The 72089-nt window shown below is 41.4% G+C and overlaps 1 protein-coding gene across 4 annotated transcripts; it reads right to left on the minus strand.

Moving 5' to 3' along the window:
• Nucleotides 1-5924: 5924 nt before the first annotated feature.
• Nucleotides 5925-53682, minus strand: LOC126335048 (speckle-type POZ protein-like). Of its 4 annotated transcripts, XM_049997920.1 has the most exons (4): nt 53599-53682; nt 47805-47856; nt 16441-17004; nt 5925-6416 (listed from the first exon to the last, which is right to left on the minus strand). In XM_049997920.1, the coding sequence occupies exons 3-4, from the start codon at nt 16983-16985 to the stop codon at nt 6350-6352; spliced, it is 612 nt and encodes a 203-aa protein (XP_049853877.1). In that variant the 5' UTR covers nt 16986-17004; nt 47805-47856; nt 53599-53682; the 3' UTR covers nt 5925-6349. The 4 variants fall into 4 exon arrangements, with proteins under 4 accessions (XP_049853877.1, XP_049853876.1, XP_049853875.1 ...); XM_049997919.1 differs by lacking the exons at nt 47805-47856; nt 53599-53682 and adding an exon at nt 44716-44800; XM_049997918.1 differs by lacking the exons at nt 47805-47856; nt 53599-53682 and adding an exon at nt 44605-44773.
• Nucleotides 53683-72089: the final 18407 nt, after the last annotated feature.

Below are 72089 nucleotides of genomic sequence, written 5' to 3' on the forward strand. Positions count from 1 at the left end.
CTGAGCAATGTGGTGTTAAAGAAGAGCCAAGTCAAAAAGTTGAAGAAGTTTTGGAAAGAACCATATCCAGTCTTGGAGGTAGTATCGCCAGTCACTCTTAAGCTCGAACCGCCCTTTCGTTCGATTGTTGTTTCTGTCAATAATCGTGTAAAGCCATTTCTGGGTAGATTTCCTGTAATATCACAAGACGATGAGGACTGACCGAGAGGCAGACCTGATGTTCTCGAACACAGGAAGCGAGAATTGCGAGGTTGCAGTCCAGACTTTGAGGCCGAGGCATTGCCACATTCCAAGCGATCCTGTTCCAGACACCCCCTACAATCTGCGTAAACATGTGTAGTGTGAGAGAGTGCAATGTGTGTGTGTATTTCAGGCATGTGCTTTTATGAATGTGTTGTGAAAATTTAGTACTGAAGCTATTGCACGAGTGCACAAGTGAAACTAAACCTTTTATTCCACAGATTACCAGAAGAAACTCATTTGTTTTATGTTCATTGTTAACTCTAGTATTTAGAACTAATTAACCATGTTCATTTTTATTCTAATGTTTGCTATGATAGCATATTCTACTAATGCTGTAGTAATAGTACCACAGAGTACAGGTGTTTTGTTTGAATCACAATCAGACATGGTAGTTTAAAGAACTAATGCAAAACTTGTCCTCAAGTACAATTTGAGTGAAATCCAGTAACATTTTAATTCTGTAAAGAAGCAAATTGATCTCATTTGTTCTGTTATGGGTAATGACACAATTTTGGAAACAGGTACATCTTGGTATAATGACTGGATCACAGCCAAAATGCAGGTAGAGTCTACATTTCCCAATTATGAACAAATGATTTACTGTTTTTTTGAAGCTTTTGCCACATAACGCTTTAATTAGACATAAACGTGCCTGGTTTGATTTTGGAGGGAGTATCTTTTTTTTTTTGTACTGTATTTGGTACTTTAACTAGTTGAGATCTACCGGAAGTTAAAGGCAAAATATTAGCGCTTGAACAACAGTCCTGTACAGATTCAACTAACTTTTCTAATGAAATTATCGAATTAAAGAATATGCAAAGAACAATTACTAACAACACAGTTTTCATTGAACATATTTTAAAGCAATGTATCTCTCATTTCCACATAATTCGTAATGAAATGAACACAGATATCCAAGAAGTATTGCAAGGGTTAAATGCTGTGAGTGCACATTTAAGTAAACACTCTTTTGTTAAGGATTACTTAAAGTTTATCAAATTCTAGAATTGATGCCCTTAACTTAACAACAGACTTAGAAAGTAGTTCAAATTACTGTCTGAGCCATGTACTACTACATCCAGAACAATTTTTACAGATTCTACTACCAATTGAGCAAAAGCTAGATGCAACATATACTATGATTTACCCTGTGAAATTATCTTTCCCGATTTTAAGATGACTTCGGTCTAGTTTCTTGCCAACAAAAACAAACAGGCTGTGTGTTTCCTATACTGATGCACAGAACTGATGAAAGAGACATGACTAGAGCAAGTCTGTTGAAAATTTGGATTACAATGCAATCAAAGGTGAAAGACACTTTATTACATGATGTACCCGTGGTCTAGGGGTAGCGTCTTTGTTTCATAATCAAAACGTCTTCGGTCCTAGGTTCAATCCCCGCCACTGCCTAAATTTGGATAAATAATCAGCATTGGCGGCCGAAGTCTTCCGGCAAAAGAATTCAGCCTCATACTGCCAACGGCCTTTTCAAAGATGACGGAGGAGCGGATAGAGGTTCAGGGCACTCTCTTGTCTTAGGGGTGGGAAATTGCCCCTAAAAGCGAAAGAATCGGCAATGATCAAAGACATGAGGATGCAGAAGGCAATGGAAAACACTGCATTAAAGACACGTAATGTGTATCCACAGGACATGTGGCCTGTAGTTGAAGAAGTGTCATGATGATCTCTTCATTGGCAAAAGATTCCGGAATAGTCCCCCATTCGGATCTCCGAGAAGGGACTGCCAAGGGGGAGGTTACCATGAGAAAAAGATTGAATAATCAACTAAAGGATAACGTTCTACGAGTCAGGGCGTGGAATGTCAGAAGCTTGAACGTGGTAGGGAAGCTAGAAAATCTGAAAAGGGAAATGCAAAGGCTCAATCTAGATATAGTAGGGGTCAGTACAGTGGAAGGAAGACAAGGATTTCTGGTCAGATGAGTATCGGGTAATATCAACAGCAGCAGAAAATGGTATAACAGGTGTAGGATTCGTTATCAATAGGAAGGTAGGGCAGAGGGTGTGTTACTGTGAACAGTTCAGTGACCGGGTTGTTCTAATCAGAATCGACAGCAGACCAACACCGACAACGACAGTTCAGGTATACATGCCGACGTCGCAAGCTGAAGATGAACAGATAGAGAAAGTGTATGAGGATATTGAAAGGGTAATGCAGTATGTAAAGGGGGACGAAAATGTAATAGTCATGGGCGACTGGAATGCAGTTGTAGGGGAAGGGGTAGAAGAAAAAGTTACAGGAGAATATGGGCTTGGGACAAGGAATGAAAGAGGAGAAAGGCTAATTGAGTTCTGTAACAAGTTTAAGCTAGTAATAGTGAATACTCTCTTCAAGAATCACAAGAGGAGGAGGTACACTTGGAAAAGGCCGGGAGATACGGGAAGATTTTAATTAGATTACATAATGGTCAGACAGAGATTCCGAAATCAGATACTGGATTGTAAGGCATACCCAGGAGCAGATATAGACTCAGATCACAATATAGTAGTGATGAAGAGTAGGCTGAAGTTCAAGACGTTAGTCAGGAAGAATCAATACGCAAAGAAGTGGGATACAGAAGTTCTAAAGAATGACGAGATACGTTTGAAGATCTCTAACACTATAGATACAGCAATAAGGAATAGCGCAGTAGGCAGCACAGTTGAAGAGGAATGGACATCTCTGAAACGGGCCATCACAGAAGTTGGGAAGGAAAACATAGGTACAAAGAAGGTAGCTGCGAAGGTAACAGAAGAAATACTTCAGTTGATGGATGAAAGGAGGAAGTACAAATATGTTTCGGGAAAATCAAGAATACAGAAATACAAGTCGCTGAGGAATGAAATAAATAGGAAGTGCAGGGAAGCTAAGACGAAATGGCTGCAGGAAAAATGTGAAGACATCGAAAAAGTCATGATTGTCGGAAGGACAGACTCAGCATACAGGAAAGTCAAAACAACCTTTGGTGACATTAAAAGCAACGGTGGTAACATTAAGAGTGAAACGGGAATTCCACTGTTAAATGCAGAGGAGAGAGCAGATAGGTGGAAAGAATACATTGAAAGCCTCTATGAGGGTGAAGATTTGTCTGATGTGATAGAAGAAGAAACAGGAGTCGATTTAGAAGAGATAGGGGATCCAGTATTATAATCGGAATTTAAAAGAGCTTTGGAGGACTTATGGTCAAATAAGGCAGAAGAGATAGATAACATTCCATCAGAATTTCTAAAATCATTAGGGGAAATGGCAACAAAACGACTATTCACGTTGGTGTGTAGAATATTTGAGTCTGGGGACATACCATCAGACTTTCGGAAAAGCCTCATCCACACAATTCCGAAGATGGCAATAGCTGACAAGTGCGACAATTATCGCACAACAGCTTAACAGCTCATGCATCGAAGCTGCTTACAAGAATAATATACAGAAGAATGGAAAAGAAAATTGAGAATGCGCTAGGTGACGATCAGTTTGGCTTTAGGAAAAGTAAAGGCACGAGAGAGGCAATTCTGATGTTACGGCTAATAATGGAAACAAGGCTAAAGAAAAAAATCAAGACACGTTCATAGGATTTGTCGACCTGGAAAAAGCGTTCGACAACATAAAATGGTGCAAGCTGTTCGAGATTCTGAAAAAAGTAGGGGTAAGCTATAGGGAGAGACGGGTCATATACAATATGTACAACAACTAAGAGGGAATCATAAGAGTGGACCATCAAGAACAAAGTGCTCGTATTAAGAAGGGTGTAAGACAAGGCTGTAGCCTTTCGCCCCTACTCTTCAATCTGTACATCGAGGAAGCAATGATGGAAATAAATGAAAGGTTCAGGAGTGGAATTAAAATACAAGGTGAAAGGATATCAATGATACGATTCGCTGATGACATTGCTATCCTGAGTGAAAGTGAAGAAGAATTAAATGATCTCCTGAACGGAATGAACAGTCTAATGAGTACACAGTATTGTTTGAGAGTAAATCGGAGAAAGACGAAGGTAATGAGAAGTAGTAGAAATGAGAACAGCGAGAAACTTAACATCAGGATTGATGGTCACGAAGTCAATGAAGTTAAGGAATTCTGCTATCTAGGCAGTAAAATAACCAATGACGGACGGAGCAAGGAGGACATCAAAAGCAGACTCGCTATGGCAAAAAAGGCTTTTCTGGTCAAGAGAAGTCTACTAAAATCAAATACCGGCCTTAATTTGAGGAAGACATTTCTGAGGAAGTAACGTCTGGAGTACAGCATTGTATGGTAGTGAAACATGGACTGTGGGAAAACCGGAACAGTAGAGAATCGAAGCATTTGAGATGTGGTGCTATAGACGAATGTTGAAAATTAGGTGGACTGATAAGGTAAGGAATGAGGTGGTTCTACGAAGAATCGGAGAGGAAAGTAATATGTGGAAAACGCTGGTAAGAGAAAGGGACAGGATGATAGGATATCTGCTAAGACATGAGGGAATGACTTCCATGGTACTAGAGGGAGCTGTAGAAGGCAATAACTGTAGAGGAAGACAGAGATTGGAATACGTCAAGCAAATAATTGAGGACGTAGGTTGCAAGTGCTACTCTGAGATGAAGAGGTTAGCACAGGAAAGGAATTCGTGGCGGGCCGCATCAAACCAGTCAGTAGACTGATGACAAAAAATTTCCTGAAATTTTTTTCTGTAGTAGAACATACTTTACAATGGAGAACCATTAGAAAGAAAAAGCTCAACACACTATTCTACCACGGGATATTAAAGGATATCTTAGATGTCTTTTAGCTCTAGCCCAAAAATGACAAAGAGGTTGTTGAAAGATGTTGGAAGAGCCATCTTTCTGGTGGTAAAAGATGATGATGGATGATAATTATGATATTGTGAGTACTGTGACATGCAATAATTTAGTATGCAGAGCATCTCCTGAACAAGAAACTGTACAATTGTCGATGTGTACTAAATTTTTTTAATTGGCCGCCTTGTTATTTATTATGACCACACATACAATTCTACTGATTATACATTTTTGTAAAACTTACTTTAAAAATTGCCAATAACAGCACTGTCATCTGCAGCTACGATTTGTTTATTATTTGTTATTAAAGTCACCCTAAGGAAACTTCCTGGCAACTTGTCTGTCAGATATTCCAAAATAATTTTAATCTGCTGCCATTAAGAACGATCTTTCTTATGGTTCATACCCCATCTTTAACTACCAGAAAATCACAATGTTTTCTTGTTAAGTTGTATTTAAAGTTAGCAGCAATGAGTGTGGCACATTCCTGCTTAATTAACTGTCTTCAGCATGCTTCCCACAGGGTTAGATGTCCGACAACCATTCCTTACCTGTTAACTTACGTATTTCAATTCCTTGGCATTCACGACACATCTTAATTGTGAGCCAACTTGGATAGACAGAGCTGGTGGCTACAGTAGCCATGCAGAAATGCACTGTACATAGGTAGCAGCTCAATTGCAGCCTACCATGGTAAATTACTACTGTTTAGTTAACAGGTGACACTGCTCAAGGGATGCAGTGTGCACAATTGATTTCGTGTATTTTTTAAGACATTAACACATGGAAAACATTTATATTTGAAATTTTCTCTTTGCCCATTTGCTGTGGGCAAGGATTATCACTGGTTTCAACATTACAATATTGGAAAGAGCTATGGAAAGTCTTGGAGTTACATTAGTAATCAGTCCTTGAAAACTCTTACATTTATTACATAACAATGCATCATACAGAAACTGTTTAAATCAAGTTCCTCAGTCATTGTAATATATTGTGGCGCAACTTGCCTGTGAAGAGAAATTCCAGTCTTGTGTAGTCACTGTTCACCTTTTAGTAAAAATCAATAGCATCTATTAAAACTTTATTTTCATGTCACCTGAACTGTGACCAACCATCTGCCATTATATTGGAGTAACCCATGAACTCAAAAAGTTACATATGTAACAAAAGCTATGTGAGTTAAAGACATTATCACAGCACTCCTATATAGTGTCATGAGTCTTATTCACCCAGTGTGGCAGAAATAACTGTTTAGGAACTTTCACAGAAACCATAAAAAAACACATTACACGTCTGCTTCTGATGGCATCTTTTTGAAATCACATTTTCTCCATCAAGTAGAGATCTTTTCTTCATCCATCCGAATCCCGCTGGCCAGCAGTTTCCCCAATTCTTCCACACTGAACAAAAACAGCACCGAATAATATAGTAACAATTAAAAACATTACCATTAAACAAAATATTCATAAAATTATTAAACAGATATTGTGACGAATATAAAGCTATGCTCACTTTGAAACAGCTATATTTTTAATTGTGTGTTTATTTATTTAATTTTGTGTATGATACTGCTATCTTCATAAACTGTGCATCAAAAATGTTAGTTCATGCTCTGTCTATGTGTCATTTACCTCAAGTAAGTCACTATCACTTTCTGGACTGGCTTCCTGGCATTTTCCCCATCAAGTAGAGATCTTTTCTTCATCCATCCGAATCCCGCAGTTTGAAATAACTACTAAAAATGTCCGTCTTCCATTTGGTAGACATATGAACAACCCAACACGTGGCACACCACTGAGAGCTAACCTCTTTTCAGCTATGACCAAGCTCTGTGCACTGCATTTTGAAGAGCAGTCAATAAGACAGGCTTTGCTAAGCTATATTATTGTCACAAAAGTTCTAATATACCTGCACAAGTACTGGGAGCCATGCTGCCATCATCACTTCCCATAGCTGCTGATGTGGGTGTGCAGCAGGAAATTCACACAGCGAACAACCGGCAACCAACATGATTGCACACACATTCAGGAGTACTAATACCTCCTAGTACATGTGTGTTCTCCAAAATAAATTGAAATTTTATTGGGTTGACAGTGTAGCCAACCAATGGTACATACAGCAACATAAGAAATAGCGAAAGAAGTTCATAAAAGCATCACTGATTGGTTTCTGTGAGTAGTTTCACCTTCAATTTCAAAAAGGAACAACATAGTTCTGCACATCTAGGTGCACTACACTAATGCTAAGTCTAACACATGGTGAAGAAATAATAAACAGTACAGAGACTTCAAAATTATTAGGTGTTCATATTGATGAGAACTTAAGTGGGAAAAAGCACATTTTCGAATGCCTAAAATAACTTAGTTCAGACACATTTGCAGTTAGAATGATTGCAAACCTTATTTGGGAGGAGCGATCAGTGAACTGACATATTTTGCATATTCTCGTTCAATAATGTCAAATGATACAATGTTCTATGGCAACTCCTCTTTAAAAAACGAAGTCTTCACTGCCTACAAACATGTTGTAGGAGTAATACATGGTGCATACACACAAACATCCTGTAGTTATCTGTTGAAGGAGTTGGGCATTCTTACTACTGCTTCACAATAAATTTATTCGCTCATGAGGTTTGTTATAAATAATCCACTACAATTCAAAAAGAACAATGGTGTACTCCACATTATTGTTGTCTTCAGCACAAAAAATTGTGCAAAAAGTTGCAACAAAAATTTCTGATCACATACGCATTGATATACGTGGAGGGACCAAACTTCGGAGCCCTATATGCAACAAGATTCTCCGATTTGTTGTAGTCTGACAGTCAAGGATTTACTTTGACAGTGCAACATATTGCTGTTTGCCTTCATTGCAAATCAATACACTTTGGGTGTACCTATAGCAACAAATGCAGCCTGCAGTAAATGAAAAAATGATTTTTCACGTGTAAAAAAGATTTATTTTGCTACGTTTTTGAACTTCCACTGTTGTGAGTGAATCCTGAATCCTTCCTGGTCATGCTGACAAAGGTTTATGAATTTATTTGTAAAAGTATAGACAACAGTAATTAAAATATCCTGTGGTGCCTCTTCTGCTCTAATTTGGCCAGTATAACGTCTTGCCGCCCCCCCCCCCCCCCCCTTTTAGGCACTGGTTGGTTGGTTGGTTGGTTTGTGGGGGTGAAAGGGACCAGACTGCCACGGTCATCGGTCCCTTTTTCCAAATACTATAAACACCCACAGAGAATAAAAACGAGCAACAGACGATAAGACAGACGACACAGAACAAGAGAAACGTAGACAAAGACCAGACAAGACGAACTAAAATCACACAGTGTGACGGTTGTTGGCCGACTATACAAACAAAAAGGGAAAAGCCAACCACGGAAAAAAAAAAAAAAAAAAAAAAATCAGACAAATCGTAGGCCATAAGCCAGAATCAACACAAAAACTCACACACATTAAGCGATAAAATCCCCCTGCCCGAATAAAACGCAGAACTATGTCCGCTATGGAAGAGTCGTAGGATAAAAGCGCAGAGAGCGTATCAGGTAGTGCAAAAGTCTGCCTGAGCACAGTTAAAAGGGCGCACTCCAACAGAATATGGACCACCGTCAAGGACGCCCCACAACGACAAAGCGGGGGATCATCACGACACAGTAAATAACTGTGCGTGAGTCAGGTGTGGCCAATGCGGAGCCGACAAAGGACGACTGATTCCCTGCGGTTGGCTCGCATGGATGACTGCCACACAGTAGTCGTCTCCTTGATACGGCGGAGTTTGTTTGGCACGGGCAGGTTGCGCCAATCAGTGTCCCATAAATCGAAAACTTTGCGGCGTAATAGTGCCCACAAATCAGTCGCCAGGAGGCCAATCTCCAGAGATGGTGCACTAGTGGCCTCTTTTGCCAGGCGGTCAACAGTTTCATTTCCAGGTATCCCAACATAGCACGGGGTCCAAACGAAGACCACAGATCTGCCGCAACGGGCAAGAGTATGCAGGGACTCCTGGATAACCATCACCAGACGAGAACGAGGGAAACACTGGTCGAGAGCTTGTAAACCGCTCAGGGAATCGCTACAGATAATGAAGGACTCACCTGATCAGGAGCGGATATACTCTAGGGCACGAAAGATGGCGACCAGCTCAGCAGTGTAAACACTGCAGCCATCTGGCAAGGAGCGTTGTTCGGAATGGTCCCCTAGAGTTAGTGCATAACCGACACGACCAGCAACCATCAAACCGTCGGTATAGACAATGTTAGAGCCCTGATACGTGGTCAGGATGGAGTAAAAGCGGCGTCGGAAGGCCATCAGAGGGACTGAGTCCTTCGGGCCCTGTGCCAAGTCTAGCCGAAGGCAAGGGCGAGGCACACACCATGGGGGTGTATGCAGAGGGGCCCGGAAAGGAGGTGGTACAGGGAAACACCCAAGACCGTAGAGAAGCTGTTTGACGCGTACGGCGATCGGACAACCCGACCGGGGCCGACGTTCTGGCAGACGGACAACTGCGGGAACAGGACACGATAATTTGGATGCCCGGGCGAGCTAAAAACATGGGTAGAATAAGCAGCCAGTAATTGTTGGCGTCGTAACCGCAGTGGAGGGACACCTGCCTCCACTAGTATGCTGTCCACAGGGCTGGTCCGGAAGGCACCAGTGACAAGGCGTATCCCGCTGTGGAGGATTGGGTCCAGCAGCCGCAATGCAGATGGGGATGCTGAGCCATAAGCCAGACTCCCATAGTCCAGACGGGACTGGATCAACGCCTGGTAAAGCCGTAGGAGTGTAGATCGGTCGGCGCCCCACCTGGTGTGGCTCAGGATTTCGCAGAGCATTTAGATGCCGCCAACACGCTGCCGAATATGAGGCAGCCAAGTCAACCGGGCATCAAAAACCACCCCCAAAAACCTATGTGCGATTCCACCACTGAAAGAAGCTCGCCGTCAAGATAAAGCCGCGGCTCCGGGAGAACAGTGTGTCGCCAGCAGAAATGCGTAACGCAGGTCTTGGCTGCCGAAAACTGAAAACCATGCGCTACAGCCCAAGACTGCGCCTTGCGGATTGCGCCCTGCAGCTGACATTCAGCAGCTGCAATGCCAATAGAGCTGTAGTAAAGGCAGAAGTCGTCAGCATAGAGCGAAGTGGAGACAGAATGTCCCACAGCCGCAGCGAGCCCATTAATGGCTATTAAAAACAGACAGACACTTAGAATAGAACCCTGTGGCACACCGTTCTCCTGGACTTGGGAGGAACTATATGAGGCCGCGACGTGCACGCGGAAGGTACGATACGACAGAAAATTGTGGATATAGCTCGGCAGAGGGCCCCGAAGGCCCCATCCATGAAGCGTAGAAAGGATGTGATGACGCCATGTCTTATCATACGCTTTCCGCATGTCGAAAATGACAGTGACCAGATGCTGACAGCGGGCAAAGGCAGTACGGATGGCCGACTCCAGGCTCACCAGATTGTCGGCGGCGGATCGGCCTTTACGGAACCCACCCTGAGACGGAGCCAGAAGGCCCCGAGACTCCAGTACCCAATTCAAGCGCCGGCTCACCATCTGTTCAAGCAACTTGCAAAGAACGTTGGTGAGGCTAATGGGACGGTAGCTGTCCACCTCCAAAGTGTTCTTCCCTGGTTTCAGAATGGGGACAAAAAGACTTTCCCGCCATTGCGACGGAAACTCACCCTCGACCCAAATGCAGTTGTAAAGATCGAGGAGGCGTCACTGGCAGTCCACTGAAAGGTGTTTCAGCATCTGAGAGTGGATGCTATCTGGGCCAGGAGCGGTATCAGGACAAGCGGCGAGGGCACTTCGAAATTCCCACTCACTGAATGGAACATTGTACAATTCAGGATGGTGAGTGCGAAAAGAAAGACTCCAACGTTCTATCCGCTACTTAATGGAGCGGAAGCCCAAGGGGTAGTTGGCAGAAGCGGAAGTCATAGCAAAGTGCTCTGCCAAGCGGTTTGCAATGACGTCGGAGTCAGTACAAACTGCTCCATTCAGTGAGAGTGCAGGGACACTGACAGGGGTCCGATAGCCATAGAGACGGCGAATCTTGGCCCAGACCTGCGATGGGGTGACATGGAGGCCAATGGTGGACACATACCGCTCCCAGCACTCCTGCTTGCGTTGGCAGATAATGCGGAGGGCTCGCGCACGCAGCCGTTTGAAGGCGATAAGGTGGTCGATTGATGGATGTTGCTTGTGACGCTGGAGCGCCCGCCGGCGAGCTTTAATCGCTTCAGCGATCTCAGGCGACCACCAAGGCACAGTCTGCCGCCGAGGGGATCCAGAAGAACGGGGAATGGCAGATTCGGCGGCAGTAACGATGCCGGTGGTGACCGATTGAACCACTGCATCAATGGCGTCGAGGAGAGAGGCTCAATAGCGGCAGTGGAGGAGAACAAGTCCCAGTCAGCGTGATTCAAAGCCCATCTGCTAGGGCGCCCATAAGACTGATGCTGTGGTAGTGACAGATCGGAAAGTGGTCACTACCACACAGGTTGTCATGCACTCTCCATTGGACAGACGGCAAGAGGCTAGGGCTACAGACGGAAAGGTCAATGGCGGAGTACGTGCCATGCGCCACACTGAAGTGTGTGAAGGCACCATCATTTAAGATCGAGAGATCGAGCTGCGCCAATAAATGCTCAATGATGGCGCCCCGACCTGTTACCACTGACCCACCCCACAGATGGTTATGGGCGTTAAAGTCGCCCAGTAACAGGAAAGGTGGAGGCAATTGGGCTATCAGAGCAGCCAGGACATGCTGCGCGACATCACCATCCGGTAGAAGGTAAAGACTGCAGACGGTAACAGCCTGTGGCGTCCACACCCGAACAGCGACAGCCTCTGAAGGCGTGTGGAGAGGTACAGACTCGCTGTGATGAAGAGTTCAGGACATAGATGCAGACGCCACCAGACACCCTTTCATAAGCAGCCCGGTTCTTATAATAACCCCGATAGCCACGGAGGGCGGGGGTTCGCATTGCCGGAAACCAAGTTTCCTGCAGAGCAATGCAGAGGAAAGGGTGAAGGCTGGTAAGTTGGCGGAGCTCAGCTAGATGGTGGAAGAAACTGCTGCAGTTCCACTGGAGGATGGTGTTGTCCATGGCTGAGAAAGGGAGATTACGCCGCTGGGTCACCTGCTGCCTCCGATTTAGCACCTGTGATAGTGCTTTCCATGGCGTCTGATGGACCGGCGAGATCGAGGTCCTCAGCGGACGCCACAATCTCCACCGCATCCTCAGACGCAGAGCTGGAAGGTTGTGGTGGGATGGCTGCCACCGCGAGCTCCTTGGGCTGAGAGCTCTTCTTGGGTTTCTCACGCCGTTCCTTGGGTCGCACCAGCTGGGAGGGCTTCACCGATTCAGTCTCCGGGACGGAGGAAGATCGTGAAGCCCTACGACCAGCTGATTGCGGGCACTTACGCCATTGTCGGTCGTCAGGCTTCTCGCTAGCGGAAACCTGGGAAGGGAGGGACCCAAGGGACCCCTTGCGAGCGTGAGAAGCCGAAGAAGTTGGACACTTCTCCGGCTTAGAAGGGGGAAGGACGTCCATGATGGGTGGGATGGTGTTGCTCCTGAGGTAGGTGGCGCAGGAGCAACCCGGTGGGTAGAGCCCCCCACTGGCGAGGGGGCAGGAGGATTTCTACTACTCGTCGATCCAGCCACAATTGGAGAAACATATGGGGCTAGCACAGGTGTTGTAGAAGCAGCGTAGGAAGATGTCATTCTCATAGGATGGAGTCGGTCGTATTTCCTCTTGGCCTCAGTACAGGTTAGTCGGTCCAGGGTCTTGTATTCCATGATTTTGCGATCTTTCTGGAAAATTCGGCAGTCTGGCGAGCAAGGTGAATGGTGCTCCCCGCAGTTGACACAGATGGGAGGCGGGGCACTGGAGTATTGGGATGTGATGGGCGTCTGCAATCTCGACATGTGAGGCTGAAAGTGCAGCGTGAAGACATATGGCCGAACTTCCAGCACTTAAAGCACCGCATGGGGGGATGGATATAGGGCTTGACGTCACATCGGTAGACCATCACCTTGACCGTCTCCAGTAATGTATCCCCTTCGAAGGCCAAGATGAAGGCACCGGTAGCAATCCGATTTTCCTTCGGACCCCGATGAATGCGCCGGACGAAATGTACACCTCGGCGCTCTAAATTGGCGCGCAGCTCTTCATCAGACTGCAAAAGAAGATCCCTATGGTAAATAACTCCCTGGACCATATTTAAACTCTTATGGGGTGTGATCGTAACTGCAACATCCCCCAACTTGTCACAAGTGAGTAACCGTCATGACAGGGCAGAAGATGCCGTTTGTATCAGGACTGACTCAGAGCGCATTTTTGACAAGCCCTCCATCTCCCCAAACTTATGGAGAGAAAAGACTCCCCATCAACCCTTGTACAAACTAAGAAGCGGGGCGAATAACTGCTACTGCCATCCTGAGACTTATGTTCCTCCCACGGTGTGGCCAGGGAGGGGAACGTTTTCGGATCTTATTTCTGAGCGTTAAACTGAGCCCAAGAACGCTTAGAGACTGCTGGCGGCTGGCCACCAGCGAGAGACGATGTACCACGCTTCATTGCGGGTCATCCGCCCTGGTGCCACCAACTCCGACCAAGGGCCCTCCCCACGGGCGCCACCCAGCCACGTCAAGAGCCACCTGGCAGGATGGCCGTTGCCGGGAGTCCCGATACCCCAGGAGGATAGGCATCTACTCCTTGGAATACATGAGGAGTTAACGGAACAGGCATCAGTAGAGCGATCCCTGTGTTGTCAGGGGGCTACAACCAACAGGGTACATGGCAGCCCCACCACAACGGACTGGCTACCGTGCTGGATGTTAGGTAACATGTGGTCCATGGTCGCCGTCGGTGCAGAAAGAGGCACTGCACAGTGCAAGGTGTTATCTAAGAGTCATGCCCAAGAGATGGAGAGCGGACAGGACTGCATTTCAACGGTGTATAAGCTGGCAAAAAGTCTGATCGCAAGATGGACACAATGCACCAAGTAAGGCGCCCTTCCCCAATCGGCTCGCTCTTCGGAAAATTTTGAGAGATGGAGGTCAAACCCAACAGGGGACCATCATATAAGGCCGAAAAGTTGGAGACTCCTTTTAGTCGCCTCTTACGACAGGCAGGAATACCGCGGGCCTATTCTAACCCCCGAACCCGCAGGGGGTTTTAGGCACTTGTCTCAGATTTAGAAGGACGGATGCTTCCACTACACCCAGACATCCTGGTTTATGTATTCTGTTATTTTCCTAAATATTTTCAGGCAAATGCCTCTCCTCCTTTAACACGCATGCATACTGACATGTTTCTATATACAACTTATGTATTCCTTGTATTATGCTGACCAATCCTATATCATTGTAAAATGATCCTCTGGCACACAAATTACTCCTACTGATATCATAAATAACACGCAAGGGAAACTTAAGTTTACACAACATAATTCAATAAAAACTGTTCTTGAGAGTGTAAGTATACAGGGTAAATAGATCTGGGATATAAGACTTACAGGGTACGTTCCGAAAGTACTGCAACTGAATTTCCCCCGCCGCTCCTAGTAGTCTGAGTGGGAGCGGGCCACATGGAGTAGGTGGGGGGGGACGTTAAGCTTTGCCGCGAAACCGGTTTCGGTGCTCTCCGAGCTGTGGAAGCGGCAGGACGTCTGTTATTGTAAACCTCTGCGCGCCGACCATGTCACGGAAAAAATGGAATCGACGATCGAGCAACGTTGAACCTGATTATTTGGACAACGTTATCACTGGTGATGAAACCTGGGTTTTTCAATACGACCCAGAAACAAAACGCCAAAGCTCTGAGTGGCACACTGATCAGTCCCCCCAAGCCCAAAAAGGCAAGAATGAGCAAATCAAAAGTGAAAACAATGCTCATTGTCTTTTTCGACAGCAAAGGAGTGGTCCATAAGGAGTTTGTTCCTCAAGGACTTACAGTTAACGCTGCCTACTATGTGGATGTGCTGGAAAGACTCCGCAAAAGGGTCGTCAGGACGAGAAAGGACATCTCCGCTACCTGGCAACTCCATCACTACAACGCGCCTTGCCACAACACGCTACGAGTCCGCGAGTTCCTGGCCAAACACCAGGTGCCAACGCTGCCCACCCCCCCTATAGTCCTGACCTCGCCCCAGCTGACTTCTTTTTGTTTCCTAGGAATAAGTCAGCCCTGAAAGGAACCCGTTTTTCGTCCATAGACGAGATCCAATCCGCCGTGACGAAGACCTTGCGAGAGGTCCCAGAAGACGCCTTCCAGGGCGCGTACCGGTCATGGCAGAGTCGCTGGAAAAAATGTGTAGAGGCCCAAGGACAGTACTTTGAAGAATTTTAAGTGTTTGTTCAAATCTGTTCAATAAATTACTTAAAAAAAAAATAATTGCATTACTTTCGGAACGCACCCTGTAAGTGGGGCACACATGCAGGCTATCCCAGGAGGACAGTTCATATGGACAAATGCTCCCTTTGGAATGTTTTTCTCTTTTCTACTGTTACTGATCAAGCCACATTTACATGGCTTACAGTCAGTAATACACACTATGTAATAACCCTCAATGTTTGCAGGACAAGCCACAAAGTGCAATGGAAACAAATGTGGTGCTTAATGACTCAGGATAGCTTTACAAGTCCTGTGATTTTGCAGTCACAAACAATGGATCAGAAATACTTTTACTGATTTGGAAAATGTGTTAATGGGTTACAAGGGAACATTTTGTCTTTAGTGCAAGAGAGCGATTTACGTTCTCTACGAGACAGATTTTCCATAATCTAACGTACATTTTGTTCACCCTAAAGGACATAAATGCACTGAGGTTGATACTTGTTTGCCTTTCACAAATTTTAATGTGAATAGTTTAAAACGGACTGCAAACTGTTGTAAATTTAGTATGAAATGCTGTAAATGTTTTGTCACCATCCTTAAACTGAAATATATCTATTCAAATAATAACCTTGCTTTTGACAGCAGTGCAATAGCTGTTAAATACAAACACAAATGAAGAGTCTAGAAAGTGCTATTTTGTTTTATGAGTGGTTAAGTTGATTCAAGGGTGTGAGAGTTGCAAAAATTAATCCAAAATAACAGATACCATAAGCATAGTGTTTTCCAAGATAAGTCGCCAATATATAAAAATACAGTCTTTGAACCAGATTCAAACGTAAGACAGACATAACAACTGCTGAAACTTGAATTCAATATTTGCTACATTTACAGTATAAATGTAGACAAGCAATATTTTTCTTTGTGCTTCATATCTGAAAGAAGATTGCATCTGAATCACCTATACAAATTGCAGGTAATTTTTGTGCTACAGGATCACAACAACCTTCACAACAAACTGGAAACAGGCACAAACAAAGTGGGTAAAAACAAAGTCATACAGACCTGGCTTCCGTAATCGCATGGGAGGCCACTAGGCGGGATATCTCCATAAGCGGCCTTGGATCTTTCCTCAGCTCCTGGACCCACCCCTGAGAGCCCAGCACTGGCAGAGCGTGCCTTGCGAAGTATTCAATGGCCGCCTTACGGAGGTGTGGGCACGAGTACCGCAGGGCGAGCACGCAGTACGGCACAGTGTTCTCCACACGTAAATCCTCGACCAGATACTGCTCGCACATCTCCTTCAGCACGTGCAGCTCAAATCTGTCTGCGAGCACCAGCAGTTGGGGTGCTACACTCTGCAGCTGCGGTACCTCGTCCGTGTATAAGAAGGTCAGTAACTGCTGCACCACATCCACAGGCATGTCGGGGATTAAGATTAACTCCTTCCCCCGGCGGAGTAACACGTCGAACACAGAGCTCTGAGCCACCAGCACTGAGCTGTGGGCCGGCAACTGGCCATCTGCAGCCACCACCGAGACGTCAGCACCCAACCCCGACTCCAATAGAGACCTCAGGTCATTTGGTGGGCTTCCGTGTGGCTGTTGCATATTGAGCACTGTTAACAACCTGAAATCACCAAAGCACCACATTGAAATTCTTTACTAGGTACTCTTACACCTTAATGTCTTATTATTTTTCTGCCTCGACAGAGAACAGGTAAATATAGCATCAATCAAACATATGCAAGAAATCTTGAGGGCAATATAAAGTTTCCGATAGCACTTTTGTACTCAATCATCATCGCTACTTGTTACACATGTACTGTCTGGACCCCAATTACATTATTGGTGGCTCACCACTATTTACAGCAGACTTCAAAGATCTGTAAAATGCTGAGAGAATATGCATTTCACAGTATAGCGGTGAGGGCCCCAACAAACAAATGAGCATCAAAGACACAGAGGCCACTACAATCGTACTTAGTTATAAGTGGCAGCAGTGGCTATGAATAACAAAATAGCTAGCAGCACCTGAAGAAGACAACTGGATTGGCCATCGAAATACTGATAAAAATGGAAGCAACTACTCGGCTGAACATCTGAAAGCACTATTAATCAATCACACCAAGAAAACCACAAATTGTAAATTTCTTTTTTTGCAAAGTATGACCTGTGTAGATGTTTAACGTATGCTTGAGTGAAAAGTGAATGCAGAAGGGGGTGTCTTGTTTATATCATCAATTACATTTTGGTTTTAATATGGGTACCATACTGTAACTTTTGTTTCCAAGCTCATCTAAAATATTTTGCTTCTACACATACCAACAACAAAAAAGAAAATATAATTATCATTATTATTCTGAATTGCAAGGTCATTATTTACTCTCATTCCCTATTGCAGTGGACAGGATGGGCTGCATTTGATCTCCACCCACTGTAGAGCTTAATGCCAGGACAATCCATGTGAAAGGGCAGCATTTTTTTTTTTTTTAATAAAACAGAGACAGTATTACATATGTAAACTGGTGCACCCTACACAACACTGTGCCAGATTACAGTTACTGGAACATGCAAATAACTTATAAACTCCAAGAATTATTCAAAAAGTACTATCACCTTTTTCCCATGGATACTGTACAACCCACAGAAAAAAATAATACAACAGTTCAAAAAGTGAGCCTTTCCAGATACGAACCACCATCAATGATTTTTGTCAGTGACAAACAGCAGCTAAAAACTCAAGTATATATACTGAAAATGGTTCAATTTTCCCGACCATTGTTGCATCATAAAGCATGGTACAAATCAGTATGAAATAATCCGGACAGCACTGGAAGGATAAATCATCTTAGTGCACTTTGTTTCTGTCTGTCATTAACAGTCACCATAAGGTCTGTTTACTGAATAAAATCTTCACTCTGCACTGTTGTGGAACTATTCAACACACGACAACTGTGACATGGCTTAGGACTGAAAATTGGCCCTCTGCCTCTTGCTAACTGAAAAAAGAAATTTAAATCAGTGTGGAAGCTCCATCTACTATCCCCACCAGATAAACCCATGTCCGTCAGCAACAAAGAAAAGCCGACAGCTTCTACACAGTACCACTACAATGAGCTTAGAAGGCATCCAACAGTGCTGTGTTAGGAGCACTGGTTGAAGGGTGGGCTTTATCCTACTGTGGTGTTTATTTTGCACACACACTTAAGACGTTTGGATGAAAAGAGGCACAGCCCTCACACCGCATTTGTGTACTGAAATTGTAATTCAGATAGTTTAATGTATTAATCATTCAAACAGCAAACAGAATGGTATAACTACAAAATAATCTGATATTATAATGTGAGTGTTGATTTTACTACCCTATGCCTGCCTCACTTACTATAGTTGGGACGATGGTTCAATCCCATCTCCAGCCATCCTGATTTAGGTTTTCCGTGATTTCCCTAAATCGTTTCAGGCAAATGCCGGGATGGTTCCTTTGAAAGGGCACGACCAATTTCCTTCCCCATCCTTCCCTAACCCGAGCTTGTGCCCCACCTCTAATGACCTCGTTGTCGACGGGACAAAAACAAAACTAACCTACAGTTGGGAGTCACTTGTCCTGAGCACCTACATCATGTATTCTGCGACAGCCAATGCGTTCAGTATGTTCTGAATGCTCTGCTGTGAATGCCACAGCTAATTTTGATTCCATTTGTTGCAAGCTTTCATCACTGATTGTGGCGGTAAGTGATAAATTCTGCATAAGCAAACGAGAGATTTAATTTGCAGGATATACACTTTCTTCAAATAGAAAGCATGCACACGCATGTCCTGCAGCTGTTGCTTGGAATCATCAACAATGCAACCCCCATCTGTGCCTCAACAGGTGTGAACCACCTTCGCTCGTGGATCAGATTATAACATGTGCATGTAAGATGTTACATGCAATTGAATTTTTTACACTTAGCACTCTTCACTGAACTTCTGTTATCAGTTTTTCCACATAGATGACATCTGCCTAATCATCTTACTTCTCGGATCAATTTCTTTCGAAGTGAAGAGTGCAGTTTCAAAAGACGTTCTCTTTATAACATTTCCTTGTCGCTTCATTTCCCCATCAATTAGCTGTTGGCCGGGAGTTTCTTGGGTGAACTGTGTTTGTTTTCCACTCGGGTGAGGAGGGAGTTAATTTGCCTTTAATAGCCCATGTGAGTTACATGCAGATCATATCTGACAACACAAGTGATGGGACAGCTGTTTGTCTTCCTCTTAACTGTATAATTCACCACCATCTTGACTAGTGTGTCCACAGTTTTTTTGTAGTGTCATAGTCTAAAATAATTTCAGGTTTTCTTTTAGTGCAATCACTGATTTTTGCATTGTACGGTTTTTGTTTTTTATTTCCCTCCTATGCTGTAAGATACAGGTCTTATCCCTTTGTGAAAGCAAATGCTGATCTGCAATTAGAAATACCTCTAGTCTGCAATAGTTTTGGTGGGATGGAACACTTGTTTCTTCACACAGTTTCAGTCATTGTGACCGTTCACTTTTCTCACAGGAAGTGAAAATGTTGTCACAGGTAATGTTAAGCACCTTCAAGCTCTAAGCCAAATTTATTACAACCCTTAGGCCTTGGTTCTTTTCAGGGGCACTACCTAGTTGTTTCCCATTATATGGCTGAATATTCCACAGATAATTTGTTTCATTGTCACATACCCAAAATTTGATGTTATACTTCACTGGTTATCAAGCGCACACTGATGAAAAGGGCAGATTTCCCTGAATGCAATAAGTTGCCCATCTACTGTAACAAACTTATTGAGTTTGTAAACTTTGGTAATATCTCTACCCATTTCTCCCACAAATCCCTTGTAATACAAACTTACCTGGTCCACGTCTTCGTACTTTCATTTGAGGGTCATCAAATCGAGTAGCCCTTCACATTTTCTGAACATTTCTAGTAATACTGTAGCTCTGAAATTGGGCAACTTTAGTATTCATCCCATAAACTTTCAGTACACTCGTCCGATGACTTATAAACTCCTGCTAATAACAACAGATGTGAGCATCAAGATCATTAACGTCTACTTTTTTCCACTTCTGTCTGCATTTGGGCTATTCCATGCCAAGTGGTCTAATGTCGAGAAACGTTCCCACATGACCATCATGGATTTTGATCAAATTTTGTATGAACATTCACACATGTTCTCAATAAAGACTGGTAAAGTTTCAATTTCAGAAATTCAATACTCTCGGAGATACAGTCACTTGTTTAATACCATAGCACAGCTTTCTATAGTGCGTCTTTGAATTTTCAGCAACTTTGAGATGAGATATCTCCAAGTATTTGCATAAAAGAAACAAAACTTGGCCATCTTATACAACTTTTAGAGCTCTTTAAAGTAAAATATTAAGAAAAGGATTTGAGCAATTTTCATACAGATAATTTGAAGCAAAGTTGGGCGAAAAAATAGCTGTTTAAGAAAAAAATGCGAACTTTAGTTTTTGATATTTCCAAAAGTAATTGTGGGATGTACATGAAACTTTGCACACCATAACCCACCAACACAAGGTCTTAGAATATAAAATTTCATTCTCCTATTGCTTTCCATTATTTCACTAATCTAGGGTGAAGTTGACAATTTTTCAAAAAGTGCTAAAAATGGGTATTTTTAGTCAAATTTTTCAAAAAAGTGTTTTCTCCAAACTCTTCTAAACTATGGTCATTAGAAAGAGCATATTCTAAACTAACTAGGAAAGTGGATTTGGTTTTGCAATGCAAGCATATAAGGCCCTAAAAAGTAGCATAATCAAAGAGGCGCACTGGAAGTTTGAACACATTTTTCTGGCATTCAAATTATACCTGAAATCTTTTATTATGCGTAATAAATGTTTATTAGTGCCTCGAATAATTGAAATAAAAATATCTGGTAAATAGGCAATGAGGCTGTCATAAAAACTTGAAAACTATGAGAAGTAGCCCTTCTGCTTTTATCGTAAGTGTTCATCTGCAAAAAACTCTTCTCATTTGGGGGGAAAAGAGAGAGAGAGAGAGAGAGATCATAAAGAATTCAATGAATAATAGCTTCATATTTTTTGTACTTCTCAAAATTGTAAATATTTGCAAGTGGAAAATGAAGACCTAATTTTTGGATTCATTTGTATAAAACATTTTTCCAAAAAAGAATCGGTTTGCTCGAATCATGCAAGTGATGTAAATTTTCCAGTCAGTATTGCAGAGATTTTAATACCTAGGTGTTGTAACCTGTGAATTTTTGTCTTGAAGTTATTAGGGAAACGTGTGAAATTGGTTGGTTAAACATCTAAGAGTTTTAATTTTGTATTTAATCACACTTAAATGTAGCCTACTACCTAGGTAAATATGTAACCACTAGTTTCACAGAGAAAATTCACAAGATTCACTGTTTATAGAAAATATAATGGCAACAATAACTTTAACAATCAGATTGTTTCATTATTGTGAGCCTTGTTTCAACAATCAATATTTCAGTGGTGTGTTTGCAGCATAGTGAGTGGGTTCTCTTGACTGAGTGTGGCTTGTTAAGTGATTCGTAAGACCGTCAAAGTTTGTAATCTAATTTACAGAAAATTGTTTTGATTGTGTCTTTTATAGCATGTATCTCTTATTAGATTTTTTCACTGGTATTATACATTGTGTATAATTTCATTCAGTAGCAGTTTGTCTGAAATTTAAGCAGATTATAATTTGCACTTAGAGGCCAAACACATTATTTAGTTACTGATTAGAGAGGGATGCAGAAGGGAACAGCATACCTTCCTGCTCAATTGGTCAAGGAGATAGTGGAACGAAGTGACATGTCACTTTCTTTGCCAAAAAAGTTTGCCTACACCATGAAGCCCTGTTATTGACACAATACGAGAGGTTACAAAAAAATTCCCTCAATCCCTTTGGGAAGGTGAATCATAATGTTAAGGCAGGAATTCGCACTCTTGATACTGAAACAGCTAATAAGACTTCTGATATGTTGAAGAAGCAGCGTGTTAATAACAAAGCCAGGTCAGAAAATTTGTCTGGCTTGCAGGACTACCTTATATAAACACTTGGATGAAGCTTTATCAGCCTCATTATCACATTCTGATGAGGACTTTACACCAAAAGAAGAATTAAATAGTAGCTTATTGTCTATCGGTATTTCACCCCTGAAGAGAACAGTAAGCTACAGAGATAAGGCCCAATATGTGAAGAAGAAAATTCAAAAGGCTCAAAATGTGATTAAAAAGAAACAAGAATTGTAAATGCAATGGGATTAAACCGACAAAATGAAGATGCTAGTGAAATTAAGGAATGTGGGAACTGTGCCGACTATGCACATTTGCTGACTGATCTGAAAGCCAAGATGCAGAATGCAATTCATAAAGAACAGATGCAAATTTTAACCTTGGCACCTGTAAGTTGGACAGTCAGACACACAGCAGCTCAGTTCGGCGTGTCCGAAAGAATGGTGAAGAATGCTCAGAAGCTTAAGCAGAGAAGGGCATTCTGGCACTTCCCGAAAATAGGCAAAGCAGGAAATTACCAGCAGAAGTTGCTAGTAGAGTGCGAAATTTTTTTGAAGATGATGAGTATAGTAGAGTGTGCCCTGGAAAAAAAGATAGTATTTCAGTTAGACTTTTAGATAGAAAGACATACATGCAGAAAAGATTGTTACTTTGCAATTTATGGGAAATTTATGTTACCTATAAGAATATAAATGGTCCAGAAATGGGGTTCTCACAGTTTTGTGAACTTAGACCCAAATGGTGTGTAACAGTATGATCAGCTAGATGCATGCAGTTTGCATCTGTGCAATTTACCAAAATGTTAAGCTTACGCTTAGCGGAGCTCGTATACGTGAAAATTAGAAGGAAATTCTCAGCAAGGCAGTTTGAACTCAAACAGTGCAGGCTACATCGCTGTGAAAGGTGTCCTGGGCCCGAAGCTATAGCATCTGAAATTGGCAGCTATTTCCTAGATCATGAGCCACAGGAGTTATTTTGTTTAAGCAATGGATACATACTGATCGGGCCACACTGGACACCAAGCGAATGGTAGTGGATGAATTTATTGAAGATGTAAAAAATAAAATATGGAGTCTGTCATGCCACCATTACATTGCCAAGCATCAAAGCTTGCATTTTAAAGGCCTTAAATGTCATCTGAAAGACGAAGAGCTTGGTGTCCTAATGGATTTTGCAGAAAATTATTCTTTTATCATTCAGGATGCTATGCAAGGCTTCCACTGGGACAATAGTCAAGCATCAATTCATCCATTTGTTATCTACTTTCGTCAAAATCAGAAAGCAGAATCTTTAAGTTTTTGCATTATCAGTGATTGTTTGCGGCATGACACTATTACAGTTCACGTTTTTATCAAGGAGCTCATCAAATATATAAAAGCATGGTTTGCACAGATATCCCACATTCATTATTTCAGTGATGGCTCCAGTGCTCAATATAAAAATGTCATGAATTTCCTAAGTTTGTGCTACCATAAGAGTGATTTTGGAATGATAGGATTGTAGGTACAACAAAGCGGTTAGCAGCAAGAGCAAGCTTGGAAAGGCCACCTAATGGACAAATTCTTACTCCCCTAGATCTGTTTCACTTCTGCTCTGAAAACATTAATGGAATTAAATTTGTTTTTGTCAGTAAAGATGAAACTGAAAAAAAATATTGTGTCACAAGAAGAGAGGTTTAAACTTGGACAAACTGTAGCAGGCACTAGAGAAAATCATCACTTTTTACCTATCGATGAAACAGCAATTCAGGTCAGCAGAGTTTCAAGTGATTGTTCATCTTTTCTAGCTAAAATGGGGTCACAGTAATGAAGGAGGCATATTAATGTCTGCTCTCCAACCAGGACAATATGTTGCATGTGTCTATGGAAATGTGTGGTGGATTGGGAATATCTGTGAGACTTCTACAGAGCAAAGGGATGCATTAATAAACTTTATGCACCCACATGGTCTAGCAAATTCATTTTATTGGCCACCAAGAAGTGACAAGTGCTGGGTTCTGGAACACCACATTGTTGCAGTTATTCCAGCTCCATCAGTAAAGTCGTCTTGATATTCATCAGAAAATTAATGCAGCATATCAAAAATTGTAATAGGTTAGAGGAAACAATCTAAGGAACCTAAGAGTGCCTTCTAATTTTACACAGGGCACTTAAATAATTTTACTATCAGGCTTGGGAGCATGTGTAAAGAAACCCACCCGTGGCTGTTGTTGCTAAGCTATCGGTCGTGGCCCCTATGGCAATGGAAATGCTGGTTTTCCCAGGTGAAACGAAACTAGCAGTGCTTAAGCCACCATGGGCCATAGCAACTCATTTATACACTTCTTTCCATCAGTAAGCTGGTGTTGTTCATTAAACAGGCAACTAATAATTAGATGATTATGCAAATATTCATTCATAATAATGAGAGAGAGAGAGAGAGAGAGAGAGAGAGAGAGAGAGAGAGAGAGAGAGAGAGAGAGAGAGAGAGAGAGAGAGAGAGTGTGTGTGTGTGTGTGTGTGTGTGAGTGAGAGAGAGAGGGGGGGGGGGGGGGAGGTGACAATTAAGAAATAACATTGTTTCTATTTTTAATTCTTTTGCTATTCAGACTTAATCTAGGTCCTATTCATCACTTTTTAGGGCCTTATATGCTTGCATTGCAAAACCAAATCCACTTTCCTAGTTAGTTTAGAATATGCTCTTTCTAATGACCGTAGTTTAGAAGAGTTTGGAGAAAACACTTTTTTGAAAAATTTGACTAAAAATACCCATTTTTAGCACTTTTTGAAAAATTGTCAACTTCACTCTAGATTAGTGAAATAATGGAAAGCAATAGGAGAATGAAATTTTATATTCTAAGACCTTGTGTTGGTGGGTTATGGTGTGCAAAGTTTCATGTACATCCCACAATTACTTTTGGAAATATAAAAAAGTAAAGTTCGCATTTTTTTTAAACAGCTATTTTTCGCCCAACTTTGCTTCAAATTATCTGTATGAAAATTGCTCAGAAATCCTTTTCTTAATATTTTACCTTAAAGAGCTCTAAAAGTTGTATAAGATGGCCAAGTTTTGTTTCTTTGATGCAAATACTTAGAGATATCTCATCTCAAAGTAGCTGAAAATTCAAGGACGCACTAAGGAAGCTGTGCTATCGTCTTAAACAAGTGACTGTATTTCCGAGAGTACTGAATTTCTGAAACTGAAACTTTACCAGTGTTCACTGAGAAAATGTGTGAATGTTCATACAAAATTTCATCAAAATACATGAGGGAGCCTCTAGACCACTTGGCATGGAATGACGCATTCCTTCAGCATAGATATTGATGATTATAATGTTTTGAATTGATGGAGGGAGGAACAATTTAAAAGGTGAGTATTCATTTGTAATGTAACCCTGTTGGTCCTGGAGTCAGGCGAACTGTTTACACTACAAGCTGTACGAGTTGAGGTAGGGGTTCAATCTCCCATTCAATTGGTTTATCTTTTGAAATCAAAATTGAAATATTTTAAATTTGGTGCTCAGGTAAATCATTGGCACCTTCTAGTGAAGGTAACAGGCTGCATTCCGAAACATGATCTTCATCCTCAGAAACTTCTACGTAACTATCAGATATGTTCAGAAGTGCGTCTGCTGTTTCAGCATCTTACAAAGAGCCCTATATCTCGAGAAAAAACTTGGAGAAATGCATGATACAAACTGTGTTGTCTTACAATACATTTACTCAGTTCATTTACGATGATGGACCATCTTCACAGTGGAAAAATGTCTGCTGTGACAACTTTGTACGGCATATATGCTAGTAAATCAGGAAAGTACACACCATTACTGATCTGAAAATGTAAGAAACCTGATACTTAACACCGTAATACAGGCTTAACCAAGCAGAAGACAACACCGAAAACATGAAAATATGTAAGAGCAGTAGTTGTAAATGTTTTCAACATAGTTTTCTGCTTGGTTAAGCCTGTGTTATGGTGTTAAGTATCAATTTTCTTATGTTGGTGTCACAATAGATATTTTTCCACTGTGAAGATGGTCCACAATTGAAACCAGTAGTGAATACACGTATTAAGGACAGCACATCATGTATCGTGCATTTCTCCGAATATACTGATGTCGTCGACAGTTTCCTGACAAAAATTTTGAGGAAAAATGCTTATAAAATGTGTGATCTTATTTATTTATAGATTCTTCCATTACTTCTTGTCAGAACAATTCCACATTTAAAGTAGTGTATTCATCTCTTCGTCTCCCTCTGCGATTTTTACCCTCCATGCTGCCCTCCAGTACTAAATTGGCGATCCCTTGATGACTCAGAACATGTCCTACCAACCAATCCCTTCTTCTGGTCAAGTTGTGCCACAAACTCCTCTTCTCCCCAAATCTATTCAATACCTCCTCATTAGTTATGTGATCTACCCATCTGATCTCCAGCATTCTTCTGTAGCATCACATTTTAAAAGCTTCTATTCTGTTCTTGACCAAGCTATTTGTCGTCCATGTTTCACTTTCATACATGGCTACACTCCATACAAATACTTTCAGAAACGACTTCCTCACACCTTAATCTAGACTTTATGTTAACAAATTTCTCTTCTTCAGATACGCTTTCCTTGCCATTGCCAGTCTACATTTTATATCCTCTCTACTTCGACCATCGTCAGTTATTTTGCTCCCCAAACAGCAAAACTCCATTACTACTTTGAGTGTCTCATTTCCTAATCTAATTCCCACAGCATCACCCGAATTCATTTCACTACATTCCACTGTCCTCGTTTTGCTTTTGTTGATGTTCATCTTATATCCTCCTTTAAAGACACTGTCCATTCCGTTCAACTGCTCTTCTCAGTCCTTTGCTGTCTGTGACAGAATTACAATGTCATCGGTGAACCTAAAAGTTTTTATTTCTTCTTCATGGGTTTTAATTACTCCTTCAAATATTTCTTTTGTTTCCTTTACTGCTTGCTCAATATACAGACTGAATAACATCGGGAATAAGCTACAACCTTGTCTCACTCCCTTCCCAACCACTGATTCCCTTTCATGTCCCTCGACTCGTACAACTCCCATCTGGTTTCTGTACACATTGTAAATAGCCTTTCGCTCCCTGTATTTTACCCCTGCCACCTTCAGAATATGAAAAAGAGTATTCCAGGGAACATGGTCAAAAGCTTTCTCTAAGTCTACAAATGATAGAAATGTAGGTTTGTCTTTTGTTAATATAGCTTCTAAGATAAACCGTAGGGTCAGTATTGCCTCATGTGTTCCAATATTTCTATGGAATCCAAACTGATCTTCCCTGAGGTCGGCTTCAACCAGTTTTTGCATTTGTCTGTAAATAATTCGTGTTAGTATTTTGCAGCCATGACTTATTAAACTGATAGTTCAGTAATTTTCACATCTGGCAACACCTGCTTTCTATGGAATTGGAATTATTATATTATTCTTTAAGTCTGAGGGTATTTCACCTGTCTCATACATTTTGCGCACCAGATGGTAGAGATTTGTTAGGACTGGCTCTCCAAAGGCTGTCAGTAGTTCTAATGGAATGTTGTCTACTCCCGGGGCCTTGTTTCATCTTAGGTCTTTCAGTGCTTTGTCAAACTCTTCATGCGGTATCATATCTCCCATTTCATCTTCATCTTCCATTTCCATAATATTGTCCTCAATACATCGCCCTTGTATAGACCCTCAACATACTCCTTCCACCTTTCTGCTTTCCCTTCTTTGCTTAGAACTGGGTTTCCATCTGAGCCCTCGATATTCATACAATTGTTCTCCTTTCTCCAAAGGTCTCTAATTTGCCTGTAGGCAATATCTATCTTACCCCTAGTGGTCTCTACAATGTCATCAGCATCCTTACATTTGTCCTCTAGCCATACCTACTTAGCCATTTTGCACTTCCTGTCGATCTCATTTTTGAGACATTTGTATTCCTTTTTGACTGCTTCATTTACTGCATTTTTATATTTTCTCCTTTCATCAATGAAATTCAATATCTCTTCTGTTACCCAAGAATTTCTACTAGCCCTCGTCTGTTTACCTACTTGTTCCTCTGCTACCTTCACTACTTCATCCCTCAAAGCTACCCACTCTTCTTCTACTGTATTTCTTTCCCCCATTCTTGTTAATTGTTCCCTTATGCTCTCCCTGAAACTCTGTACAATCACAGGTTTAGTCAGTTTATCCAGGTCCCATCTCCTTGAATTCCCACCTCTTTGCAGTTTCTTCAGTTTTAATCTACAGGTCATAACAAATAGATTGTGGTCAGAGTCCACATCTGCCCCTGGAAATGTCTTACAATTTAAAACCTGGTTCCTAAATCTCTGTCTCACCATTAGATAATTTATCTGAAACCTGTCAGTATCTCCAGGCTTCTTCCATGTATACAACCTACTTTTATGATTCTTGAACCAAGTGTTAGACTGGTTAATTTATGCTCTGTGCAAAATTCTACCAGGTGGCTCCCTCTTTCATTTCTTACCCCAAACCATATTCACTTACTACTTTTCCTTCTCTTCCTTTTCCTATTATCGACTTCAGTCACCCATGACTATTAAACTTTCGTCTCCCTTTACTATCTGAATAATTTCTTTTATCTCATCATACATTGCATCAATTTCTTCGTCATCTGCAGAGCTAGTTGGCATATAAACTTGTACTACTGCGGAATTCGTATCGATCTTGGCCACAATAAGGCGTTCACTATGCTATTTGTAGGAACTTACCCACACCACCCATTTTTTTATTCATTATTAAACCTACTCCTGCATTACCCCTATTTCATTTTGTATTTATAACCCTGAATTCACCTGACCAAAAGTCTTGTTCCTCCTGCCACGGAACTTCGGTAATTCCCACTGTAACTAACTTTAACATATCCATTTCTCTTTTTAAATTTTCTACCCTACCTGTCCGATTAAGGGATATGACATTCCACGTTCCAACCCTTAGAACGCCAGTTTTCTTTCTCCTGATAACGTTATTTGGCTACAGAAAAAAATAGCAATGACTTGTGGTCTCCCTTATCTCCTTTCCCCAGATACTGACATTCCATTTTCCAAAACAATTACTTCACCTCTTTATACCCAACTTACTGCCCAGAAATGCATTCAATTGTTGACAAATTGATTGTTGTCAAAATTTGCTGCAATAATGAAGGTACGCACCTTATGGAGGTCAAATCGAGGGTTGCTTAACCCTAAAAGCGTCCATGTGGATCACTTACCTAGCAGACTGACTTTTCTTTAACACTGCCTTCTAGTGTCTTTTCACAGTCCAACACACCTCACTCTTTCACTACTGTATTTCCTCACTGACACTGTATCTAACAAAAAGTTCAAACCAAACACAAAACTCGACGCAGAATGGTTTATGTGCAAGTTCTCACTCGTTTGTTATAAACAGAAGAGCACTGGAAACAGTGTTGCCAACATGCATATTTTACACTAAAAATTCAGAGATGCAATTAACACTTTACAGAGGAAACTATCGCCCACTCTGTTTGCACTGACTACTAACGTATTAACCAAACAACATACTGTGTAATTTTATAAAGTTTTAGGGTAGGGGTTTTTTAGTAAATAATTTGTAAGAACTCATAAAAATGCAATTTTTTTACATTTTTAGTAATAAATATTTACGTAATACAGATAGCTGGAGCAAGAAGATGTTGTTTATAATTATATCAGTAGTATCTGGTAATGTGACAGAAAAGATGGTGTTCTGTGACTTACAGAACTCTCGAAAGAAAAGAAAATTTAAGTGAAAAAATGAACTAAAAATTTGTATTTTTGTCTTAAATTTTTACGTTAAAGGAAGCCCTCAAGTCTACGGGTGTCAACTAAATTTCAACACACTAACGATGAGCTTTAATGCGAAACATCTGCCAGGTCTCCAGCACTTTTGGTTTATTATATTAGAGTTATTTACACAACATACATTTTTTTCAAAAGGGTGTACCATTTACAAAAATTAAGGTAGAACAAAATTACTTTATTTCTTAATACTTGTGATGTAGAGGTCTAATATACTATTTTTTCCAGAGAAATTAATGCCCGCGAGTAGACATGACCTGTATGATTTCAGATGAAATCACCCACTAATGAATGAATCGCTTTATGAATAACAGATAACACCTCAAAACATTTGTGTAATACATGCATTTTATTAAATGAATAGCATCATTATCTAATTAAACTGCAAATGAAGTCTCTAGATCTGTTCACTTCCAAGATTCATCACTGAAAAGTTTCCATGGCAGTGTTTACTTGTTCTCGTATTTTGGATGTATTAATACCTAAACTGACTGAAAAATTACATGACAGACGTATGATAAGGTGCATTTGACATGTGAGAGTCTAATTTCATTATAAAATATTTTATATTCAGACAATTTCTCTATCACATAACTGAAGGTCACTGTAACCCCACTGTAGAGTTTGTATGACAATTTCAGAGGTGTACACTATTAGAGTTGTATGTGCTTTTGTCTGATCTCTGGTAGTACTGAGACCTACACATACCTACTGCCTAGACTGTTTGGATTTCTCTTTGAATCGTCTACGTTTTGGGGTTCAAAACTTCATGCAATGTGCTTGGGTTCAAGTGAAAAGGAATGCCCTCATTTAGATCACAGCCCTGTGTGTTTCCTTAGCTCAATCAGTCAGGGGCACACCAGGATGCCTCAAATGAGAAGACTGTTTACCAAAAAAAATTTAGCCAAATTCTGTTTCAGCAAGCTTCTGCCAGACAAAGTCACGATGTCTGATGTCAAAAATGGCTCGAATCACCTACTTTGCTTCGGCTACTCGTATGATGATGGAACAACGGGATATCTACTACATATTGCAAATCTCTCAAGATTACTTATGAAACATAGTACAGAAGTACTTATGAAACATAGTACAGAAGGAATCTCAATTTTGTAGATAATACCCAGATAAGAAAAATACCTCTCCAGTACTAAATCTCACCACCTACGGCCTATGCAATCACTGTTACACGAACATAAGGCAGATGTTTAGCATAATTTCTATCAAGGCTGTGACGTATTATGAAGTGTGTGTCAACATACAGCAGTTCAACTCATATGACTAAACAATAACAAAAGGAATGGAAGAGACATCTGTTCACCAACAAGCAATACAGGTTATTTCAAACTGTGCCTTGGTCCAACTCTATCCCAAACAAAAAGGCATTAGAATGATTACTTCGTTTCCATTGCCTGGTCTTCCTGCACAGTAGATTTTGTTCTTTATTACTTTCTCTCCAGTGTCAGCATATTCCACAACTGCACACCAGATAACACACACATCCCTGGATAATTTACACGTATGTCTATCATTCCAATCTTTCCCATCCACTGCTCTCTTTAGTGTAATACCAGCTCTATTACAATCTTTTAGCCTTGCCACTTTTCATACAATGTATACAGCTTTCCTACGAAACTTTTTATGGACATAATTCGAAATATCTTAGTTCTGTACTCCATTTGCTCATTTGGTTTCTAACACACTCATGTACAATTACATTAACACTTCTGGTATTTATTTTCACCTTCACACAACATTCCATACACGCAGTTTCATCCTGATTGATGAACAGTGAACTTTATAGCAAAACTCAATTCCCAAGTTCACTAAACTTACATTACTCATTAATTATGCAGTGTACAAGATATCCAAAACAACATACAGCTAGAGCAAAATGTCTAAAATTATTAGTTAGACTTCATACAAACAAATAATAATTAAAAATGTAGAAACAATAAAGAGTAATTGTGACACTAATAGTATCAGTGCTGTTTTCTTACATGAAACAATTACATAGGTGTCTATGGGCCAACAAAGAAGCATTCCGATTCCACCCGTCTACTTTGACCCACATCAATATGGCAGAAACCCCTAATTTCAACGTCTCCAACATGACACCTATGACGCCAATACATAGGCACGCCCACGAACGTGAAAATACCTAAATAACACAGTAACATATCCCACCAAAAGTGGGCCAATTCAAGTGAAGTGGTCCAATAAAAATTAAGTTGGTTGCTTGACCATTTTTAAATATTTTAATTTTTAAAAAAATGTGATTAGCCAATAATTGAGAAGTTCAAAACAGCTTTTAAAAAAATTTTACCTTTCACCTTCACTGAATGGCGGCCATTTTCATTTGTAAGTGCGCGACAATATTTCAGTTTAGAGACATTAGCAAAAATATGAGTATCTTTGCACTGGGTTAAGTTACGACATTGCAATTGACATGTTTGTTCTTAGAAAAGTGTCCTCTACAACATTGTCTATTACACAAAATACCCTAAATTAAAAAATAACCAGTCAAAATGACCTCCAAAGTTTGGTATCCAAATTTTCAAAAATCCATTTTTAGGCCCAAAAATAACAAACAAAGAGTGATTTATGAGAGTATTTTTTCCTGTAGTTAGGTATCATACACTACTAGACTCTTACACAGCAAGAACACTTACAAATGTTTCCTCAATTTTTTCTGAATTTTTGAAATTTGAAAATTTTCATCTTTTGTGAAGTTTGGGGTTAGGTATCTCAGGTGGGACTGGATATAAAAATATGATTTTTGCACAGTTTGTACACCTATATGATAGCAACGTACTGTAAAAATTTCAACATTGATATCTGACTGAACAAAGATACGAATTTTTGAAAATGAGGAGATAATTCACATTACTCTACAACTGATCTTATGGCTGTTGCCTATTCATGTGTGATATTATCTATTATTATTGAAGTAAGGTACTGAATTATAAACAAAAAGTGGAAACATCACTGAAATTAAAATCTACATTATTTTGACATACTTAAAATGAATATTTTCAATTAACATCCTTCGAGGAGCTACTGTTCCTAAATCTGGTAATGAATGTTAAGAACACTTATTTCTTCTGACAGCTTCTGATAAGGCCTCCCAGTTGCTGTGGTAAGTTCAAGCACTGAAAGTGTCCTTAAAACATTTTTCCATTAGTATCCATACTTTGTGACTAGTAGATTTCTTGAATGATGTTCTGGGTCCAGCAGGGTGGTAAAAACGCACAAAAACCATCATTGTTTTCCAAAATTGCTCTTTCAACTTCTGCAAGCCACCACTGTCCATCATACACACATGCCACTAAACTTTAACTTTACCGACACAATAAATTTCTGTTTCTGAAGTTACATAGCATCGAACTAAGTTTTCTTCAATGCCAAGGAATTTGTGGAAATATCTTGTTGGTTGGTTGGTTGGTTGGTTGGTTGGTTGGAGTTAAAAGGACCAGACTGCTACGGTCATCAGTCCCTTTTTCCAAATACTAAAAACACCCACAGAGAATAAAAACGAGCAACAGACGATAAGACAGACGACACAGAACAAGAGAAAAGTAGACAAAGACCAGACAAGACAAACTAAAATCACACAGAGTGCGACGGTGGTTGGCCGACCATACAAACAAAAAGGGAAAAGCCAACCACGGAAAAAAAAAAAAAAAAAAGAAAATCAGACAAATCGTAGGCCATAAGCCAGAATCAACACAAAAACTCACACACATTAAGCGATAAAATCCCCCTGCCCGAATAAAATGCAGAACTATGTCCGCTATGGAAGTTTCGTCAGATAAAAGCGCAGAGAGCGTATCAGGCAGTGCAAAAGTCTGCCTGAGCACAGTTAAAAGGGCGCACTCCAACAGAATATGGACCACCGTCAAGGACGCCCCACAACGATAAAGAGGGGGATCCTCACGACACAGTAAATAACTGTGCGTGAGTCGGGTGTGGCCAATGCGGAGACGACAAAGGACGACTGATTCCCTGAGGTTGGCTCGCATGGATGACCGCCACACAGTAGTCATCTCCTTGATACGGCGGAGTTTGTTTGGCACGGGTAGGTTGCGCCAATCAGTGTCCCATAAATCGAAAACTTTGCAGCGTAATAGTGCCCACAAATCAGTCGCCAGGAGGCCAATCTCCAGAGACGGTGCACTAGTGGCCTCTTTTGCCAGGCGGTCAACAGTTTCATTTCCAGGTATCCCAACATAGCACGGGGTCCAAACGAAGACCACAGATCTGCCGCAACGGGCAAGAGTATGCAGGGACTCCTGGATAACCATCACCAGACGAGAACGAGGGAAACACTGGTCGAGAGCTTGTAAACCGCTCAGGGAATCGCTACAGATAATGAAGGACTCACCTGATCAGGAGCGGATATACTCTAGGGCACGAAAGATGGCGACCAGCTCAGCAGTGTAAACACTGCAGCCATCTGGCAAGGAGCGTTGTTCGGAATGGTCCCCTAGAATTAGTGCATAACCGACACGACCAGCAACTATCGAACCGTCGGTATAGACAATGCCAGAGCCCTGATACATGGCCAGGATGAAATAAAAGCGGCGTCGGAAGGCCACCAGAGGGACTGCATCCTTCGGGCCCTGTGCCAAGGCAAGGGCGAGGCACACACCATGGGGGTGTACGCAGAGGGGCCCGGAAAGGAGGTGGTACAGGGAAACACCCAAGACCGTAGAGAAGCTGTTTGACGCGTACGGCGATCGGACAACCCGACCGGGGCCGACGTTCTGGCAGACGGACAACTACGGGAACAGGACACGATAATTTGGATGCCCGGGCAAGCTAAAAACATTGGCAGAATAAGCAGCCAGTAATTGTTGGTGTCGTAACTGCAGTGGAGGGACACCTGCCTCCACAAATATGCTGTCCACAGGGCTGGTCCGGAAGACACCAGTGGCAAGGCGTATCCCGCTGTGGAGGATTGGGTCCAGCAGCCGCAACGCAGATAGGGATGCTGAGCCATATGCCAGACTCCTATAGTCCAGACGGGACTGGATTAACGCCTGGTAAAGCCGTAGGAGAATAGATCGGTCGGCGCCCCCCCTGGTGTGACTCAGGCATCGCAGAGCATTTAGATGCCGCCAACACGCCTGTTTAAGCTGCCGAATATGAGGCAGCCAAGTCAAACGGGCATCAAAAACCACCCCCAAAAACCTATGTGATTCCACCACTGAAAGAAGCTCGCCGTCAATATAAAGCCACGGCTCCGGGTGAACAATGCGTTGCCTGCAGAAATGCATAACGCAGGTCTTGGCTGCCGAAAACTGAAAACCATGCGCTACAGCCCAAGACTGCGCCTTGCGGATTGCGCCCTGTAGCCGACGTTCAGCAGCTGCAATGCCAATAGAGCTGTAGTAAAGGCAGAAGTCGTCAGCATACAGGGAAACAGAGACAGAATTTCCCACGACCGCAGCGAGCCCGTTAATGGCTATCAAAAACAGACAGACACTTAGAATAGAACCCTGTGGCACACCGTTCTCCTGGACTTGGGAGGAACTATATGAGGCCGCGACGTGCACACGTATGGTACGATACGACAGAAAATTGCAGATATAGATCGGCAGAGGGCCCCGAAGGCCCCATCCATGATGCGTAGAAAGGATGTGATGACGCCAGCAACCAGATGCTCAAGGCGGGCAAAGGCAGTACGGATGACCAACTCCAGGCTCACCAGATTGTCGGCGGCAGAGCGGCCTTTACGGAACCCACCCTGAGACGGAGCCAGAAGGCCCAGAGACTCCAGTACCCAATTCAAGCGCTGGCTCACCATCTGCTCAAGCAACTTGCAAAGAACGTTGGTGAGGCTAATGGAACAATAGTAGTCCACCTCCAAAGGGTTCTTCCCCGGTTTCAGAATGGGAACAAAAAGACTCTCCCGCTAATGCGACAGAAACTCACCCTCGAAGCAAATGCGGTTGTAAAGGTCGAGGAGGCGTCACTGGCAGTCCACTGAAAGGTGTTTCAGCATCTGAGAGTGGATGCTATCTGGGCCAGGAGCGGTATCAGGACAAGCGGCGAGGGCACTGCGGAATTCCCACTCACTGAACGGAACATTGTACAATTCAGGATGGTGGGTGCGAAAAGAAAGACTCCGACGTTCTATCTGCTCTTTAATGGAGCGGAAGCCCAAGGGGTAGTTGGCAGAAGCGGAAGTCATAGCAAAGTGCTCTGCCAAGCGGTTTGCAATGATGTCGGAGTCAGTACAAACTGTTTCATTCAGTGAGAGCACAGGGACGCTGACAGGGGTCCGATAGCCATAGAGGCGGCAAATCCTGGCCCAGACCTGCGATGGAGTGACATGGAGGCCAATGGTGGACACATACCGCTCCCAGCACTCCTGCTTGCGTTGGCGGATAATGCAGAGGGCTCGCGGCCGCAGCCGTTTGAAGGCGATAAGGTGGTCGATTGATGGATGTTGCTTGTGACGCTGGAGCGCCCGCCGGCGAACTTTAATCGCTACAGCAATCTCAGGCAACCACCAAGGCGCAGTCCGCCGCCAAGGGGACCCAGAAGAATGGGGAATGGCAGATTTGGCAGCATTAACGATGCCGGTTGTGACCGAATGAACCACTGCATCAATGTCATCGTTAGAGAGAGGCTCAATAGCGGCAGTGGAGGAGAACAAGTCCCAGTCAGCCTTATTCAGAGCCCATCGGCTAGGGCGCCCAGAAGACTGATGCTGTGGTAGTGACAGAAAGATCGGAAAGTGGTCACTACCACAAAGGTAGTCATGCACTCTCCATTGGACAGACGGTAAGAGGCTAGGGCTACAGATCGAAAGGTCAATGGCGGAGTATGTGCCATGCGCCACACTGAAGTGTGTGAAGGCACCATCATTTAATATCGAGAGATCAAGCTGCGCCAATAAATGCTCAATGATGGCGCCTCGACCTGTTGCAAACCGACCCTCCCCACAGATGGTTATGGGCGTTAAAGTCGCCCAGTAACAAAAAAGGTGGCAGCAATTGGGCTATCAGAGCAGCCAGGGCATGCTGCGCGACATCACCATCTGGTGAAAGGTAAAGACTGCAGACGGTAACAGCCTGTGGCGTCCACACCCGAACAGCGACAGCCTCTAAAGGTGTTTGGAGAGGTACAGACTCGCTGTGATGAGAGTTCAGGACATAGATGCAGACACCACCAGACACCCTTTCATAAGCTGCCCAGTTCTTATAATAACCCCGGTAGTCACGGAGGGTGGGGGGTCGCATTGCCAGAAACCAAGTTTCCTGCAGAGCAATGCATGGGAAAGGGTGAAGGCTGATAAGTTGGCGGAGCTCAGCTAGATGGTGGAAGAAACCGCTGCAGTTCCACTGGAGGATGGTGTTGTCCATGGCTGAGAAAGGCGTGACGGGACTGGGAAGGGAGATTACGCCACTGGGTCACCTGCGCCCCTGGGTCACCTGCTGCCTCCGATTTAGCACCTGTGATAGTGCTTTCCATGGCGTCTGATGGACCGGCGAGATCGAGATCCTCAGCGGACGCCAGAATCTCCACCGCATCCTCAGACGCAGAGCTGGAAGGTTGCGGTGGGATGGCTGCCACCGCGAGCTCCTTGGGCTGAGAGCTCTTCTTGGGTTTCTCACGCCGTTCTTTGGGTCGCACCGACTGGGAGGGCTTCACCGATTCAGTCTCCGGGACGGAGGAGGATCGTGAAGCCCTACGACCTGCTGATTGCGGGCACTTACGCCATTGTCGGTCGTCAGCTTTCTCGCTGGCGGAAACCTGGGAAGGGACCCCTTGCGAGCGTGAGAAGCCGAAGAAGTTGGACACTTCTCCGGCTTAGAAGTGTGGACAGACGTCCCCGATGGTTGGGATGGTGTTGCTCCTGAGGTAGGTGGCGCAGGAGCAACCCGGTGGGTAGAGCCCACTGGCGAGGGGGCAGAAGGAGTTGTACTACTCGTCGATCAGGCCACAATTGGAGAAACAGACGGGGCTAGCACAGGTGTTGTAGCAGCAGCACAGGGAAGATGCCATTCTCACAGGATGGAGTTGGTCGTATTTCCTCTTGGCCTCAGTATAGGTTAGTCGGTCCAGGGTCTTGTACTCCACGATTTTACGCTCTTTCTGGAAAATTCGGCAGTCTGGCGAGCAAGGTGAATGGTGCTCCCCGCAGTTGACACAGATGGGAGGTGGAGCACATGGAGTATTGGGATGTGATGGGCGTCCGCAATCTCGACATGTGAGGCTGGAAGTGCAATGAGAAGACATATGGCCGAACTTCCAGCACCTAAAGCACTGCATCAGGGGAGGGATATAGGGCTTAACGTCACATCGGTAGACCATCACCTTGACCGTCTCCGGTAATGTATCCCCTTCGAAGGCAAAGATGAAGGCACTGGTAGCAATCCGATTTTCCTTCGGACCCCGATGAATGCGCCGGACGAAATGTACACCTCGGCGCTCTAAATTGGCACGCAGCTCTTCATCAGACTGCAAAAGAAGATCCCTATGGTAAATAACTCCCTGGACCATATTTAAACTCTTATGGGGTATGATCTTAACGGCAACATCCCCCAACTTGTCACAAGCGAGTAACCGTCGTACTGGGCAGAGGATGCCGTTTGTATCAGGATTGACCCAGAGCGCATTTTTGACAAGCCATCCACCTCCCCAAACTTGTCCTCTAAATGCTCGGCGAAGAACTGAGGCTTTGTGGAGAGGAAAGACTCCCCATCAGCCCTCGTACAAACTAAGAAGCGGGGCGAATAACTGCTACTGCCATCCTGAGACTTACGTTCCTCCCACGGTGTGGCCAGGGAGGGGAACATTTTCGGATCGTACTTCTGAGCGTTAAACTGAGCCTGAGAACGCTTAGAGACTGCTGGCCACCAGCGAGAGGTGGCCGTTGCCGGGAGTCCCGATACCCCAGGAGGATAGGCATCTACTCCTTGGAATATACATGAGGAGTTAACGGCGCAGGCATCAGTAGAGCGATCACTGTGTTGTCAGGGGGCTGCAACCAACAGGGTACATGGCGGCCCCACCACAACGGACTGGCTACCGTGCTGGATGTTAGGTAACATGTGGTCCATGGTCGCCGTCGGTGCAGAAAGAGGCACTGCACAGTGCAAGGTGTGATCTGCACGCAGAAACAGAGTCATGCCCAAGAGATGGAGAGTGGACAGGACTGCAGTTCAACGGTGTATAAGCTGGCGAAAGGTCTGATCGCAAGATGGACACAATGCACCAAGTAAGGCGCCCTTCCCCAATCGGCTCGCTCTTCGGAAAATTTTGAGAGATGGAGGTCAAACCCAACAGGGGACCATCATATAAGACCGAAAAGTTGGAGACTCCTTTTAGTCGCCTCTTACGACAGGCAGGAATACCGCGGGCCTATTCTAACCCCCAAACCTGCAGGGGGCAAATATCTTGTTCTTTTCACTGATATACCATTTTCAAATCTGGTTTGAAGTGTTGTTTTCATATGCAGAACCACTTCTTTCTTGATCAGAAAATAGGTAATGCCTTTAACATTATCCTTGAAAAAGACATACATGTCCTGTACTGTGAGATTTTGGTCTGTGGTTGGTCTTTGTAGGCTGGCTTTACTTACTTCACGGTTTGTTCTACCTCTTACACCATAACTTGAATTTTTACCATGGCACGATGCAGAAAGTGCCATTCAGTCTCCAACCCTAAGTCTACTGGTTGCACAATTTGAAAAATTGTTTTTGTTCATATGCTGACTACCACGTCCATCAGAAAAGTATATCAGCTTCTCAATCTTGGGAAAATTTTGTTTTATGCAATTTAGTACATACTTTTGAAACATGTGTACAGCCAAAGTGTTGTGCTCCAAGTAGTCGCATTCAAGAAACCTACTAGTGACACAGTTTGGATACCAATGAAAAATGTTTTAAGGAAACTTTCAGTGCTTGAAGTTACCACAGCAAATGGGAGGTCTTGTCAGAAGCGGTCTGAAGAAATGTGTTCTTAACATTCACCACCAGGTTTAGGAACAGTAGCATTTCTAAGGATGTTAATTGAAAATACTTGCTTTAAGCATGTCAAAATAATATAAATTTAATTTCAGTGATGTTTCCATTTTTGTATATAATTCGGTACTTCAACAATAATGGATATCATCACACATGAACAGGAAACAGCCATAAGATCAGTTGTAGAGTCATGTGAATTATCTTCTATAACAATGTTGAAGTTTTTAGAGTACGTCGTTATCATATAGGTGTACAAACTGTGCAAAAATCATATTTTTATATCCAGTCCCAAACTTTAGAAAAAATGAAAATTTTCAAATTTCAAAAAATTCATTAAAAATTAAGGAAACATTTGTAAGTATTCTTGCTCTATAAGAGGCAAGTAGTGCATTATGCCTAACTATAGGAAAAAAAGAGAGGCACTCATAAATCACTCCTTGTTTGTTATTTTTGGGCCTAAAATGGGGATTTTTGAAAATTTGGACACCAAACTTTGGAGGTAATTTTGACTGGTTATTTTTAAATTTAGGGTATTTTGTGTAATAGACAATGTTGTTGAGGACACTTTTCTAAGAAATCATGTTGACTGCAATGTTGTAACTCAACCCAGTGCAGAGCTATTCAAATTTTTGCTAATGTCTCCAGGCTGAAAAATTGTCACGCACCTACAAATTATAATGACCACCATCCAGTAAAGGTGCAAGATAAATTATTTTAAAAAACTGTTTTGAACTTCTCCAATATAGTGCAATCACACACAAAAAATTAAAAGCAACCATCAGTGGACCACTTCATATGGATAGGCTCAAAATTAACCAAACGGGACAATCGCAGGATATGGAGAGGGGGGGGGGGGTTAGGGCAGAGACAAGTTAAATAACAGTAGAATAAACACTGCACAATCCCAAAACAGACAAAAAGAAATTTAGAGAATTCCACTACACACACACAATAGCTCAAATGCTATTACCTAGGCCTATATAAAAAAAACACACCTACGTCTACGAAAAATATAATCAAAACCCCAACAACCCAAAACTCAGACATCATTACAAAAATGAAAACACAAGTAATCTACCATAAACATCCAAAACATGACGATTTATATAGAATGAACCCAAAACAAAAATTACTTACCACCAACAAATTCCTGCGATACAATCTAGATCGCCCACCTCAAGCACTTGCACACACACGAACACAACAAAAACATAAACAAAAAATCTCCCAGATCACCCAGGACCTACCAACTACACACAAACCCCAAACCACATTTCATAAACGCGACCCCCCCCCACCCAAAAAGCTAACAAATAAAGAACACAAAATAATCAAGAAACAATTACACCTTACAAATGAATAAAAACTGAAACAAAACAGATCCTCTACAACATAATCGCAAACCAATCCTGCACCCCACCCCCACAACCCATCCCATTACGTCCACAACTAATACCCACAACCCCCACCAACACCGAACCCTCTCAATCAACCACCCTCGGCCTGCACACCTACACCACAGTAAAAAACGAAACATACAATAATCCACACGGAAACTCTTGCGCCGGCAATACTAATCTAAAAGAGATTGCAGGTTACAAGAGCACCTCTTCCCTCTCCCTATGACTGATATAACTGCCCCCCCCCCAAAAAAAAGCTCTCAATCAATGCATGCCACAGATTCATAAATTTTAAACTCAAGACTGTGATTGACGAGCCCCCTTCCCCGAACCCCTATACTATGAAAATGCATCTAAAATAACAGTACTCCCCTCCTTAATATATTCTTCAATCAATTCCAAAATTCCCTTTTAGTACTGTCTCCAAAACACTAAAAACACAGTTACCATACTCAACCCCGAAGTGACAGTGCCCTCCCCCCCCCCCCCTACCCACCACCACAGCCCAACACGAGAAGTACCCTTCCCAAACCGAGTCATCGATCTCAACCACTGTGCCTGGTCCACCCAACTTACCCTTATACTCAACGTACTTTGAACAAAGTTCTCTACAAAACGAAAACCAACACCGTTCTCCCCCTCACTCCAGTCTCATGCACACAAAAACTAATAGAGAACCCATAATAAAATTAACACATCAACAAAACAATGCACCTTATGACAAAACTACATTTCACAAACCAGATACCATGTCTAATGGACTTCCAAACTTCTATAACTCCGATGCCGACACTCCCACATGTATGAGACCCTTGTCTGAAATGTTTTGTGAGTCATCAGCCTTACATTTTTGCTACAAATCCTGCGTCTGGCAACCTCTGCAATAAGACCAAATGACTGCAAGAACTTAATAACCGACATCATCTCCTCCCCCATCTCAGCACACAATAAAACACTACACATTTCAGGGCCATACCCGTCCTAACAGAGATCAAACAACGAATTAAATGTCTACTGCACAAGAAACATCAAAAAAATGAACCTAAAAAATACACGAAACACAGAAACAAAAAAAAACCTCAATAACTCACTGAAAACACTTCCAATGCACAATACGTGACCAACAGCTAACACCCCAAGCAACGTTGCATTGTCAACACGAAATCTCTAGTGACCCCAATACAACATGTTACACCCAACACATACGCCATCTAAGGGCGCCATGAAACACATCTATGAACACAACCAACTCAAAAACTCCATGCTGTAATGTCATCCTACACCACACCGTTACCATTACGTCACTGATCAAAGCAGAAGTATGGAATTGGATACTTCTGTTGACCCCAAGCAACTGTCGTCAAGTTTCAAAATGGATTAAGTGATTGGAAGAGCGCATAGTAACCTGAAAGATCAGTGTTTATTGTATATCAATGATGATTTCACTAAACATGGAGCACCAGCTCTGACAGAACGCATATTGGGAAGAACAACTGTGTTGCTTTAAAAGGAACTATCCTTACATATACTTTAATTGACACACAAAACCAAATAATTAGAGCCAAGCAGGGATAAGAACTCTGCTGTTTCTGACAAAGTCCAGCGTGCCAGCCACTCCTTTCAGTCACTGAAAAACAATTCTGCTTTGGGTAGGAGAGGCAGTGGAACCTTCATCTCACAAAACTTGCTTCGACAACTGCAACGAACAATATTTTGTGAGAAGGTTACAAACTTTCATCAGTATAGTATATCTCACTTAAGTAAAGAACACTGCAGCGCACACACACACGTGTACATAACAAAGATAATTGTTCACAACATGGCCATGCACAATGCTCCCCAACATCTCCAATTCCATAGAAGAATATGTATTATCGTGATGTGTAAAAGGTGGTAGGTACGAATTACTAACTCATGTCTGTATATTAAAATAAAAATTGAACAACTTATAAATGTTCAGCATGTAGCCATGTTTGCAAATTAATTTGTGATGTGTATACAACATGACTCATTCCACACCATTATGATGTGTCATATAAATGGTGAAGGTAAAATCCAATACTATTTTGTTCAGTCATTTAACTTTCATTGAAAAATTCTAAGAATAATGATGAGTGTTATTTCAAGTCCTGTGCGCGATTTTTTTGAATAATCCTGGCAGCAAGCATTGCAATTCTTGAGGTAGTATGTTCAACATTTTTTGAGCAACAACTGGAAAACTATCTTGCATTCAAAACAACTGAGAGCTTGGTATTTCTTGCTTTGTGCTGAAAAGTCCCTTTATTTTCTTTCATTAGTAAGAACAATATCACGCAAATCTACAGACCATAGATGTCAAGACGTAAATTAGTCTTTTCAGTCTAATGTACTATTTCATGCTTGCTTATTCTGATACTTCTGAAGGATGAGAAGTTTGAGGCATTCATAGTTCACTCGCGTCCAAACCAGACAGTTGGGATGGAATGTAGCTGTGATTTGTCTAAACAAGTCAACAATACAATCTGCGAGAAACGGAATTCCTGCGATGCTGCGTGGTATTTAATTACACATGCCCAACAATCCGCATACGCAGATGTTCTTTGTTACAGTGCGAGATCGATAGGCTAGTATGTCGCCTAACGAAATGCCATCGTCGCCGCCGCCCCCCCCCCTTTTGAAATCGTTGTTGCGGTGACGACTGTACTGCATACTGCAGCACAAGTTAAGGTCTAGGTTAGGTTGTGAGGTGACAATTTGATGAGACGGTGAAGCAGAAGATCTGGTTGGCTAACAAATTCTTCGGTGACAAGGCCTACTGTTAACGTTCGCACCACACTGAAGAATGCAGAAGACAAACAACTATTCTTTGCAATCGTGGTCTACATGAAAATAAAATTGGACGAATAACTACTCGTACAAAGTCATTCCAATATAAATTTTCTTCATACTCCGAACCGAAAGAACTGAAATAATGAATGCAACTCTACAACACATTTAAAAGTACTTTTACTAAAGACCTGAGAGTGAATGAATGGATAATCTACTTACGAGTGACGTCTAGTTACTTTATAATAAGTGTATCCGCCAAGAAACTGGTGTTTGTTTTTGGTAGGAAAAAGCACCGGTTTGCACTACACTGTATTTTAACAATTTTGATACCTTGTTGGTTGTTAGCTCGCTCTTTATCTTCCCAGAAACTAACAACAGCCACACTCACGCACAGTGTTGCCAACTCTAAAAAAACCGAGTCGCAAGATTCAATATCAAAAGTCGCTAAAACTGATTTTACTAGGGGTGTACTGAAAATTCGAAAATTTCTTGCTGTGAATGGTGCAATAAGCCAGTGGGGGGAGGGGGGGGAAGTAATAAAATATTAATAAAAATTGTTTCATACGTAATTGCTATTTTGTCTTAATTAAATGACGCATCGCTTGCAACAACATACATATAAAATACGCTAATGTTTAATTAAACATGTTATCATAATTGACGCAACACATAAATTGTTATTGCAATCAAAGTAGTCAAATATACTAGAAATATACGACTATATTTGTAACAAAAGAAAGTAACAACTCAAATTAGGTTACAAAATATATACATACCAGTATGTGTGAGCTATTCATCGTCGTATCTCAGAAGATCGAATAACTCTTCTGTTTCATGCTGTGACAGAACTGTAGTTGCTGTAGAGGGTTGAACGTCGCTCAAAAGATGATGTTGCAATTCGACTGGTTTTGTCGCAAAAGAGTAACTTTTGTTCATTCCAGTAAGCTGACGGTATGTCAAAAGATGCACAATCTTTATTTTATTTCTTCAGCTGGTCTCTCAATACGATCAAAGCATTAATTTCCTTTAAGGATAATCTGTTCTTTAGTTTTTATAATGTTCATAGAACTGAATATTCTTTCCTCTTCTACATTTGAATGCGTTGGAATAGAATAGTCATTGCTAGCTGCGAAATCAAAGAAAAAGGATTCTCTCCTGCGGCATTTTTATGCTGCAAAACCTCACACCAAAATCGAATAGTGTTTGTAATGTTATTCCCCCTAATGCAGTTGATATTATGCCATTCTTGCAGCATACCGTCTATGAAATCGCCACTAAAACCTAATTCTTTGCCTACATCCGCTACAGCATTATTTTTATTCACTTTTAGTGTTTCTTCAACATTCAGCATTGACATTTTTTCAGGATCGTAACCTTACTTGGCAGTCTTTGTTTAATTTCTTTTATGAGTTTCAGACTAAACTGAATACATCTCTTAGTCAAATAAACTTTATTTTCTTCAGACGAACTTGACTCAGACAATTTCTGTTCAAACATAAAGCTAAGGTTCGAATTTGGGTACATACATTCGCTTGGAACTGGTGTTGTCAACAAATCAACAATTAGAAAAACTATGTTTTGTCTGAGTGACTGCATGAAAAATACAAGTGTATCTAGTAATTTAGTTGGGTCATTGCCTTCTCCTTCAAAAACTTTTATTGCTATTTGTACGTCTTTTAAAGCATGTTTAAGGTAAAACATATAAATATGATTTGAGTCGTCACAATACATCTTGTATAAAAGATCGGCAGTGTAACAATTGTGTTGAGCCGTGGCAAGTGAAAAATGTAGCTTTAGTTCTTCCCACTGCTCCAGAATTCTTCGTATTGCTGGTTCAATTGAAAGGCAACGTGTTGCACAGACCTTCAAAATTTTTAGTGGTTTGTTTTTATCAATTTGTTCTCTCATAAACCTTTTTATATTCCTCTTGTCTTTTGGGTGAAATGGAGAACCAATTGTAGGTTTCCAGTACAAGAAATTCTATGTTTCTAGGTATGGTATTCACTGAGGCCTGCAAAACTGCAAGCTGAAGAGAGTGACAAATGCAATGGATCAATACCAAACGCTTCAAACCATATTCTCTCTTGAGTTGTTCGAAAAGCCCATTGTTTATTCCAACCATTGCAGAAGCATTATCTGTGCTAATTCCTACCATATTAGCGATTGCAAGTTTGAGATCTTTCAAAGAATTCACAAGAACAGTAGCCAGATTTCTTGTATCTGCAGTTTCTACTACAGCGAGTTTAAGAAATACTGATCTAATGGTTTGGTTGTTTACACTATAGTACCGTATAACAATACCTAGCATTCTAGATATTGTTACATCTGTGGATTCATCTACTAGTACACTGTATTTTTTGTTACCTATACCTTCAACTAATGATTGTGTAAAATATGGAGCCAAAACTTCAGTTATAATGTTAGTACACTTTGTACAATGTAATTGCATGTTTTTAGCGCCCTCATCACCGGAAAACATCTTCTTGCACAGTATTCCTAAATGATCTACAGCTAAAATAGAACAATGTTCAGTAATAAATAAAGAAAGGGCGCCTTCCGCTCTGCTTGCTATTGTAGCTGTAGTTTTAGGAACAATTTTCACAGGTAATGTAGTTTATGTTATTTTAAATCAATTTTTGTTTATGCTTAATAGTTTTCGAATGCTTTCTAATATCACACAATTTAGCATAAAACTCTGTTGCACATACTTGACATCTTGCCTTGGATAAATCTCCAACGACTGGTTTCAGCCACCCATTGAATCCAGGTTCTCCTTCCCACGCATCCCGATATTTTTGAGTCCTATTGTTCATTGTTTAAAACGTAATAATGTCTGAGATACCCCCACCGAATTGTTCTGCGTTACCACAGTGCATGTGGTAATAATTTGACTGCGAGTTAACATTTCGAAAAATTAGAGATATCCGGACAGAAACGTTTTTTATTATACTTAATATTACGTATGTTTTTTCTCAGTTCGAAAAAAAAGGGGGTCAAAAGTTGAAGAATTATAGATCGATACGCTATCGACGATAACAGGCTAGTGGGTGATGAATAATGAATTGTTCTTTAGTCAAGGCTTTCTTACTTTGTAGGCAATTCCCACATTCAGGTTTACTAAATCCTGAACAATGCTACATGATCTGCGAAGAACTTAATTTCACTCAGTAACTCTAGAACAAAGTCAGTGTAGTACCCATTCTATAGTTAAAATCTTAGTTTTGTTAATGAAAATAGTTTTGATTTGTACTTCAAAAGTTGTCACTATTCCAAAAGTCGCCAGACAAGTAGCTAAATAATTTTTGTCGCTAAAAAGTTGTTGTTTTTTGCCTCTAAGACAAAGGCAAAAGTAGCCATTTCTAGCGACAAGGTCGCTAAATTGGCAACACTGCCATAGGTTGTTGTAACTTAAAACTTACCATCACATTGGCATGGTAGATCAGCTTGTTAGGTCAGAGTGTTAGCTGCCCTCTGCAATTAAAAAAAACTGAGTTAACCAATCAACAACGAACTACAACGGATGTCTTAGACGTCCGCCCCCAGCAGATCCAACGAACAAAAGTGAACAAAATGAGAGTTAACAAAAAAAAGAAAAACACAACAAGCTCTATAACTACCAATGTTATTAAAGTGACACTTCACGTGAGAATTTTGAATGTCAACATTAGTGCTTACACTGATTTGATATTTTATTTGGTCCTGTTGATTACATATTGTACAGAGAGCGTACTAAAAATATAAAGCAAGTTAACTGAAATAGTACAAAATTATGTGTGCATTTTATATATCATACAAATACTAATTTTCTATGAACTGTTGTGAGGAACAGTATTACAATCTGCCTTTTACTGGTGTATGTTTAAGTGAATGCTTAAAATAGCAGAATGAATGGAAGTACACATTTTTATCCCAACGCCACAAGTAGATAATGAAATTTACATTTTGTCATTATGATTTGAATTAAAATACGAAATTTTTCTCTTCGTCAGATGAGTTAAGTGACTATTTAATAGTGTAGAATAAATGGTAGTACACATTTTAATCTAAATAAATTTACATTTTATCACTGTAATTTAAGTTAGAAGTACACAATTTTGTCTTTAGCACAGAGGTTAAAATCTTCTTTCCTGTATTTTTACTCAAAAGTATGCCATATTACTCTAGGAACTTAGTCATGTCATAATAAGGTTGTTATCTGAGGAATATCATTAGTTTCCTTTTGAATACCTGCAAGTTATGAATTTCCTTTTTTATACTGATGTTATATACTTTTATTCCCCTATGGACTTTAGTCAAGTTACAGAGCCTTGGTGGAAATTTTTCTCCTTTCTGGTGCTAGGCTTGAGAATGTCACAGTTTTCTGGAATAATTCCTTGTTGATCACTACAAACATCATCAGTGAGTATATCGATTGATTTGTAACAATACCCTGAGTGTCTTAAAGAGACCTCTGCAGGATGTTCTGTTAGAGACCCCACGTACCAACCACACTGCTCGTTTTTGTAGTTTGAAGGCTCTTTCCATCACTGTAACATTTCCCCAGAAGATAATACCATAGGACAGCATGGGATGGAAAAATGCAAAATATGACAAAAGCAATATTTCTCTGTCAACATGGGGAAAATAGCTCTCAGGGCAAAAGACTCTTCGTTAAGTTTTTTCACCATCTCATCAATTTGTTCTGTCCATCTTAGCTGGCTGTGTATCTGGATGCCTAGGAATTTTGTATGTGTGATTTCATAAATTTTTTGGTTGTTGATCTCCATTTCAGGATCTTGGAGTTTTGTATTTACTGTCTGAAACTGTATGATGTTAGTTTTTGAAAAATTTAGGATTAGGCTATTTGCTGTGATACATTTGTGTAGTTGTTTAGTGACTGTCACAGCTGTATCGTGCATTGCAGAGTTGGGACCCTTGATCAGAATACTCATATCGTTCACAAACATGACTATTTTTGGTCTGTCATTAATTGTAACTGGCAGATCATTTATGTAGACCAGGAAAATCAGTGGTTTGAGGATCAAGCCCTGGGGATTCCACATTTTACATTCTGCAATCTGAGTTTACTGTTACACCTGCCTCCATTACGATAACTCTTTGCTTCCTGTTGTGTAGATCCCTTAGTGTGGAAACTTTTTTTTGTAATGTATTAAGATCTACACAGTCAAAAGTTTTAGTAGGATCACAGAAGGTCCCCACTGGATACCTTCTGAGTTTTGATATGCTTAGTTTCATCTGTTAGGCTAAATATAGCTCTCTTTTTGGAGGATCCCTTATGAAAGCCAAACTGTGTAGATGTCAGTAAGCCATTTTGTGTCATATAATCATAAGCCTTATCACTTTTGTGGATGGGCATCACTATTGCATGTTCCTCTCTGTCTGAAAATGTACCACTTCTCATTGACTGATTACATTAATAGCATAATAGGGCACTGATTCAGCCTGCACATGATTTTAGAATCCTATTTGATATTCCATCATATCCAGAAGAAGCAAAGCTTTTAAGTAATTTTATGATTTTTTTAATTTCCTTAGTAGTTGTGCTTTTGAAATGAAGTATTGTATTTACTATGATTTGCATGTGATTTAGTAGCTCTGTGGATTGTGTCAGAGACTGTTTATTATGGTTCCCTTTTCTTTCAGCTATAGTGAGAAATAAGTTATTAAAATCAGAGGCTACAACTTTTTGAATATTCTTGACTGAACCAATACCAGAGGGCTGTGGAATTCCTGCTTGTTCAGATTTTATGTTCCTATTTACATCACTTTTTATGATGTTCCATATGGTTTTTACTTTATTGCTTGACTTGCCGATGTTTCTGCATAATGTAATTGTTTGGCCTTCCTGACTACATATGTTAGAATTTTACAATATTTTTGTAATGTAGTTTCACTGCTAAGTTTATACTAGCCTTTTGTTTTATATACATGTCTCTCGTTTTAGCAAATGATTTTCTGATGCCAGCTGTTATAATCTCTTTCCATCAATACCAGACTGATTTCATTTTAATCTGTCTTTGGGAGAAGCAGGCTTCAAAATGCTTGTAAACTGTTTCTAAACAAGGAAAGAGATTCCATATTTTTTATTCTAATATGTTTAATGTGGATGTGATCATTTACTGTTTTTCTACTGGCGAGTTTTAAGGTTGTCAATTGAGCATCATGATTAGACAGACCATTTATTTTTGCTAGTGTTTTACATCATTATAATTTGTGGAATCTAGGAATTTTTATCCAACTAACAGCTATATTATTCAACTTCCATTTTTTTTAGGAGGGCGAGGGAATTGTTTGGATTGATTTAAATAATTTGTAACACTTTAGATGGTGTAAAGGTCAGTTTAAACTATCCATCACATCACATTTCTTCAAAACATTCTTAAATGCATTTCAAATGGCAGCATCCACACTGGCCATCCAATACCATTACGTCACATCATGGCACCATCCGGGTTTCCCAGGAAGAAACTTCTGATGGCTGACGTTATCTATTCTTTGTCGATTACACGACCCCAAAGCTCATTTACGCTTGATACACAGACACGTAGAATCTCCATATTTCTTTTCATCTTAGTTTACATGGTTGATATCAGTTGTTTGTTATTTGTTATAAATTGTTTCGTTTCCTTCCTACTTTTCCTTATAATTTTGTAACAAATGACGAAAGATTAATTGAGGAAATGAGGCAGTAGTCTGAACTGCATGACATGACCGTACTAAACACTTTCCCTTTACTACATTTATATTGTTCATTCTTATACACACTAGTACCATATTTATATTTTTCAATGACATGGATTGCAATATAGCTGAAACTGGAAGTGAAAAAATACTATGGCTAAGATCAGATTGATTAGTAACTGGAATTTATTTGTATGTTGTCAAATATTTATGATGTTGCATAAAGAAATGGACCGGAATCTTCATGCTCTGCAACAGCAGCATAACACTCTTTGTAGAATATACATCAAGTAATGTATTATAGTTGTTTGTTTACATATGTATTTGTGACAGGCCTATTTATGGTTAAGTAGCTCTCTGAATTGCGTGTGAAAGAGTTTTGTAAGCACCTGTGGTCAATATTTATGTGGTTTCGCTAGCTAATCCCAGTACATGTAGGACACTTGAATTATTAAAAGCCAAATACAATACGGAAAAAAACTATAAATCTTGAAGGGGAAAGTACTGTGGGAGATGACCATTATTTGCACTGGACTGGCAACTTAAATTAAGCTTACACAAACCAACTTTAATGGAACATGATGGCAGCCGGTAACACTGTATTCTTTATAGTAATTCTGAGTACTATTTCACATAAAGAGGGAAACAATTGGAGCTTTGAGTTCCTAAAATACTTATAACATATTGTTCCTCTTGCTCGAGCTCCCTGGATAGTGTGTGAAATTTCCCTTCTGTACCACACATGACATTTTTTGGATCCACATTCTTCCTTCTCTAACACTCAAGCAGATCCTGCAAGCTTCACATATCACGTAAAAACAGTAAAAAGCCGTCTTTGAAAGATTGTAGTTAATGCGAAAAAACAGTTGAGGACATCCACACAAGTTGCGATCATGTGACTCAAACTGAACTGAAATTCCTTGACGTGACAGACAGTGTGAATAGAACTTGCTGTGGTGATGTCTTGACATGACGGTGTCATGATGACCAGTGGGAACTGACCTTAACTGTGAAATACAATTCTTTCAGAAAATGCCACTACCTGCCTCAGGGTTTAAATCATTACGAAAAACTTTAAGTTCTTGCAAGTAATTTTACAGTGTTTATAAGCATCTTCCACCTTGTTTGCGTTATATTTTAGACAAACTCTGTATAAAATAAGCAATATTCCACTCGCAAATCATAAAGTTTCCATTATTTAAGCAAGGTGATTTTTGCATGAGAAGGATGCAGTTTAACGCCTTTGAGTAGGACATACGCTTGCCCTCGTGAGATGAAATAATACCTGTAATATATCCAAAGTATTTAACACTTATATCAAAATTCTAATCCACTGGGTCTACAGACCAATTCACACCAGTCGTCAAATCACGTCACGTCAATTCCCATCAAAACATTCTGAAACACATTTCAAACGGCTGCATCCAGACTGGCCATCCTATACTGTCATGTCTCATCAAAGCAAAATGAAGGTTCCTCGAGAAGGAAGTTTTGCAAGCTGGCGTCATCTGACTGTTGTTGATCACATGACTCCAGGGTCATTTCCTTTTGATAATCAGCCATGCACAGATCTCCAGGTTTCATTTTGTTGTGTTTTTCGTGGTTAATATCAGTTGTTTTTGTTCATTATTTGTTATACATAGTTTTGTTTTGCTATTGCTTTTATTAAAATTTATAATAAATGAAGAAACATTAATTGAAGCAGTGAGGTAGCAGTCTGAGTTGTATGACATGAGTGTACTAAATTACTTGCCCTTTACTATATTTATAAGGTTGTTTTTTTACATACAAGTGTGGTACTTCATATTTTATAATGAAATGCATTACAATATGGCTCTGGCTCGAAGTGAAAAAAGTACAGGGGGTTGAATCAGCTTGATTAGTAGGTGCAATTTATTTGTATACTGTCAGACATTTGTACCATTTCATAAGGAAATGAACTGAAACATTTATACACTGTAGGTTGTTTGATTAAATATATGTTTGTGACTGGCTTATTTATTGTTAAGTGACACTCTGGATTGAGTGTGAAACAGTCGGTGGTCAATATTTATGTGGTGTCACTAGCTAAACCCTGGTACAAATAAGGCACTTGAACTATTAAAAGCCAAATACAAGACTTAGAAAAAATCCCTGCATCTTGAAGGAAAAGGTATTGAGCTCCTAACATTGTGTTCCTTTTAGTAGTTTTGGTGCAGTTTGATGCAACAAATCAAAAACCTGATGCTTTGACTTCCTAAAATATAAAATGAAGGTTCTTCTTCCTCGAACTCTTTGTATAAAGTGTGAAATTCCTCTCCTATACCACTTAATGACAAGTTTCGGACCCTCACTCTTTTTGTGTTGTTTTGCACTTCTGTATTCTTTCTCTGATATACAGGCTATCCATACAATTTGTAAACCATTTGAGTCCAAATGTGTAAGTGCACATCGCCTAAAAACAGTTGAAAACAATCTTGCAGAGATCGCAATTCCCACGAAAAATCAGTTGAGAACAGACGTGCAAATTGCGATCCTGTGACTTAAACTCACCTGAAATTCCAAGATGTGACAGACACTGTGAATGTACCTTGACTTCATGGTGCCACAACATGATGGTACTGTGGCAGTCATTGTGAATTGGCCTTAAAAGGGCCAACTGCACCAGTGCTGATTAAAAGATAATCACAGTGAAGTCTGCATTTAACCCCGGTCAAAGATGAAAAATGTTATATATTCACCATGCAATCGTCACTGCAGCTGTACTGGTGTACTTGTGAAAAGGGAAAATTTTATCGAAGATTTCGGGACAGGACAATTAAAGAGATATTTCGCCGTTAAAAAAAAAAAGTGGTGATTATTAGGTCAAATCAACAAGAGGGTGAAATTTCCCACTTCTCAATGTCCCAGTTATGAACAGATCTCTATTGACATTAATGCCATATGCAACTGGTGCATTAATATAGTTAGGATACAATTTGTCATGGTTAAATATCGAATAATTACGTTTCTAGACATGGTCTTTACACAGCATGTACCAACACAGAGAAGCAAGTGACCTCCTGAAGCCATAGCACATTGTTTTCTAATCGCTATCGAAAATATTGAGCAATATGGATTATTTATTTAACAGTTCGGCTCTAAACTGTGTTGTCTGAAGTGAATCACGTCTCGTCAAAGCAGCAGCCATTCTGGATGGCCATTTGTGCTGTGAACAGCTCCCATCATGGTGCGACCTGTCATCGAGTATTCTTAGTGAATCTGGTGTAAAATTTCCATGTGTGTAAGTATTAAATCTTACTAAGTTTAACTTATGTTGGTTGAAGATGCAGTTTTTCCGCTTCACACACGTTCACCATATCTTCTGAATCGCTCAGGAAAAATATATATCAAGATTCTTGTTTGATAAGAATATTCATCACATTCGTCCTAGTGCCTTGCCAATCCATGATTGGTTATATGATTATTCTGGTATCTCTGAAGATTACGCTGAGTTCAAACAGTTTGATAGTGAAAAGTATTGTGCATTTGTTAAGCTTTATATTGCTGTTTTGCTGGACAAGATTTTAATGAAAACTCAGGAAAAATCTGAATATCGCCATTGTGATGATTCTGTTAGCATGGTTAACATATGAAATGCAAACAGCGAACTGGAAACTGTCAGGATTTTGAATCTTCCCCCAGAACTAGGAAAAAATGATTTAGTTATGTTCCTTCAAAATATGGCCACTTTGAAAACATTCAATACAAAGGATGGTCCAGAAAATGCAAGATTCAGGGTTATAATGGCTTAAGGGCACTGCAGATGTTCATGAAACTTGATATCGCTTCCCACAGAACTGAAGCTGAATGTAAGGCACATGGTATCTACTCAGGACAGAACCCTAAATGTCACTTGTGGATCAAGTCAAGGCACGTTTGCGAAAATTGTCCATTGCGGGTGTTTCTTTCGAGGAATAATCTACAACAGCGTACAAGGCAACAACCGCAACATATGACCAACTTTAATGTACAGGATAATACTGAAGCTATCCGAGTGAAATGTACAGAACAACAGCTGATCTCATTTGATGACAAAATGCGGCCATTGGAAAAGAAAAGTTTGACGTCAGAAGAAGAAGATCGTGGATAACCATTGCAGATGCAAAGAAAGTAAAACAATGAATTTACTGACAGAATTTGAGACGGAAGCAGAAAATGAAGTGTAAGCTGTGGTAAATTAGACACCTCAACCAGATATAACAGACCACCCAAGCATAACCCAAATAGAAAGCAAACGACAATTAATAAATGAAGGAACCCAACAGGCCACAACGCAGCAATGGCCAACTGAGACTTCAACAGCTGTAAACGAAAATGAAAACAACAAGGAATGAAAGAACAACACGTTTCGAAAAATAATCTCACTGTCATTGACGAACTTGCTGAGTGCATTGCCAGCGACACAGAAAATCACCAGTAAACACCTAAGTGGAGCAAAATCGTCAAAGATGAAGGTGAAAGCAAACTTAAGGGTGGTACGCCATAAAATGAAGAATGAAGAGGAGAAAACACAACATAAAAACACAGGAAGGATTGAAATAGAAAGTGCACAAACAGAATCTGAATTGGAACAAAAAAGTAAACACAAGGAGATGTTAGAAAATATTAACTATGAGCTGCGTGGAAAATAGAAGAGCGCTACGTTTCCAACGTTAATGATTTGCGGGATTACAAACCAAAAAAAGATTAAACATTTTGAGGAAATATCTTAGAACACATTATGTTGATATTGCCTTCTTGCAAGAAGTCGTCTGTGATGAGGTCGATTTCTTTCAGACATATAATGTGTGTAACAATGTTGGCTATGGTGGGAGCGGTCGCTGTATTTTAACCAGAAATGGATTAGAATTAAAATATCTCGAAAAAGAGAGTGGAAGACGCATTCTCGAAAGCGTTCTGAATAGGTTAACCTTTTTAAACCTCTGCATTCCCTCTAAAAGGCAAAAGTTTTTCAGCAAGGAAATCCCGTATTTTCTGATACAGGCAAAGGGCGACGTCGTCATCGCAGGAGATTTTAATTGCAATTTACGGGTGAAAATTCAAAAGGCACTTCTGTTGTACTCTGCGAAACATTGGAGATCTGAACATGAAACATGTGGTTGTGCAGCTTGCCGTTACACATACTCACTACACATATGTCTCGGCAGTTGCAGCATGAAGGCTTGACAGAAACTGCATCACAACTGGAGTAATTGTTCAAGATTACGACGTAATTCCTGTCAGCTTTTCCGACCCTCACGCTGTAATTGTTAAAAGCAAAATGTGTATCTCGCCCCAAAATAATTGGCGGAGGATACTGGAAATTAAATTGTAACCTGCTCCACATAACATGGTTAAATATGGAGCTCACTGCTCACTACAGTGAATTAACCAGAAACGTATCGCCTGTAACGTGACTGAGTGTGGGGAGAACCTCTTAAAAACTGGGTTCAGAGATTATTTACAAATGTCGAATACAGGATTAACAAAACCAGAAGGAAGAACATCGAGTACTACTACCGTTTCACCCATGAACTGCAATCAAAAGTAGATGGCGGGGAAGACTGAACACTTACTTTAAAAAAGTTTAAAAAGAAAATTTTAGAACTGCATAGAAGTGAAAACTATCACCTGCAAGAACTATGATATATACCAGATGAGAAGTGGAATATTTATCATCTCACAAGAGAACGAAAAAGATGAAAACAGAGACACATTAGTAACATACTGCCAACAGATTGGAGCGAATATTTTAGTCAGGAAGAGATCAAAGAACGTTTCCAATGACTGTATAGAGCACAACCATATGAGGCCCTAAAACTAGTACAGCTGCTACAAAATTGTGCATCACAGCTAACAAAAGATGTCACTATGAGTCGGGGGACGAGGCCTCATCTCCCCACGTTGCGGGTTGCCTACATCAGGGGCAAGCAACATTTAGGGGCAAACCTGTTGTTCTCTTTCGATTGACAGGTCAGTAACCAATTGTTCTGCTAGGAGGATTGTGACCTGCTGGGGATAATATTTTCTTTTGATCGACAGGTCCTTAACCTATTGTTCCCCCACCCATTCCCCACCCAATCCTTCTCCCCCCCTCCTACTCATTCATTTCTCTGGAACTCCCCTCACCAAAACATGCACGCTTTTTACATCAATTTGATTACTAATTAATCGATCAATTAATCAACCCCTGCCCCTCTGGGAACACTCCCGCCCTCCCCCTCCCCTCCCCTACCTGGAAATTGGTGGGAGATAGACTTAGTTGATCGGCCATTTCGAGGGAAATCGATTGCAGTGTATGGAATATTCTTTGAAAAATTTAGACAACGTGTGGAATATTATTTATTTAAACAATTTACGCGGATAGAAGGTGATATACGGAATATTTAAAGAATTGGAATGCTTTTCCATCCTGATTACACAAGGAATACTTCCATGAAATACGCTTCACATGTAATGACACCATTAATAATATTTCGATCTCGAAGCACAGATTGTACAACATCCTGCACCAGAGCCGACTTGTGCCACCAAACACACAGGGTCGCCTGGGATCTCACAAAGCGACGCATACTTCAGCAGCCATGTAATGTGCTGGCTCGAAGAGTGTCTGCTCGGAATCCGCGACTGAGAGACTGGATGTCATGCTAATTCCCAAACAAAAGCATCAGGTGGAGGTAGCCCTTTGATATTTAACGCCTGAGAGATTCCCGTTGAAACATGTGCACTCTCTCTCTCCTTCTCTCTTCCTGTAGTGTGCTACTGCCTGGGACTGTACGCACCGTCGGTCGCGGTTGCACGAACCGCAAACAAAACAGCGTTTACCCAGTAAACCCCCATGGAATACCGACGCATGTGAGAACTCCTTCCAAGGCAAATGTCTGACTGAGAATCGATTCCGCCATAGGCTCTAAGCTGACGTCTGTGCTGGAGAGAAATTCAGCTGTGTAGCGTAGGATATAGTGTTCATTTATAAAATTCAGTTCAGAGGACCGAATTTCACTGTTATTTGTCGGGAGAAACTCACATCCAGGACCTAAATGTCCTACTTACGTATTTACACTGCTGTAGGTTGGAGGTATCGTCTTCTAGGAAAATACTGTGTGCGTGCTCACCTTGACCTGCAGGGATCGACTGGGCTGGTGCACAGCGCTAGCACCAGCCCCCTACCCATTGCACCCTCCCTACCCACCAATCCCAGAAAAAACTGGTAGCAGAATGACTCACTCAGTGCTGGAGAGGAAAGAACCCATGACACGAAATTCAAATAAAGGTCAATAATATGTTGATACTTTTCTTTATTTAATCAGTTTGTGGCAGAGAGCGCTCCCTCACTTGAGTAGACATCATTACTGCACCCTCACCCTTGCTCCCCATGACATAATAACTATAATCACCAGGGAATGGAATGAACTTCAGTATAATAGCCACCGTTTGGGTTCTCCCACATGTGTGTCTATCGTTAGGGCACCACCACGAAGGTCAAAACAAACCAGAGTTACTTAATACCACCGACTGCAGACCGGATATCAGCCTCCTTTGATCTTGCATCCCCCAAATAAAGCATGAAATGACTGCATTCTGTTGATCAGTAAATTTCAGGCTCGCTTTCTGTCTCTGCTTCCTCCATGAGGCCACTCCCTGATTGTCCATGTGAACCAACAACGTACCCAAAAACGAAGACGGAAGTTTTCATCTCTCGTCAGAATACTGTTTGCATATTGGCTAATGGAGGAAACGAAGGGAAAGCTGACGCAATTTCGATATAAAAAATAGAGTGAAATGATCCATTTGCACTACTGTATAAAATTAATTGTTTAACAGTTTACAGGAGCCAAATAGGTGGCTTAAAAAACACTACTTCCACCTTATGATGATCCTTATTCGTAGTAAAACATATTTTCTGCTTTTGAATATCACAGGCAAACATTATGCAAAACAAGTAACGAAATTTTCGTCACAAATAGATAGTAGCGCTAAATATTTACGAGATATTGTACACACCGACATTTGAGAGCATAAACACCCTCCTCCATCACAACATTTCCAATTAACTATCTGGTGAAAAAAAAAATCGTGAAGATCACACAAACTCGCGATCACGAAACTCGATTGTAGGGTAGCCCCATCCACGCCAGCTGGGAGAAAGAGACACACACCCACGCCGGCCATGCTCACCTCTACCAAACGTATGCATGCACGCAGTACAACTACTGGAAAAAATAAATCGATCAATCGGGAATTTGCAGTCTCGATTGGATTTTTAAAAATACTGCAGACTTCCTAAATTGGCTCTCTGTGCTACATTCGGAAGGAAGGAGGAAGGTTCTACTGCGTGATAGTATAGAGACAAAAGAAAACACCACTGCAAGACAGGGTTCACTGTGATGCATTGCAAAGCAATAAATGCGACACACTCAAACCACCATCCAGTTCGTAGTAGAAGTAGTTGTCGTGGCTAAATGCCGGAGACCACTATCAGTCGTAATGTGGCGTCGTAGATAAGTTTTTAAAGCATTATAGAATTCCTAAAATGGTTCTCTCTGCTACATTATGAAGAAAGTAAGCTCTACTGTGTAATAGGATAGAGACAACAACAAATACCTCTGCAAGATAGAGTCCACTGCGATGATGAGAACCACTAAACACGACATACTTAAAACACGACCCAGTTCGTAGCAGTAGCTGCCGTGGGGAGATGTTGGAGATCGCAGAAACACTCGCACACCCCAGTCTCACCTCCCAGACATCCACACACATTGCAACCACCCACTAGTACACCACCAGCGCCTACGTTCAGGGATCGGAGGAAACTACAGCCACGGCCGCAGCTGTAGTCGTGGACGCGCTTGTATGCCAGATTGCACCACTCCCGTACATGGAGGGCATCCGTGGAGGTTTGGAGTGGTAGGAATTGGATGTTATCAATACACCCAGAGCAGACAAACACCATTTTGAATGTTCTCTCATGCAACACACACACACACATCCACCTCTGTCGTGTTCACCCAGCACACTGGTCACATCACCAGCGCTTGCTGCCGTGAGCAAGATCAGATAAGTCAGTGCATTCTTTTTATCCAGCCTAGGCTGAGCTAATCCGTTACTTCTGGTTACCAACTTCTCGTGACCACAGCTGCAGCCAGCTGTGGTGCACTGCAATACAAGCAGCTGGAGCTTGGGTGGATACAGTAGTTCTAAACAATTCCATCCTGATATAGAACCACCAGTTTAAAAAATCTGCTATACCCAATCCGAGGCAGCGACTGTCTCACACGAAATGTAGATTTCTCCATTTTATATGGGTTAATTTCGAAGATGGAAGAAATCAGACCACACACCCGTTTTCACATTGCTAAAGTATCGTTACTTGTTGTAAACATCCTGTACAGGACCATGGCATAGGCTATATCCCCTCCAAGTATTCTCTCATCAGGTAGAAAAATATATTTTCTTATCTCTCATATCCTGCATTACGGGTAGAATATTATCCTCATTTTTGATTCATGTTAGAGTGCTAAGTTCTACCACTGTCACAGGTTGCCTCCTAACTTTCACTCTATCTCTTAAGGTAACAGCCAGCCCTTGTGCCAGACTTATTCTAGGCGCTTCAGTCCGGAACTGCGCTGCTGCTGTGGTCGCAGGTTCGAACACTGCCTCTGGCATGGATATGTGTGATGTCCTTGGGTTAGTTAGGTTTAAGTAGTTCTAAGTCTAGGGTACTGATGACCTCAGATGTTAAGTCCAATAGTGCTTACACCCATTTGAACCAATTTTAAGATAACAGCACAGAGAAGTTGTAAATATAAGGTTCACACTACATATCACTTCAATAACTCGGTAATTCATCTGATTTTATTACGATGGTCGTCTCTCCATGTGTAGGCAAGAGATTCAAATCCCGGTAAAAGATATCTTCCCAGTGAAAAACCGCGAAGTCAAGGATCATATCTGTAGTGCCCTAGATATCACCTTCAAATGAAATGCAATACTGTATCATCCGACCAGAAAAATAGTGCATTTCCACTAGGTGTTGGCAACTGCACTACATTTACAAGGAATTTAGAATATGGAACTGAAACGTCCCCTTTTGTATGAAAAGAATGCCTGTGCTGGTAAAACTTCTGCATTACTTGATTTTCAAACTCCAGAGGGAAACTGGACGTACTGAGACTGTTTTCTCTTTACTTATTCTGATCATTTCTGAACTGACACACAATATTTCAGTGTAACGCAGTCTGACTTTCAATAATCCCTACAAAATAAAAGCCCTGATTGACAATAGACCTATTCCCTTCATGAATCACTTACCTCACCAAAATCTTCGTTACTCGAACTACAGCAATACAGAGTGCGCAAATACTGCCAGCTAAATAAAAACTACTGAAGGACTAATTACTGATAGGTATATAGTTAACAAATGAAAGATTTTGGTAGAGAATAAACAATGCATTTACCTTAATAATGTTCGAAAGTTATGACATCTAGTTCAACAGATTTCCTTTTTCTGACGGGCACACGCCCAGATCGTCCCCTCATTTTAACATCTCAGGATTCTGGCACCTCTCTCTCCACATTCATCACTGCTGGCGGCTCACCTCCACCTGTCCAACCCTACAGGCTGTTCACATAGAGCTATCCAACACTACACTGATGAATAACTTCCAATAACGAGTCCAACCAGCCACAGATTGCACAAAGCGCAGTAAGCGATTTTAATGCAGAGCGCTACGTGCCGTTACCATCATAAAAACCTAAGCAGCCTGCTTACAGAACGAGAGGTGGCGTCATGATCGCATGGATAGAAGTGACATAAAATCGAAAAAATTACGAAAAATGACGGAAAATACGTATAAATTGAGGGAAAAGACGCCGAAATGTGTGGATATTGAAGGAGTACTTGCATGTCTTCGGCTTGGTGCATGGTGATTCTTGTGTATGGGAATCAGTATATGACAGCAAGAGGTATACGAGAAAACCTTGACATAGAATCACCGGGAACCAAGGAAACAGTCATTCTTCATCGACAGCGATAAGATGGTTGGAACAGAATTCTTAACGGGGGGCAGCCAAATGTAAAGTAATCAATTTAGATACGTCGGATCACAAGCCCATGTGTGATGCCAAAGTTATCTACAATCGCCTTATTAATTTTTGTAAACGAGTTCTTTGCTAAAGAGTGTTGTATTACTGGCTGGGGTGCCGTATACAGCTACAAAATGGATCACATGTTTGACCCAGTGCATGTCTATTTAGGTCTTTTAAAACCTGACAAATAGTATTTACAATGTGCTTCTCTGTATTCTCTGCCAAGTACAACCTTGCGGCATCAGCTAACAAACAGCTTATCTGTGGTATCATTCTTCTGTATGTCTATTGAGGTAATAGTGATACATGCAAGATGATTCCTGCCTTTGATGCTCTCCTGCCTCTAAACTTACATGGTTCTGCGTTAAAGGAAGTTAGCAAGTAGATGGTATGATCGATTGAGAGGGAGATGTTGCTGCAAGTCATTTATCCCACACTTAACCTGTTTTTTACGTTATTCTCTCGGGGTGCATCAGTTGTATAGTATAAACTGCAGTTGAGTCGTATACAATTGTGTGTTGTGTATGCGACTTAGAGCGCTGTCTACCTGCGATCCTTAACAGCAAACTTCCTCAAACCAGAGTCACCAGAGGACTTCCAACTCATGTGTGATGAAACATGTCCATCGATGGAAAACTTGTTTTAGTTCCCTCCACTAGACGAACGAAGCTGTATGTGAAGTAGCGCATTTCTCTGCCACATCTTGGATGTAAATCGAAACAACTGTTACTACACTTTTCTTATTCGTTCTATCCTAAAGTGGATCATCAGGAAGAGGGCAAGTCATGCACCTCTAGAAACCTATGTGGTGTTTGTGTTATAAAGAATCGATGTTTTCTTTGGCGTGCAAGGTAGTAGTTTTATCATTTCACAGTTTGCCGCCACAGTTTCTACATGGATAAGATATGTCATTCGCTGGGGATGTATTTCTTACATTGGAGTATTAACAGCATTGCATTCTGCATGACTAATAGGTCGGAAGCCACACCGCTCTAGCGTTGTAGCATAAGTTCAAATGTGTGTGAATTCCTATGGGATCAAACTGCTGAGGTCACCGGTCCCTAGGCTTACACACTACTTAAACTAACTTACGCTAAGAACAACACACACACATACACACACACACACACACACACACACACACACACACACACACACACACACACACCCATGCCCGTGGGACCATGGGAGGACTTGAACCTCCAGCAGAAGGGGCAACACATTCCGTGACATGGTGCTGCTAACTGCACGGCCACTCGGTACAGCCATGTTTTAAGTGCATAAGCGTTTAGCCTTAGGTATGCGTGTATTTATGTTATCTCTTGCCAATACCTTTATGGTACTGACCTTTTTGGTACTGACTTCAGACACAAGAACAATACTTCTGAATTGATAGCGCACTAGAGTCACACAAAATGGTTCAAACTACTTCCGTCTGGAGCTCCATCACGCATAAACCACACATTTCTTGTTCATAACCAACTGTATATCATCACAACGCTTTCATACCTACTACATGCTAATCAGGGATGCTAACCTCCTCGACATGCATGCATCTGGAGAGATATTGTACACTTGGATGGGTGCCATGAATAAGATTGGTGCGGAGAAGTAGTTACAGACACGGCTTACTCTGCTCCTTTACAAGACATGGAACATAGCGGCCTACTTCTGGTCATCTACAAATTAAATTGGCGATTATGCTAAGAATGCGAGAACATACTATGACTCCCATTCGCATAGGGAAAGATGGGCAATCGTAGTCGTAAATTATAGTCTATTGTTGAGGTGCTGGAAATATGTAGAATGCTCTCTGGTATACTTTGGTGTGTGTGCGTGTGTCCCAAAATTAACAATTAATGGGTGTACTGCACAATCATCTGTCTACATTCGCAATATAGTATATGGTACTCTCAAAGTAATGGAGGGGTGTTTTAGCGATGATACAGAAACTGGGAAGCATGCCACTGTCTCACTGGTTGGCATTGAAAAACTGGTAACATTGTTAAAATTGATCGCACTATCAACTGTGATGCTTATTACAGTATATTGACAGTGTCATTTCCACCCCACTGGTATGCTGTTGATTACCAGATAATTATTGACTGACATCATTTGTTTGAAATGGAGAAAGAGTCTTGATGAATTGAATTGATAGGAGCAACACCTTCTGGGGATGGCTAGCACCGAAACAGTGATCATGTACATGACTGCAGTTTGAGCAGTCATTCGAAATGGAACACCAAGCCATCTGATACTCCATCACTGTGATTGATGAGTTGAAATGTGGATGTCATCAGTCACCACTGGACAGCTCTTTGGAAACACCCCACAATGTTTCCTTATGTTGTGACTGTCTTTTATTTCGTTTGTCCAGTGTATGTGTTGTGGGAGCAGCAGAAACTTGATTTAGACCATGCAATGTATGGCTGTGTACAGAGCCGTAGTAATACAGTGCTTGGATGTGTTACAGCAGAAAAAAACAGTGTATCAGATAACAAAAACAGGGGTTCTCTCTTGTGACTGATAGTCTGTGGGATGTGGTCCTCCTGCAGTAAACGCGATGAAACTTTACACTGGTCTCTGCAAGCGACTTCAACCACTTGCCACCTGCCCCAATGGATCAATACCTGTATATTTAGCAGGAGCACTATGTATGCATGATGACACCACACAGACCGTATTTGTTTTCGATACATATATACATATATAGTGGAAGATAGGGATGAGGAAAACTCTTATGGAGTTCTCTGTCGGATGACATTAGCGGAGCTTTTATAATTTGTAGTTTCTCTTGGACGGTAAAAAATAATGATGATAGAATTTTTGGGTGACAGACATGAATGCACCTTCAGGGATGTAGATCTCCTTTGGATTGCAGTACCTGTACATAGTTTGGAGATGACAGCAATGCAGCAGCAAAACCCTCATCATTCTTCCAGTTCCCATACTGTCTTTTATATTACCCTGTGTTGCAGGAGAAAGCTTCTTTTTGGCTCTGAGCTTACACATCGTACACTGTTGACAGAGCTATGACAAAATGTCCCCATTTCCACTGAGTGGTCTGAAAAGGCAGTCCTGTCGCATTAACACAGCTCAATCTATTTCTCGATGGGATGCAGGAGGTGGTAGATAAAGTGTTCTCCGAATTCTGCTCAGTTCTGACTTAAATTTGGACGATCACATTGACTAAGCTGCAGGGAAGGAGGGTCAGAGACTGAGGAACAGTTACAAGATACAGAGGGATTGTATAAAGCCACATTGGAGTTTTGCTGTGGCAGATAGATTCGAAAGAGGTGACTCATCTTGGCATATGACAGTTACATGAATATGATTCACCAGTGCTTGTAATCATTAAAAGACATCTCCATAGAATCCACCGCAGCTGTGGTTGAATGGAGCAACTTGATTCCAAATTGCAGACAGCATTTCTAACAGCAAGCGTAACACTACCAGCGACTATTGTGTATGCTTGTAGAACCAAGACTGCTTTTTATACGGGGTGAGGGTAACATAGTCGTTGTGATCGTGTTTTTAATATTGTGGTCCTTACATGAAATGCATGTTGCCAGCGGTAGAATCCTTGTGTGTTCAGTTTGAAATGTCTGTTTTCAATAGTCTTCCTGAAAAACAACATCGTCTTCCCTCCAGGGAATCCCATTTCAACTTCCTGGTGAGTGTAATCCGACTACTGAGAAAGAAATATTTGTCATAATGCAAAGTGACTCTCATGACCTACTTAATTAATTAGCCTGTCAATTTGATATCGGTGAGATGCCGCCTGGCAGTTGGAGACGATGGTTAGGGTACCAGATATATGATTCTTGAGTTGGCGTTTCTTTTTTTTTGGGGGGGGGGGCAGTATCTTTTAACGATATTTGAATCTCTAGCCTACAGAGACAGACAACCATCGTAATAAAATCAGATGTATTACCGAATTTATAAAGTGAAATATAGAATACACCTGGTATTTGCAACATCTCTGGGCTGTTATCTTGATAGTTTGTCTGACAGTGAGGAGGCATCGTCTCAAGTGGTAGATCTTAGCACTCCAGGATGAGCCAAAAATGAGTATAGTATTCTAGTCCTTTGATGCAGGACATGGCAGATAAGAAAATATATTTATCTACCTGATTAGAGAATACTTGGAGGGAATATAGCCTATGCCATAATTCTGTACAGGATTTTCACAAGTAACACTACCTTAGCAGCGTGAAAATTCATGTGTGGTCCGATTTATTCTATCTTCGAAAATACCTCGTATAAAAGTGAGAAATCTACATTTCGCATGAGAAATTCGAGTTGTATGGACAACAACATCGATGCCCCTAATTGGGTGAAGTAGATTTTTTACACTGGTGGCTGTATGTCGAGGTCGAATTGTTTAGAACTACTGTGTACATCCATGCTGCAGCTGCTTTTTTCACAGTGCAGCACAGTTGGCTACAGTGGTGGACACAAGGAGTCAGGAGGCAGAAGTAACAGATAAGGTCAGCCTAGTCCAGGTACAAAGAATGCGTCAACCTTTCTGATCTTGCCCACGGCAGTAAGGACTGATGAACTGATTAGTGTGCTGAGTGAGCACGACAGAGGTGGATGTATGTGTGTTACAAGAGAGAAGATTCAAAATGATGGATTTTGCTCTGGACATATTGATAATAACCAAATTCCTTCCACTCCAGTCATCCCTCGGTGCCCTCCATGGCCAGGGGTGGTGCACTCCTGCATAAAAGCTCGTCCATGACTGCAGCTGCGGCCGCAGCTGTAGTTTCCTCCGATCCCTGAACATAGGCGCTGGCGGTGTACAAGTGGGTGGTTCTGCTGTGTGTGGGTGTCTGGAAGGAGATTCCGTGGGATGTGCGAGTGTTTCTCCAATCTACAGTATCTCCCCATGGCAAAGACTGCTACAAATTGGGTCGTGGTTTAAGTGTATCGTTTTTAGTGCTCCTCAATACATTGGAGTGGACTCTGTATTGCAGTGGTATTTGCTGTTGTCCCTATTCCATCATGCAGTAGAACCTTCCTTCCTCCTTCCAAAAGTAGCAGAGAGAACCAGTTTAGGAAGTCTATGATACTTTTAAAAACCCAGTCGCGATGTCCGGTTTCCGAGTGATCAATTTATCGTTTTTAAGGGTTATACTGCATGCATGCACGAGTTCGGTACGGGCGGGCATGGCCGGCGCAGGTGTGGGCTTCTCTCTCTGCCAGCCAGCATGGATGGGGCTAACCTGCAGTTGGCGGGTGCAGCGCTTCACGATTGTGACTTTGTGATCGTCACGATTTCTTTTTTCACCAGATATGTTAAGTATAACGTCGTGGTGGAGGAGGGTGTTTATGCTCTCAAACGTTAGTGCATCCAAGACCTCAGATATACAGGATGTTACAAAAAGGTATGGCCAAACTTTCAGGAAACACTCCTCACACACAAAGAAAGAAAATATGCTATGTGGACATGTGTCCAGAAACGCTTACTTTCCATGTTAGAGCTCATTTTATTACTTCTCTTCAAATCACATTAATCATGGAATGGAAACACACAGCAACAGAATGTACCAGCGTGACTTCAAACACTTTGTTACAGGAAATGTTCAAAATGTCCTCCATTAGCGAGGATACATGCACCCACACTCCGTTGCATGGAATCCCTGATGCGCTGATGCAGCCCTGGAGAATGGCGTATTGTATCATAGCCATCCACAATATGAGCACGAAGAGTCTCTACATTTGGTACTGGGGTTGCGTAGACAAGAGCTTTCAAATGCCCCCATAAATGAAAGTCAAGAGGGTTGAGGTCAGGAGAGCGTGGAGGCCATGGAATTGGTCTGTCTCTACCAATCCATCGGTCACCGAATCTGTTGTTGAGAAGCATACGAACACTTCGACTGAAATGTGCAGGAGATCCATCATGCATGAACCACATGTGGTGTCGTACTTGTAAAGGCACATGTTCTAGCAGCACAGGTAGAGTATCCCGTACGAAATCATGATAACGTGTTCCATTGAGCGTAGGTGGAAGAACAACTGACGAAACTAAAATGAGTTCTAACATGGAAATTAAGCTTTTCGGATACATGTCCACGTAACATCTTTTTTTTATTTGTGTGTGAGGAATGTTTCCTGAAAGTTTGGCCGTACCTTTTGGTAACACCCAGTATATGGGGTGGTCCATTGATCATGACTGGGCCAAATATCTCACGTAATAAGCATCAAACGAAAAAACTACAAAGAACAAAACTTGTCTAGCTTGAAGGAGGAAACCTGATGGCGCTATAGTTGGCCCACTAGATGGCGCTGCCATAGGTCAAACGGATATAAACTGCGTTTAAAAAAAATCAACCCCCGTTTTTTATTACATATTCTTTTAGTATGTAAAGATATATGAATGTTTTAGTTGGACCACTTTTTTCGCTTTGTGATACATGGCGCTGTAATAGTCACAAACATATGGCTTACAATTTTAGACATGCAGTTGGTAACAGGTAGGTTTTTTAAATTACAATACAGAACGTAGTTACATTTGAACAAATTATTTTGGTTGTTCCAATGTGATACATGTACCTTTGTGAACTTATCATTTCTGAGAACGCATGCATGCTGTTACAGCATGATTACCTGTAAACATCACATTAATGCAATAAATGCTCAAAATGATGTCCGTCAACCTCAATGCATTTGGCAATACGTGTAACAACATTCCTCTCAACAGCGAGCAGTTTGCCTTCCGTAATGTTCGCACATGCATTGACAGTGCACTGACTCATGTTGTCAGGCGTTGTCAGTGGATCACGATAGCAAATATCCTTCAACTTTCCCCACAGAAAGAGAGCCGGGGACGTCAGATCTGGTGAACGACCAATCCACCTGTCATGAAATATGCTATTCAATACCGCTTCAACCGCACATGTGTTATGTGCCGGACATCCATCATGTTGGAAGTACATCGCCATTCTGTCACGCAGTGTAACATCTTGTAGTAACACCGCTAGAAAATTATACAGGAAATCAGCATACATTGCACCATTTAGATTGCCATCGATAAAATGGGGGCAAATTATCCTTCCTTTCATAATGCCGTACCATACATTAACCCGCCAAGGTCGCTGATGTTCCACTTGTCGCAGCCATCGTGGATTTTCCGTTGCCCAGTAGTGCATATTATGCCAGTTTACGTTACCGCTGTTGGTGAGTGACACTTCGTCGCTAAATAGAAGTCGTGCAAAAAATCTGTCATCGTCACGTAATTTCTCTTGTGCCCAGTAGCAGAACTGTACACGACGTTCAAAGTCGTCGCCATGCAATTCCAGGTGCACCGAAATATGGTACGGGTGCAATCGATGTTGATGTAGCATTCTCAACACTGACGTTTTGAGATTCTCGCTTCTCGCGCAATTTGTCTGCTACTGATGTGCGGATTAGCCGCGACAACAACTAAAACACCTACTTGGGCATCATCATTTGTTGCAGGTTGTGATTGACGTTTCACATGTGGCTGAACACAACGCAACTATCCGGCGAACAGTCCGGACACTTGGATGATATCGTCCAGGATACCCAGCAGCGTGCATAGCATACGCCCATTGGGAATTTTGATCACAATAGCCGTACATCAACACGATATCTACCTTTTCCGCAATTGGTAAATGGTCCATTTTAACACAGGTAATGCATCACGAAGCAAATACCGTCCGCACTGGCGCAATGTTAGGTGATACCACGTACTTATACATTTGTCACTATTACAGCGCCATCTACCACAAAGCGAAAAAACTGGTCCAACTAAAACATTCATATTCCTTTACGTACTACACGAATATGTAATAAAAAATGGGGGTTCCTATTTAAAGAAACGCAGTTGATATCCGTTTGACCTATGGCAGCGCCATCTAGCGGGCCAACCATAGCACCATCTGGTTTCCCCTTTCAAGCTGGTCGAGTTTCGTTCTTTGTAGTTATTTCGTTTGATGCTTATTTCATGAGATATTGGCCCTGTCACTATCAATGGACCACCCTGTATAGCACTACCATCTATTTGTGACCCGAATTTCGCTACTTTATTTCCTTAATGTTTGCATGTGACAGTCAAACGTTGAAAATATGTTTTATTATGTAGAAGAATCATCGTAAAATGGAAGTAAGTGTTTTAAGCGACCTATCTGACTCCTTTAAATTGTTGAATAACGAAATTGACAGGGTAGTGCAAAATGATTATTTCACTCTATTTTTGATACAGTAATAGCGTCAGCTTTCCCTTTGTCAGAATTAGCCAATAGGAATACAATAGTCTAAGGAGAGACAGAGACAGGAAGGAAGTCTGGATTTTTCCGACCAACAGAATGGCTTTGTCTGGAGGTCACGAGATCAAAGGAGGCAGATATCTGGTTCAAGGTCATTGATCTTTAGTAATGTGTTCTGCAATCACATTCGGTTGTTTTGACCTTCATTATGGTGCCTTGACGATGGACACACATACGGGAGACCCCAAACAGTGACTACTATGCCGCGCTCCATTCCATAACCTGGTGATTACAGTTATTATGTCACTAGGAGCAAGGGTGGGAGTTGCAGTCATGATGTCCACCAAAGTGGGGGAATCGTGTCTCCCACAAACTGAGAGAATAAAGAATATGAATAAATAGATTATTGACTTTGATTTGAATTCCTTGTCGTGGAGTCCTTCTTCTCCAGTACAGAGTGAGTCTTTTTCCTACTACCTTTTTCTGGGATGGGTAGGGGTTGGGACATCCCGTGGTGGTGGCACTGTGCATGAGCTCAGTCAATCACTGCATGTCAAGGCGAGTGCACACATAGTATATTCCAATAAGATAACACCTCTAATCTGCAACAGTTAGTTACATAATTAGGACATGTATTTGTAGATAAATAATGACTCAAAAGTGAGATCCAACCCTAGTGAATTGAATATTATAAATAAACAGTATATCCTATGCTACAGAGCTGAATTTCCTGTCGTGAGGTCCTTCCTCTCCAGCACAGATGGCAGCTTAGCGTCTATGATGGAATCCATTCTCAGTCAGGTATTTGCATTGTAAGGAGTTCTCACATCTGCAGAGGTTTATCAGGTAAACGCTGCCTTGTTTGCAGCTCAGTCTAATGCGAACAATGGCGCCTCTAGGCCTGGCAGTGGCATGCTACAAGAGGGTGGGGGGTGGGGGGGAGGAGTGTGTGTGTGTGTGTGTGTGTGTGTGTGTGTGTGTGTGTGTGTGTGTGAGAGAGAGAGAGAGAGAGAGAGAGAGAGAGAGAGAGAGAGAGAGAGAGGGGGAGAGGGAGGGAGAAAGCGGCATGCGTTTCGAAGGGGAATTTCTGAGGTGGCAAGTATCAAAGGGTTACCACCAAATGAGGCTTTTGTTTGAGGATTAGCGGATTAGTGTGACATTCGGTCTGTCAGTCTCAGAGCCCAAGTGGACACACTTGGAACCGGTGCACAGCGTGATATTCCTGGCTGTGGCCGCCAGTATTTTATTTTGTTAGAAGCTCGCCTTGATGCAGCTTGATGTGCGTGAAGTAGCATATGGTAGAAAAGTGGAGTGAGGTACAAGGGACAGATGGTACAGTATGTACCAGTCCCTTGGGAGAGTCTACCAATTGTACTGAACTTGCTTCTGATTGGTCGACACATGCAGGTGCAAGGTGCCAAAATGCCTAAGTTCTCTTATTTATTGTTTACATACTGTTCATTGTATTTAATACAGTTTCAGTATGACAATCTATCATGGTTACCCTACAAGTCTACTGTTGTTGTTTATTAAATTTCACTAGTTTTGAGAAACATGAGAGCAACTATATTGCAACCGAAGTGCTTCAGACACCTCTGGGTCACTTTGGTGCACCTGGGAGATAAGTACTTCGACTGCACTAGTCAGACTGTTTCGGGCATTCTGAAGGTCCGATCATGCAACTCTGTTTCACTCGTTCGG

This window comes from Schistocerca gregaria, chromosome 2 (genome assembly GCF_023897955.1).
Source record: "Schistocerca gregaria isolate iqSchGreg1 chromosome 2, iqSchGreg1.2, whole genome shotgun sequence".
NCBI classification, from domain to species: domain Eukaryota; kingdom Metazoa; phylum Arthropoda; class Insecta; order Orthoptera; family Acrididae; genus Schistocerca; species Schistocerca gregaria.

Coding starts and splice junctions, on each gene's coding strand:
- LOC126335048 (XM_049997920.1), bottom strand. CDS start 16,985: ATGCAACAGCCACACGGAAGCCCACCAAATGACCTGAGGTCTCTATTG. Junction 6,417..16,440: donor CATGCGATTACGGAAGCCAG/GTCTGTATGACT, acceptor GTTTTTGTTCAG/TGTGGAAGAATTGGGGAAAC.